This window comes from Daktulosphaira vitifoliae, unplaced genomic scaffold, assembly GCF_025091365.1.
Source record: "Daktulosphaira vitifoliae isolate Bord-2020 unplaced genomic scaffold, ASM2509136v1 Scaffold_1, whole genome shotgun sequence".
Lineage (NCBI taxonomy): Eukaryota > Metazoa > Arthropoda > Insecta > Hemiptera > Phylloxeridae > Daktulosphaira > Daktulosphaira vitifoliae.
Window position 1 is genome coordinate 50,753,823 of NW_026099572.1, and position 72,089 is coordinate 50,825,911.

Consider the following 72,089-nt stretch of genomic DNA (forward strand, 5'->3'; position numbering starts at 1 on the left):
AAAAATTAACAGCTCCAATTTTTTTGTTAAAATCATATTTTTATAAATTTTTGTTTAGAAAATTTGTTTTTTTAACTTATATTAAGAAAATTTTTAAAACTGTAATAGGAACATGACTTTTTTAAATTGTCCTTTTTAAGTATTCTTACAAAAATTACAATATTTTTTACATTTTTAAAAAGTTAAAAAAAATGAGTGCTGTTGTGTTATTAAAATGACATCTGTATATATGATAATACCTTTTGATGTGTCAAAACGTTTCCCTTACCCGAGATCTTAATATTAGAATAATAATAGAGACCATGTATGGTATAAGCCATTTCTCTCCTAATTATAATGATAGAAAAATTATATTGTCTTTTCAGCAACAAAACTTACTAAAAAGACTAAAAAAGCAAAAATGATTTTACTGAAAGACTAATATTATTTTTGTAAGTATAATTCCTAATTAGTATAAATACAAATATTTGATATATGAAATTGCTTTAGGAAATATTTGTAGCTTATTTCAATAACTAAAAAAAATATATGAATTGATTTCCAATATAAATGTATAATACAACATTAAAGGGAAAATGAGACATGTGTCATTTCTGCACTTGACAATATTCAACTTGATGATTTTTTTTCATAAGTAATTACCAGAAGTGTCTTTTTTTAACACCCAATATTTATGTATTAGGAACCAAATTATGTGATAAAATAAATTTATCAAAATTTGGACACTTTTTGAATTTGGTAATTCATCTAAAGAATATTTTTAATTGTGAGAACAGAAAATTTGTATATTACTTAGAAATTAATTACGAATATAAGATAATTTATTTATTTCACAGTTATTTGAATTTCATAAGGTAACACAAATTGTTTTGAAGTGACAAAAATCTTATCTTATCTTAATTATGTAATTATTTTTTTAATATTTTTAATGCTTTCTTAGGCCATTAAGAGACATAGCAGCCTCCCAAAATGAGTATGTTTTTTTAACAATAGATACACCAGGAAGGGTGGTTAGTCAATCATCAAAGAGAGGGATAATGACTCCAACTACCCAATTGATCTCTCGTTTAGCAAATGCAGCTGAGTTTCAAACTTAAACAGTGCGCACCAAGCACTATCGGATTATCAAAACAGTCACACCGTCTCTATTTTGTAATTATTTTTCAATAAAATAAAAAAATTTAGAATTTCTTTAAAATCTTAATAAATTAATACAAAATTTACAAATTAATTTTTAAAAATTTCAAATGTTCAAATTTGGAAATAAATTTAAAATTAACTAATAATTTGCTAGAATTAATAATAAATTAATAAAATTTCTCTTTTTTAATAAAAAAAAAAAAAAAAATGATTAACAACTAAAATAAAATAAATATAAATTCAAAATATAGCACAATTATAATAATTTTACAATTTTTTATTTTACTTAATTAATGCCAGTCAAAGAATTGAGAACACATAGTTCAGATTTAAATATATATATTTTTTTGAAGGATTTTGCCTACTTATCAGTACTTATAAGTATTTTAAAATTTTTATCAACCCATCATAATTTTTGGTAAGAAAATAGATAAAAATGAGCGTTGTAAATTTTAGAAAAAATAAAAATCATTTTAATTATTAGTGATAAATAATTAAAAAAGTGCTTTAAACATAATGTATAAATATAATTGTTATTTAAAAAAATTTCAATAAAATGGTAATTTTATTAAAAGTTATTACTATTGTTGGCTAGGTCTAAAACACTCTATATATTTTTTTTGTAATTGTAGTTTTTATAAAATAAATAAATTCAGAAAAATTCTTGTGTACTTCAGTAATACATTTTATTTCCATAGTGTCCCAAACTTTTGATAGCAGTGTATAAACATAATATATTTGATATATATATATATATATATATTGCTGTCATATTGTTAAATTTAATTAAAATTTTTTTTTCACATTAAAATTCAATTGACAATACATTTAAGTATATTATTATAACATATAATAATCTTTATTTAAAAGTAATTAAATATCTTATTACAAAAAGAATTAAAAAATTGAATTTTTAATTTACCTAATTATAATAAATTAATATTTTTTTTTCAGAAGAAAAATCTTCTAATAAATATTAATAATCTTCAAATAATAATTGTAATAAATATTGACATATTTTTGTATTATATTTAAGGAACAATTAAAAATTAAAATATATATATATGTATATAGTAAAGTACTTACATTATCATTAAGTATTAGATGAAATAATTATCATAACTCAATTAAGTATACGCATTCAACTACCATACATCCCAAATTAAAAAACTAATGTATTATTTTTTAAAAGTACATTATACAAACACATATGTCTATTACATACTAACATAAAAGAAAATAAAATAGAATAAAAAACGTTAACGATCACATAATATGAGAATGTTAAAATTAATAACTAATAAGTTTAATGTTGTCACTTGTCATAGTATAAAAATTACTGTGTTTAATCTTATCTATCTGCAGTTTGCATTCAGTATGATTCCCAGAAAGCGAGTTGAATAATAACCTTGTAGAACGTAACAGCTGAGTATTAATCTATAAGTATTATCACAGACTATATTTTCATATAGCTGTGGTATCATTGCTAGCTATCCTGATAGCATGATTTATTATTGTTATTATTATTAATTGATAATAGATAATAATTATTATTACAATTATTGTAATTTATTTCGATTTATATTATAATCATTACTCGATATTACATTAAATATAATACGCAAACAAGTTGTTATTAAATAAGTCATAAATACAATTTTATCTAAATTTGAGTTTTAATTATAACAAAATTTTTGTTGATGTAGCATTTGTAAATAAATCTGAATTTTTTTTAAATTAAAATTTGTATTTTTGATTATAGCTAAGATATTCTTAAAACAGCTTAAAATGGATCTTTATCAAAATGATAATATAGATGAACTAAAACTGGGTGATTTACACCATGAAACAAATACTAAGTATGCATCTCATAATTTAATAAAAAAATTTTTAAATAAACAATTTTATCAGTATAAAATATATTATTTTGTAATTTTTATAAAATACAATAAAAAATTTTGCATAATGGCAAGCTTTTATGCTCCCGCATAATTAAAAAAAATTTTTTTTATTTATTTGTTTTTTTTACACAGATTAAGAATATGCAAAATTTTAATTTGTTGAAAATTGTGAAAAAGTTATAGTATGATGAAAATGCACTGCCTGATAACAGTATTAAATACAAACTTTAAACTATTTAACTATTTTTGACAAACAAGGTTTTACATATTTATAATCAGTGTATAAAATAAATTTATTAAATAAAATAGACAAATTGTGTGGGACCTAAACTGCATTTGTCCTAAAAAATTTTTTAATGCATTCTTCTATGCACTATGATTTTATAATGCTAGCTACTTCGTTTTTTTCTTAAAATAACAATTTTTTTGTGAGTATTTTTTTGACAATTTTAGTTACATATGTATCAACATTATTCTGTGCCATCCCTTATGTCGTATAGGACTGTCACTTTTATTTCATTAATGACAACATACAAATTTAACTAGCTTATAACAGAAAATGATGTAATTAAGAAAACGACGGGTCAATAACAACTTTTGGAATAGTATTACAAGTTATTAATATTTTTATAACTAAGCAGGAAAAGAAATAAAATAAAAAAATGTCTAGTAATAAAAATAGTAGGCCCTGTGCCTCATCTCTAGTCTATACTTAATTTATTTAAAATTTTTAAAATACTAGTCTAAAAGTTATTATTGACCAGTTATTTGCTTAATTAATCATTTGTCTTTAAAAAAGTAAAGTTGACACCCCTATAAGACGTAACGAATGAACATAAAAAAAAGTTAATAACAAGTAGATTTAAATACATAAGTAACTAAAAAAATAAAAATAAATAAATTTAAAAAAATGATTATTTTTAGAGAAATGGAGTGGCTATTATTAGAAAAAATCATTCTGTATACAGATTATTCATTGTTACTTATATCAAATCAATTCTAAACTATTCATTTCTGATATTATTAAAGCTCTAATACAAACTTGTAAATAGATAATATATTTCTATCAATTGTAAAGTATTCAGAATTGTTAATTTTAATTGGTATTAAATTTAAATGAAAAATTACTATTAACATGCTTTTGTCCATAATTTTTAACTTAACTATAACTTTTATTAAATGTGTTTTTTTAAACTAAATTATTGTGATTTTATAGATCAACAAAACACTTCAATATTAAAAAGGTAAAATTTTGTTTTTTATTTACTTCTAAATTTACTCTTAGAATGTAGAAAAAACTAACAATAGTTTTTCCTTTTAATTTTGTATTGATAAAAAATTTAAATAACATAAAAAACTTTTCCATAAAAATGTTTTAATTGATGAATTTATCCATTTTTCTTATAAAAAACACAGAGATGTAGTTATTTGTAAGACATTTTTCTTAGTTCATAAAATTATGCATTTTAAATTTGAAATATGTATTTTAATATTCAAATTTTTTTACAGAATAATTTAGACATTGATCAAAAATCTTCTAAACGTAAAAGTGAAATTATTAGTTCTACTAATGTAAAAAAGAAAAAAAAATATGAAACAGCCTTAGCTGCAATCTATCCTGAAAATGATCATTCACATTCACAGTTTTCTCAAGGTAATATTTGTATTAAACATTACATTTTATTACTTTACAAATTAATTAATAGGTGAGGGTTATAATATAATATATTCAGGAAAGAGTACTTTGAATTGGTCTTCTTTCTCTTTACTTTATTTAAATTAAAATTTAGATCTATTTTAGATTTAGGTCTATTTAAATTAAATTTAGTATTGAAATCGTAAGATATTAATAATGTAGTTATTTTTTTTATAGTGATTAATTGTCTTATGTAGATAATCTATTTATCTATTTACTATAATTTAATTAATTTAATTAATTTAAACTACAACAATATTCAGCCTCAAATAAAATGGAAAATTTAAATTTAAAAACTGTCATAAAAACATAACTATTTCTGCTAAAAATAGAAGAAAAAGAATAACAACAATAATGTTGTAAAAGTGGTACTTAATTAATGTGTATCAAAAATTATTTAAACCAGCATAATGAACAGCATTGTCCCTGTGGATATGGGATAAGAATACTTCCATGGTCTCTCTGCCAATTGTAAGAGGCAACTAATGAGGTTGTGTCAGGTCGAAAGCCAGCATAAAATTTTGTTAAAAAGAATGAGGAGTCCTAAACAACACTTAGATGGAATGTTCTATCTTGGATGTATATGGGATCAACAGGTGAGAAGAAATAAAGTAGTTAGAAACAGAAAAGGCCTAAAGAATAAAATGTTTAATACCAGCCAGACAACTTTTGCGGTAGCTGTTTCACTAATCATGTTTATTAAACGCTTGTTGTGTCAACAGTGTAACGACATCATCACTTAACTTTAGGCTACACTCATGTATAAGGGAGAAAGATAGATGCAAAGTAAGAATAGGTATGTGAAATTTTGGAATATTAACAGGTAGAAGTAGAGAGTTAGTAGAAGTATTGAAGAGGAGAAAAATTAACATTTGTTATGTGCAGGAAACTAAGTGAAATGGAGAGAAAGCAAAAAAAATAGGCGAGGGTTAAAAAATAATATCTTTAGACAGTTGTCTTGAATTCTGTTTTTGTCAACATAAGAGTCGCCATATCCTTTTTATAGAATGCCTCTTGGAATTGGGTGTACATGTGATATGGTACAGCATACTTATCATTCGTAAAGTCCATTCGTACGTTGCCGTAAGGGTACGATTCTGAGTTCAAGTATACTTTTAGAGATGATAACGAACAATAGTCAAATTGTCTTTGTTTATTTTGTTTTTCTGTCCACTTGAAAAGCTGCAATAACAAATCTTGGGCTCTCAGGGTGCGATGAAGTTTTTACGGTCCAGGCTGATCTTTTACTATTTGGTAGACCAAGATTTTCATATAGATCCCAACTTCGAAATGCTCTTTGAAGCGGTGTTTCTGCTTGAAGCGGTTTGGAACTTTCCATATAACATTGTTCAAAATAAAATTACAACTCGTTAAATTTTCATTTGTTGATTAAATACAGTTTAAATATGTACCACTCCGTTGCAATATTAAGTCTTGACTACAATTAACGATGACTTTTTTTATGATCCTCGACATCCTAATAATAACCTTAGAGGTATTCATACTTCAAATTTCATACTCGAATTTGCAGTTACAACACTCCAGCCAGCATTTTCAAACCGTGTAGAATCATTTGGTGAAAACGTGACGTATCCTTTTATTGTAGACATTATCCCAGGTATACGTGATCTATCTATTTCTACTGAGTTCAATAAATATCTTATTTCAATGAAGCAGTGAGCCAGCCAATTGTTAACCAATTGAACATCTGAGCCGGCAGGAACTCCCGAGAGTTCTCCCTCATTTAAAAGATAGGAATCAGATGGAAGGGTGTAAACATCTTGCTGTTGAATACATATTCGTATTTCATCATTATTTGATAGTGCGCTAACCGAAAATGGTTGATAGGAAAAATAGTCCAATTTCACTATGCGATCTTTATTGTACGGTGTTTCCATTGCTTCTAAAATATCGTTCATTGTTAATTGTATATCCTAAAGCAAAAAGAATGTTAAGGTTTTAACGTCGTTTCTCTTCAACTAGTTGTGGTTTAATGATTGGTTTTTTAGTATTACTCTTAGTTTTATTGAATCGAAGAGCCATCACGTATATGTAGACGTATGGTAACAGACTTACCTCTAAAGTTAATTGTCTTATCGTCATGATCTGTTATTTTCACAGTAATAGAGTATAGTTGATTGGATATTAACCCAACTAGCTGGCACTCCTGGATTAGCGTTGCCAAATGCACCATAAGCAACGTTACAATTTATTTTTATACTAGTTAAATTATTTATGTTAGCGACTTGATCTGATATAAGTATTTTATTTGCGTCGAGTTTCTTTCGATGAAAGTCTAAAATACCGTCTATACTATTTTCAACGCTAATATCTATCTGTCGGCTACACTTTAATTCAGATTTTAAAGTGTTTTTATTAGCTTTCAACATGAATGAGACTTTATACGTCTGAAGACGTTCTTCTAGATATTTACTAATGTCTTCAAGTTCATAAGTGCCTTCAGGCACTTTAATTTCTATATTATTTTCAAGAAGCTCGTTATTTGTATTTATCAAAGTGAATGTATTGTTTGACTAGTCAATATTTGATATTGAATTACATCCGTAAAATCCTAATAACGCAAGCTCTGGTGCTTCAGTAAATTTTATTGGTGGAAAAAAACTTGATGTGACTTCCGACATTGTTCCATGCAGCGTAAGAGTGTGTTATATTTTTGTTTCTAACTATAATTATATTTCACGAGCGATCCGATGAAATATTTTTCAAGTTCCAGCGGAGATATTAAATTTCTGAAAGAGTCAAAAAACAAATTAACAACTGTACTCTCGTATATTTTAGGCTTGACAGACAACTTATCTCTCGAAAAGATATCGCGGAAATGACTAATTCCGAATGACTCAGCATATTTTATAATAAATAAATCGTTATGTACACACATTGCTTGGGTAGTGTTGATGTTAGTTTTTTTGATGTTTCAAATAGAATCCTCTACCCTTCCTCTTTCCAACATATAGGTGCAAGTATAAAGCATTACCGATTTTCACAGGTTTATTTGAATTAGCGTTTTTTCTGACTTCATGTGCCGGTCTTACAATACTCGATACTCCACCAGCCAACGATCCTAAAGCTGAAAGTCCAGCAAAAATAGGAACGAGTGGTAGCACACCATCAAATTTAGGTACTCTGATAATGCGAGGTGTTTTAAATTTTTAATTTAAGTACACCACCAAAGCCATTACAATTTTTCTTTTAGCTTTCATGGTATTTGTTACAGTATACGCAACAGCTTTTTCTCCAAATGAACTATCGTTCGCTTTTACGCGGTCCCATGCGCGTTTTTTTCAGTTCGTAATCAGCCAAATGACATTCCGATAAATAATTTGTTCTTGCATACGCAATATCATGTTCACGACACGCTGCAAGGAGTGCTGGAAATACAGATGTGGGAAACGAAATAGAGTCAATAGAAGAAGAGTTACGAGATCTAGGTGTAATATAATGAGTAAAGTAGCAGAGAAAGTAGCAAATGAACTACATAGGCCAACTAGAAAAATGTTTCCTAGAAGAAGAGTTGTATCGTATCGTAATCTTCATCGACCGTACACCCGATATCCGTATCGAATAGCAATGCCCTAGCTCGAGTCTTGAAGGCGCGGTCTTCGGGTGGTGCTTTCGATCGTGGTATATGGTATGAGGCCTCCAATTTGAGATTATACTTGATGTCCGATCAAGTATAATCTCAAACAGAGATGAGAATGCTTAGATAGATAAGTGGAGTGACTAGAGAAGATAGGATAAAGAATAAACATATAAGAGTGAGTATAGATGTAGTGTGAATTGTGGATAACATTAGAGGAAATATACTTAGATGGTTTGGTCATCTTTTAAGAAAAGAGGAATCGGAAGCTGTAAGACCAGTTAAATTAATATTGAAGGAAGAAGAGGTAGAGGAAGACCAAAAAAGAGATGAAGGGATGTTATTCAATGCAATATGTGGATGGCTGATGTATGCGTAGATGATGTGAGAGATTGTGTCAAGTGGAAGTTTAGAATAAGGGTGGCCAACCCAAGTAGTTGGGATAATGGTAAGGAAAAATAATAAGAAGATTATATTTTATTACTTTCTATTAAAGTTCAATCTGAAAATAAAAAATTCAAAAATCTCTTTGATATCCACTTTTACTTTTTTTCTTCTATAACTTTATTTTCTATTATTAAATGTATATATTTATTTTTGCAAATTATGATATTAAAAAAAATGTAGATAAAACAAATTAACTTGAATTTTATTAAAATTTGTGAAATAAGTTTATTACTTGGCTCAAATGGGTTGTTAATATACTATTTATTTTCTTTAATTATAACTATTCAAAATTAATAAATATATCCTCCAAAGCTATTGTTTTTAACAGGTATAATAAAATTCCTTAAATTATATGTTTAATTATATTTGATATATTTTTGTAGATTATGCTGAAGGATTCATAAAAAAAATACGAGAAAGATTAGATGTTGAATCTTTTAAACATGCTATAAAATTATTAGGTTCTCTAAGTAATACTGATGAAAATATTACTTCATTGTATCAACAAATCACTGAAATATTAACAAATAAAAATGAAGATTTAATCTATGAATTTTTGGGATTTTTACATCCTGGACAAGCTTTGTCAATTGGGAAATTCTCTGAGTACTTAGAACTAACAAGAATGAAAGAGTTTATTAGAAAATTACAGGTAAGAATGTCAACTAGTATGATTTTTGTTGTTATTATAAATATATTATTAATAAGGCTGCTCATAGTTTATATTCAGAAGGAAAAAATAATTATAATTGTAATAAATATATCTATTCCTAGCATAGAAATAGATTCCTAAGATTCTTATCTAGTTTAGTAAGAATTTTAAATAAAAGTATAAATAAATATGTAGAAAGAAAGTATTTTCATCTTGTACTTAATAAATTTATTATTATTATTATTTTATATTTTGTAACAGTATCAATAGTAAAAATTATTAGTTAACTTTACAACAATGTTAATGACTACTATAAAATTATTATTTTTACCTATTGTATACTAGTTTTCAAAACCAATTTTTTCAGTTACTATTTGATATTCAAAACGATTGTTTCACTCTCGCTTCTACGTTAAATGTGTAGTCTTTGTTGTATAATTTTGTTTATAAATTGTTCACAAGAATATTTGGACGATTGGTAAGTGTTTTAAACAAGCTAACTATTAAGTGGATCGCATGTACGACAGATCATATTTCAATAAATAGAAATAACAATGGATAGTGATGGCAATTCATCTTATGCAAACATAACTATTATCTCATTTATTTTGAAACAAATGTAAGCTGATAATGATATGTTAAAAAAACAAGTCGCGGAACTGCAAGAGAGCAATAAAAAATTACAAAAAAAAATTTTCAAATTGAATCAAGGTGCCTTTGATGAAATTATGAGCTCACCCAAGATAATGATTCAATTAACAAAGGAAAATGTGAGTATTATCACCAAAGTTCGTAAACCACCAGCTGTAACAATGTGTGGTGTTACCAATGTAAAAAAGTTTATTTGGAACATGACAATAAAAAGGCTAAGGATCATGAGCAACTTGTAAGAACTTAAGCTAATTATGACATTAAGGTTTTAACAAACGACGAACATTAGTTACGTCGAACAAAAAAAATTTTCAAAGCTGTTATAACAGGACTACATTCATAGACTAACATCTGTGACATCAAAAGAGAGTTAGCAGACTTAGGCCACCTGGCACACAGTTTCACAAATTTTCTTATAAAAAAGAAAAATGATCAAAATAACAAAAACAGCGATTGGATACACATTAGATTACCATTATTTTTTGTAGAGTGAGAACTACTAACAAATAATAAAGACATCTTTCATGTAGATAAATTGTGTCATCACAACATTCAAGTGGAGCACACTAGGAATAAAAAGGAAGATGTACCACAGTGTAAAAATTGTCTAGCTTTTAACCATACACAAAACTACTGCCACAAAACTCTAATATATGTAAAATGTGGTGAAAACACAAATCTGAAGCTTCCTCTAAGTCTAAAAAGACTAAAGCAATATGTGCAAACTGTGGTGAAAATTATACATCCAATTGGAAAGGACGTTAAGCTTATAAAGCAGCTGAAGCAAAAGCTTTTTAAAAAAAGGTGATTGCAGTCCAACACATAAAAACAAAAGCGTATATAAATTAAAATGGAATATCTTATGCTCAAGCAGCCAAAAGAAACATCGATACAGAAGTCTAAACTAAAATTACAACAAAAACAACATTACAAGCTAAGCTATCACTTTGCAATGTACTATTAATATTAAATAGTATTACCCAGACATTAGCAAACTAATGTAAGACATTGATAAATTAAAAAATTCCACAAGAAAAGTTTGCTAAAAATTTTAGCATGCATTTAAATTCTAAACTAAATTGAAGTATTCACATTAAGATGAAAAAAAAATAAAGAAAAATATGTATTAGTTAATTGGTTGGAAATCACAACTATTAATAGAAAATAAAAGACTACTTTAAGTAGCTATTTTAAAGCTAATATGGACCTACAGTATCCAATTATGGGTCTGCGCTATAAGTCTTGGATTGATAAAATTCAAACTATGCAAAATATTACTTTCCGTACTATTACTAATATGTACATGTACGAAAAAATGACCATATTCACTAGGATATGATGATACTAACCATCAGAGAAGAAATTCAACAGTATGCCAGAGTACATGAAAATCGCCTGGAGGCCCACATTAACAAAGCGGTACCTCAACTTCTTGATCGATCTCAAGATGTCAGAAGATTAAAACGGGCTAAACCATATAACTTATTGTAAATATATATTGATTAATGTGAATTTTACTAGTATATAAGTTTGGATATTCTTCATTGGAAGTTTCCCTTCATCATTGTGTATAATATCTTAACTGTACATTTTATGTAATTTTAGATGTTATTATTAATGAATAATTTTAATTAAGACCGCAAGATTGTCTCAAATAAATAACACTTGCAATAAAAAAACCAATTTTATAAACATTTGGAATTTTTTTTATTATTATTAAATTATTAAATCAATATAAAAAATAAAAATTTTTCATTTAAAATAATTAATGAAATATCTGTTTACTGTAAATACAGTTATATTTTTCATCATTAAAAATAAATAATTAATAATATTATTTATTAATTATTTTTAGGTTTGTATGAAAAAACAACCAGCACAAATTCGTAGGATATTGGATAATTTGTATAAATTATCAAAGAATCAAAATACAACCCATTCAGAAGTTCATATGATTATGCTACCTTTATTAAAAAATAATCCTATTTTAGTAGATTGTTTTTTACAAATGATTCCAACAGAACATCCACCTGAAAGGTATTGAAATTATTTTTAAAATATAAAAGAAAGTAATTAAATTTTCTTTAGTCGCAGTTATGACCAATTTTTGGTTAAAATTATTAGTCATTTTAATTATTTTCAGACCTAAAATACTAATTTGTAAATAAATTTTTAGCTTATTTTCAGAGGATAGTTGGGAAGATTTAGATATTAATCAAAGTGTAGATTATGGTATTGATTATGAAGAAATAAATCCATCAAATTCAGAAGACCTTACTTATTTAAATTTATGTCATTGTAGCTGTCATAAAGATGGTGAATCTTCCCATTGTAGATCATGTGGTCTCAAAGTAAATTTCTTTTATTTTAAATAATATTTTTTAATATTTAATCAACAATAAACAGAATTAAATGTCAAATAATATAAATTTACTTTTTTTAAAAATATGTTAATTTTAAAGAAAAATTTAGTTTAATATAATCAAATGTTTTCTACATTCTTCTTTTAGTAGAAACTATTTATTATCCGTATTAAGTGTAATATGTTCACTAGGGTGGCCCTCAAAAATCGAATGTCTTTTTTTTTTTTACGCTACCCCTTAATTTTTTTTTAATGGTCAAAAAAATGAGCTGTGCAAAATTTGGGACCGATCCGTTAAGGTTAACCCGTGCCCCCGGGCCTATTAAGTTAAGTCGAAGAGTCAAATTTAATAGAAATAACTGATCTATGTCTCGTAACTTTTTTTTCTCTTAACTTAGAATTATAAAAGTAAAACTCAAGTAAAGGAAATTTTACAAGAAATTCAAAAATAATAACTTCAATGCTGTTTTCTCAATAAATAACCCACAAAAACACTACATACAGTAAAAAACACGTGAAAGTCTTAAAATACGTTATAACTGATTTTGTTGATTTTTAATTATTTATTTTCATTTTATTTTTTGGAAAACGCATTTTCGTTTAAAAAAAGAATCTAGAAGTTTAATTTTTTATGCCAAGTACTATAATTATATTAGATTTATTATTTTATGGACAGTTAATTAATGATTAATTACAAACTTAACAAGTAAAAAAAAAAAAAAATTGTTTAATTATAAGATTCATAAACAATAAGGATTATTTAGTGAAATATATATTTTTTATTAATTTATGTAATATTATGCAATATATGTAATATTAGGTGTGGTGTAGTGCGGTTGTCACACTAGTTGTTGACAAAACTCTAGGTTAAGTCACGCCTACCACCGTAGGTGAATGGATGGATGACCACGCCGTCTTAATAATTCACACCACCACGTTGCGAATCAGCCCGAAATTAATCAAGAGCTGATTCGCAATGTGGTGTGGCCCCCTCCCATTAACCTGATTCCAGAGTGGGAACCGTTAGGGAGGACTGCCAAAATAATTCACAAAACATAAAACATTACACAAAAAAAGAGAACCTAAAGCACTGGCCTAAACCAGCGCCTCAGGTCCTCCTGTGCCGGGCGGCGTGGCTGCCTCTGTCTCAGGCGTTCCGCTTCCTCCTTCTTTAATAAGACGGATTCGGCGAACGCCTGAACGAGCCTCCACGCCTCCCGACTCCTCAACATCAGACCCACCATGGACCCGACTCGGAACGTGGACCCTAGTCGAGACTCCAAAGAGTCCCGCTCCTGGGCCCACGCCTCACACCGGAAGAGGGTGTGCAGAGTGCTATCAGCCTCTCCCAGGCGATCCGAACAGTGGTCGCACGTCTACTGTTTACGAATACGGTGTAAATACTCGTTAAAGCAGCCGTGGCCGGACATCACTGGGGTGAAACGATAAGTCATCTCACCGTGAGTCCAGTCCAGCCGATCGGGTCCTGGTCCACTCGCCTCTCGTCGTTTCCTCCAAGAGGCGAGTCCGCCACCGGAGCATGGTCATCCGCCTGAGCGCAAGCCGGTCCTCGGGTTTGAGGGACCGGTTGCGTTCTCGGCGGAGCTCATGCCCAGCGGCGCGTTCCTCGGCGAGCAGGTCGGCGGGCGGCAGTGACGACAGGATACCCGCCGCCACTCCGGACACCGTTCGGTACGCCGAAATTGTCCGGATCGCCGCCCGCCTCTGCACCCTGAGCAGGGCTTCACGGTATTTGGACGAATACTTAAGAGTATCGGCCCAAACTGGGGACCCGTACAAGAGGACCGAGTGTACGACGCTGACTAAAAGTCTGCACCGCATTTTCCTTGGCCCTCCCAGATTGGGCATGAGTCCCGCCAGGCAATTCATGAGTTTCTGGGCCCGCTAAGCCGCACGAGTAATGTGCGGCCCGAACTTTAGACGTTTGTCTATGACACGGCCCAGATAAGTCATGGAGTCCTTAAGCGGAATCTCCACCCCCAGTACGGCGAGCCATGGAGGAGTGAACTTGTACCTGACCGCTTCGGTCTTGTCCAGGGCGAGGCTAAGTCCACTCCCCTCCTGCTAGATCCAGGCGGTGACTGCGCTGAGCGCGCAGTTTGCCCGGGATCCAGCCTCCTCGGCCGAGGCGCCTTCCGCTACCACCAGCGTGTCGTCCGCGTAGCAGACGACGCGCACGCCCGGCGGTAGCGGAACGCGGAACACCGCGTCGTACGCGATGTTCCACAGCAGAGGCCCGAGAACCGACCCTTGCGGGACGCCTCCCGTAACAGGTAGGATTCTNTATACAAACAGTTAAAGTTATTAAAATTGGATATATATTGTTTATTGGCAAGAACTATGACCTAACTTTAAAAAAAAACAGGCAAAATAAAATTCAGTATTCAATATTATTAAATAACTTTAATTAATAATTTTTTGTCAAAATTACTCTAAATCAGCTCAAATGATTTGATTTAATCTATAAAATATAATTTTTTATTAACTGCCTTAGAAACAATTTAAAAGTGATAAATTTGGCCTCTTGATCAAATAAATATTTTTGTTTCAAGGTTCATTATTATTGTATAAGAAAATACTTATTTTGTGTATGATATATTATATATTTTTTTAATATATAATCACAGTTGAAAATATCAAAATAAAAAATTTAATTTGCAAAAAAATTAAATTTATTTATTATAAATTAAATTATTGTGATAATTACACAATGTATTAATATTTAAAACTAGTATTATAACACATTATCAAACAGATAAAGTTATTTTAGTAAAACAAAACACATTTTGCAAAAAAGTTAAATTAGACTATTTGCAATAAATGATTCAATTTTCAATAGACCGGGGTATTTTAGAAGATAATTTTCTATTCATTATAACTAATTAAAGGCAAAAGAATATTAGAGAACATCTTGAAAATGAAATAAGTTTACTTAACTTTTTAATAATATAAACATTTCATTAAAATATGTTAAATAAGTATTTATTTTATTTAATTAATAATTATTTGTTTTTTAGTTCTTTAAGGGTCGAATATACTTTGACACACCTGAAGGCTTAAAACTAGCTTTAATAAAGTTTGAAGGAGATCAAAATGTTGTGCTAACTAAAATTGATAAACTAAAAGAAAGTGTAGCAGTAAAACAAAAAAACAGAAAATGTCACACAAAAAATAACTCCCCAGGTTCAGCGGAAGATGTCAAAGGCAGTACTGGCACAGGTTATTTTCATGAGCTCTATTACTTTAATAATAATAGAATACAGAGTGATGTTTATTAAGTAATGTTTTTAAATAAAAAATAAACCTCTCCACAAGTTTTTCATGTAAAATACTCTTGACAAAAAGGCATTTTCTGTTATTTGCATTATTATAGCCACTCCCTATTCAATAATTTGGTTTGTGTAATTGATTTTTGACCTTTTTTTAATAATTAATTTAATTTTTTTGAATTAGTAGTCGTTATAATTATTCTGTTCTCTTAATCCATTAGCCTTCCATTACACACATCTGGGTTATCCATAAAATTGTACTAATTAATTTTGAAAATGAATAATTAAAAAAAAAAATTCTTATCTTTCTGGATATTTTATTGTACTTATTACTTTAAATTTTTTTTATCATTGATTAAGAAAACTTGAGAAACCTATAACTGAAAGATAAAACTCTTTGTTTTGATATATATTTCTAAATTATTCCTTATGTCTAAAATGAAAAAAATTAATGTAAAGTGAATAATTGAATAGTATTAAACAATAACATATTTTTATATCTTTAAAACATATAATTGTTAACATTTTTATACAGAATCTGAAGAAGATCTAATTGATATTAAACCAAAGAAACGTCAAAAGTCAAAAGTTGTTCAGTCTTTAAAGTTAAAGTTTAAAAAAGAAGAAAGTCCAAAACATAAAGAGGAAGAAGAGCTGTGTATTGAAAATGGAAAATCTATTGTTCATGTCAATAATGAGGAGTTGAATAGCAGTGAAATGGTTTTCTTTTGTATACCAGATTCAGAAACTAAAGTAAAATTTACATCAATTAGTGAACAAGGATCAAATTTTGAAAAAAAAAAATATCTGGAATTGTTTGAAAATACTTGCAAAGATACTAATGAATCAGTAAAAGAAAAAAATGATATTGAACTTGAAAATTATTTATCAATAACATCTGATATTAAAATGAAAGAAGAAAATGTTTTTGTTTTAGATCCTAACATAGCAACTTATAATAATGTGAAAAAACAGATTAAAGAAGAAAGTAGTATTATCAATATTGATTATTCCGCTAAGTCAAATGATAATTATGATGTATCAATCAAGTGTGAATATACTCCCGAGATATATAATTCAATAATTTTAAATAGTGATAACCAAGAAAAATCCAATAATGAACATTCTACCAATTCAAATAACTTAAATATCAATAACATCAAATCTGAACACATTACTAAAATTTGTGGTTCTAATAACTTAGAATTAGATAAACCAAAGAAAGATTTAGAAAATCAATTAATAAGCAAATGGACGATTGATGAAGATAAAATAATCTTACAAACTTGTAAACGAGTTGAAGATATAGAAGTATTACTTGAAACTATTAATAGACGAATACCTCAAAGATCTGTAAATGAGGTAAGATTTTATTCTTTTAAAATTGATTTTGTTAATAATTCTTATTTTTTTAACAGATACAAGAAAGATTTACAACTCTCATGACATTGTTGGAACAAATGATAGATGTAAAACAAACTTGAATTATTTATTATATTTTACTATACAAGTTCAACAAGCATAACTAATGTTTTTAATTATTATGTTTAAAATAAAATGTATATTTTTGTTTTAATCTTCATATCCTGGAGGTCTTGGTATTCTTTTATTGGTGTAATCTTCCAAATTCACAGTGTCCATCAATTTTTTATATTCAGTTTCTATTGTAACACTACCTCGAGGTTTCATTTCAATACCTTGTTTTTTTAATTCTTCTGGACTAATTAATTTTACTTTTCTGTAATCATATCGAACTTGAGAGAATTCTTTTAATCCGAATGATCCTCCTACAACTAGAAGTATAAAAGGTGCACCATATTTAAAAAATTTATTCTTCAAAATTACATTAATAGATCTAAACACATTAGTCATTTAGTTAAAATTTTATAACTGTAATGATATTACTCAGTATGAAATAATTTGAATCAAAAATGATAACTTAAACGGAAATATACATGATTCAATAATCACGATTACTTGCTAATTGCCTTTTTTCTTTTTCATAGATAAAAAAGAAATTGTAAGGTTGGTTGTTCCTATTTCTTCCACAAAATGGATAAGATCTTATCTATTCTGCGGTTAAATGATAATAACAATTCTACAATTTTTTCTACAGTGGTCTTATTAATTCTTGTAAATAAAATTTATAAGATTAAATGGATTTATCATTATTTTGTTACTCAATATTATAATTTACTAATTTATTTAAAAGTTTAAACTATATTTGCACTACGAAATTTATCAAATTATTTATTCAAAGAGTGAATATTATTATGTTATGTTTTTATCATATGCATAGTGTTCACATGAATAGTTTATAAATAAAGTAATAGGTATATGAGTTTCATCAATATAAATGAAGAATCAGTAATGTATATGTTGAAACGAAAATAATCGTAAAAATGGGAGGTTTGCCTGAAGAATTTTTCAAATCATTTCGTTCTCACACTATTTATCCAACCGTAAATGACATTGATTTTGTGAATTCACTTCCATATAATCTTGATAAAGGTCCATATAAATCTGAAGAACACTATTTAGATACTCAATTTAAATTATTGCGTGAAGATTTTATTTATCCATTAAGAAAAGCAGTCCAATATTATCGTAAAAATAAAAATGCAGATGGTACTCACTTAGTAGTGAATAATGTTCATTTTGATGGATCTAGAGAATTTGTTGGTAATAAACTAGGTTTAATTTTTAAGTTTGATCCAACTCATTTTAATGTAAATTTATTTATTAATGGCTTCCTATTACTGTTTTCTAAGGATGACTTTAATACTTTTTATACTGGACTTGTTTTAAAAGATGATAAAGATAATCTTAATTCTGGTATTTTACATGTTGAGATGCTTAGCGAATTAGATATTATTCCTAACACAACCTTCTTAATGGCTCAGTATGAACAGTTTTATGTACCTTATAATTGGACTCTTAAAGGAATTCAACAAATGAATACTCAACAGTTTCCAATGAAAGAATACATTGTAGAAGCCAAAAACATACCTAGTACACCCAAATACTTAAGAGATTCAAATTTTCAAATTTATGATCTTGATGATTATAGATTTAATATTTTGAAGGATGAAGAATGGCCATCAGAAGTGTATTTACAGCAGGAAAGTACTCAGTTCAATGCTTTTAAAGCAGCTTTAACTGAAGAATGTGTATTGATTCAAGGTGCATCAGGAACAGGTAAAACTTTTATAGGCCAGAGAATTGTTAAAACTTTAATTGAAAATTTGTATGTTAATAGTCGTTTAAAAAACCCTATAGCAATTATTTGTAATAATAATCTTACCTTAGATCATTTTTTAAAAGGAATACTTAAGTTATCAGATAAACTTATTAGAATTGGTAGTCAATCAAAGCATAATATTTTAAAAAAACATAGCTTAAAAGAAATAGTAAAACTTCATAATTTAAAAATTGACAACGAATTAGAATCCTGTATTAAATCTAAAGAAGAAGACATTTTAAAGTATTATAAAAAATGTGATCAGTTGTATGAAGGTATTTTAGATTGGAATATTTTAAAACAAGTAATACCAGAAGTATCAAGTACAACATTTACAGATTCATGGGATTTTTTGAATTGGCTATTTCATCCTTTTTCTGTCGATAAAATAATGAAAAAAAATTCATTTAATTACCAATATGATCAACATTGCTTAAAACCTAATGATATAAAGCAATGCTTGCTAGAATTAACTGAAGAAGTGACCAATGGTAGTGAGTATCATTCACTAAAAATAACACAGCATATATCAATTTTAAAGAAGTTCCTTGATAATTTTGAAGCTATGTTGACATTTAATTATCTTCATCTTCAAAATGACCAAATATATGTTGATGATTTACATTTAGTGCCAGCTAATCAAAGGTGGACTTTATATTATCATTGGATACAAAGAATTGTAAAAACATATAAAAATATGATAAACAAAATTTGGATTGAATACATTGAATTGTATAAAAGACTTGACAAAAATAGGCTAACTCAGACTATGGATATATTTGAAGGGATATATGTAATAGGCCTGACTACAACTGGAGCTGTAAAAAACAAAGATTTATTAGAATATTTAAAACCACCTATTGGTAAGTTCACTTTAAAGTTCGTTTGTGTACACATAGTCTCATTATAATTTCTGTTAAAAATTTTCTTGTCCCTTGAAAGGCAAATTTTAAATTTGATAGGATGGACATTTTACTGAAAGTTTATCTGATATGCTCACTTAAACTCCTAAAAATGTTTGGATATGTGTATATCATACTTATAACCTTATAACAATTAGATGACGTATATAATATACATTTTTAATTTATATATGAGATCAAAAAGAGTATGTGTATAACAGGAACAATGTAGATTTCTAATCTCACCAATGAATTCAATAGTTAATTTGAAACTTCTTTTTCTATCATAAGATATTGATAAGTAAGTTAAATGTTTTATAGTTGTTGATATACATCCTCCTACTAAAAGACTAAAACGTCTGTGCTTCTTATTAATAAATTCTGTTATATCATAATTTTCTCAAAAATCTGAAGAGAAATATTATGGTATCATGAATTAGAGTACCTTAAATAAATTATTCATATTTTAAAACTTATTTTATGTTATTTATTTACATTCAAATTTATTATAGTTAGATTTTAATTTTAGATTTATTAAATTTTACACTGAAACAGAATTTACAGTGAGACTGTGTACATTACTATTTAAAATAAAGTAAACATTTGTAGAATTAAAGTCTTAAATAATCTTGCAGTTGAGGCATATACATTATAAATAATAGTAATAAAAACTATTGGAATCTTTTAGTAACTTATGTAGTACTTATTTATTAATCAATTTAATAAATAATTTAATTACACTACATTACAAAAAATTGAATTTTCCCCACTAAACAATAAAATAATAAATTTTGAATGAAATTTCATTGCTGATTCAAAATCTAAAATTATTAAATTGATTGTAGTTTTTAAGACAATCACTATTTAGTAAAAATTAGGTAATAATTTTCAAAAACCTCATTTAAGACTTAAATGGGCTATATGTAAGAAGTACTTGTAATATATATATCTCAAGTTTAAGCCACTACATATGATGTCAAAGTTGATTTTGACAGTCATTTTACAATAATTATAACTTATCTAGTCCCTATAACTTAAATTTATAATTACATATTTTCACTAGTTAGCAATTATCTCAAAAACTAGAATCAATCTGAAAATTCTAGATTTAGGAGACTAGATTCCGAATCATTGATGAAATTATGTTCAAAATCTACTATCATATTAGTACAAAATAGTGTTGTGCAGTATTATCTATGATAATTATTTTATCATGATGATCATTTCTGATGAATAATTATGTAATTGTTTTACGCTTAAAGAATTAATTATAGACTAATAAAATGTTTAGTTATTATGGAAGAAGGAGCTGAAACCTTAGAACCTTTTATTGTTGCTGCTTTAACGGAACATGTACAACATTTGATTATAATTGGTAAAATACTTTTTGATTTTTATTATATTTATATAAAAATATTTTCACACTTCATATATTCCTATGCACACAATGAACTTATAGATCTCAGCGCATGGGAAATTCTATAACAACTAAACTTATATATTCCTAATTTTTTTTTTATGTAGGTGATTTAAAACCTGAAAGGCCAAAACTATCATCTTACAGTTTAGCCAAAGGTTATAATTTTAATCAAACATTGATAGATAGATTAATTAATAATGGTATGCCTTTATATCAACTAACTAAACAATTCAGAATGCGACCAGAAATTCTATCAATTGTTTTACCATGTTTTAATCAAAAATTAAAAAACAGTGAACTAACTAAAAATTTACCAAGTGTTAATGGAATTTCTAAAAATGTTTTTTTTCTTGATCACAATTGCATTAAGGTAATATTTATATATATATATATATTTAATTATTCAATATTTTCTTTATAAAATTTTATTTAATTGTAATTATATACATACTTTAATATAAACATATATAAACAGTATGTGTTTAGCGTTGATAATGGTAACATTGTTTCCGAAATACGTATCCGCGACTTTTCATTAATTTTTTTGTGGCTTTTGAGTTTAATATTTTTAATATTTTTTAGTTTTTTTTAAATTAATAATATTTTTAATATAGTTTTAATTTTACTTAATTTTAGATGTAGTTTAACTTTTTAGAAAATGATGTCATTTTGTTGAATTTTTTTAATATTTAAAAATAATCTGTTGATATTTATAAGATATTAAAAAAAATTAATTATTATCTGAATTAATAATTAATTTTAAATCTTATAAAGGCTTACAAATTAGATGGTAGTGTTAGTTTTCAGGTAATGTAAAAATTCAATAAAATAACATTTATACATTTTCCTATAACAGAAGATTTATAATTAACATTTGACACCTGAACAAATGCTACTTGTTATAGATGATATTTTCTATCTGCTAATTGTATATTGAAACGATTTTTATTAGGTAAAGATTAATATATTAGATTAGTTTTTTAAAAGTTACTTTATTGAGATAGGAATTACTGGACTTTTGAATCAAGGATATTTTTTATATTGTTTACGAGTAGAGTTTAATGTATAAGTTAGTAATAAAATATCAAATTTATTAACTTACTCAAAAGTTATATGTATCATATTATAGTAGAAATATAGGGTCCATTTCAAAAGTATCCGAACTTTCCCCACATCTTTGAGTGGAGCGGTCTCTGGCGAGCGAAAAGGGATCAGGGTGATAGTAGGCACTTCCATTTTCTAACCCAGACTCCACTCAGTCTGTTGCGAGCAGAAGTTCGGTGTGCCAAGTCGGCTCCATGTGGATCTGATGTTGAGGAGCCAGAAGGCGTAGAGACTCCTCCAGGCTTTTGCTGAATTTGTCTTGAAAAAGAAGGAGGAAGCAGAACGCATATGATAGAGGCAGTAATGCCGCTCGGTACAAGAGGATCCGAGGCGCTGATTTAGGCCGGCACCTTAGAAATTTGTTTTAAGTTATTTATTTGTTTATGAGTTATTTTGCCAACCCTCTGCCAAAGTCCTGCCCCCATCCCCATGTGGTGCAACCCAGCTAACGGATTCCACTCTGGAATTTGGTTAACGGGGGAGGCCACACAGCTGTTAATCAGTTCTTGATTAATTTCGGTCTAATTCATAATATGGTGGTGTGAGTTTTTTTTTGTGATTTTGGCCGCCCTGAAGTATTGCCTAAGGCAGTTCTAGGGCGGGAAGCAAAATGTCGACCGTAGCAAAAAAAAGGTTTGTAGATGGAAGTGCCCTCTATTACCCTGAACCCATTCTGCCCGCTGGAATGCGCTCCACTCGATTTTGTAGGGGGAGTTCGGATACTTTAAGAATGGATCTAGTATATCATTTATATTGCACTTCCTGAAAAAAAATCATACTATGTTAACAAAAAATGTATCTTTTATCTTACAAATTTTTATATTTTTAAAATATTATTAATTACTGCACTATAAATATTATTCATATACCTACATCATTATGAGCCACTTTAATCGCCCAATATCTACTAACAACAAAACGCCAAAATCACCTAATAATAAACATCTAACAAATAAAACCATACCACCGTTAATTCTCTCCAAATCATTAATAGACCAAACGGGCGCCAACAGCCCTTCGGATTTCTCTGACAACGATTCTGACTGGCAACCAGTCACATCAAACTCGAAACAGTCAAAACGTCCAAGATCGCCAAATAGCACTTCTCCCACCACAAAAAAACCAGACACTAATATTTTCATCACAGCAAATCGTTTTTCACCGATTGCTCCTCTTAATGAACCTCAACCAATGGAAACTACAGTTACAAATCCAATTATCCCTGAAAATAAAACTTCAAAACCCCCTCCTATATTTATTCAAGAACAAATAAACTATAATAATTTTTGTCAAAAAATTAAACAATTAACTGATGAATCTGGATTCGATTGCAAAAGCTCCACCAAAGGTATTAAACTCCAAACATACAGCTCTGACTCCTATCGATCAGTAGTCACTTACCTCAAGAATAATAACGTTTCATTTCACTCATTCCAACTAAAAGAGGAAAAAGCATATCGTGTTGTAATCAGAAATTTGCATCATTCAATCGATACTTCTTTTATTCAACAAGAACTATTAAATAATGGATTTATCACTCGAAACATAATGCCTGTAACTAACAAGACTACCAATTCCCCCCTCCCGATCTTCTTTATTGATTTAGAACCGAATCCAACAAACTCCGATATATTCAAACTTACTACATTATGTTATACTAAAATCAAAGTTGAAACACCCCGCCCTAAAAAAGAAATTCCGCAATGTCACCGTTGCCAGAATTATGGCCACACTCGCAGTTATTGTCATCATCCACCTCGTTGTGTCCGATGCGGCGAGCAACACGAGACAACAGCATGCTCCAAAGAACGCAGCTCTCCGGCTAAATGTGCATTATGCAGTGGTAATCACCCGGCCAACTTTAGAGGCTGCCAATCCCACCTGGATCTTAAAAAAAAATTATTAGAGAACTCTTCAAAAAAAATCTCAAATAAAAGTTCCCTTCCACGTCAACCTACATTTGAAACTACGCACCAAGCTTATTCACAACATTTCCCTCCATTAAATCAAGATTCTTCTTCTCATACTCAAGACACCAACACCAATCAAAACCAATACCAAAATATGTCTGTTCAACTCTCATCATTTATCAATGAATTTAAAGCATTAATAAATCCTCTTATTTCACTTCTTACAACAGTCATTGATAAACTTATAAATAATGCCAACAAATAACTTTCAACAACTCTCAATATTTCTATGGAACGCTAACGGCATCCTACTACATTTAAATGAATTACAATTAGTTTTAAATGAAAAAAAAGTTCAAATAGCACTTATTTCCGAAACTCACCTTACTAAAACCTCTTCACTTAAGATATTTGGTTACGATATAATTAGAGCAGACCACCCTGATGGTACTGCACATGGAGGTGCTGCTCTCCTCATTTCTAATAAAATTGACCATCTCCCCCTTCAACCATATCTGTCTACAAATATTCAAGCAGCAAGCATATCAATAAAAATAAACTCTCAAACTATCTCCATCTCTTCATGCTATTTTCCCCCAGGAAGACCTTTTCCTTCGGCTGAACTGAGTATTCTCTCTCAAACTTTAAGCTTCACGCATATTATCGGCGCTGACTTCAATGCTAAACACCAAACCTGGAGCCGCTACACCAACACCAGGGGCCGAGCTCTTCAACACTTCATCTTGCACAATCATCTCAAGGTAATAGCACCTCTCTCTCCGACGTACTGGCCATCACACAACAACCGCCACCCAGACAACCTCGACTTTTTTATCACCAATCTTCCTAATCATTTTTCCACCGAAATTATAAATTTAATAGATCCAGCCTCTGATCATACACCTGTCTTGCTGCTCATCGGAGCTCAACCCTCGTTGAAGANAATATGATTTTAGTAATAATACAAATTTACATGAGGCTAATTTTTTGATTAGCCTTGCAAGATATCTTCGTCTTCAAAACTATAAATCGGAAGACATTTTAATTTTGACATCTCATAAAAATCAAGTTTTACTAATGAATAAGGTAAGATATTTTATAAAATGTATAAAAGAAAATTATTCCTTTAGGTATAGTGAACTTTTTTATTTATTTTTCAGCTAAAAGAAGAATCTTCACTCGTATCTGATATTAATGTGTCTTTAGTTGACAACTGTGCAATTAATGAATGTGAAATTGTATTATTATCAACAATATATAACAAACAAGATTCTTGTTATTGGAAACATGAAAATAGAATATACTCTTCTCTTACTAGAGCTAAAATTGGATTGTACATTATAGGAAATATTAACAATCTTATTACCCAAAATGATCTTTGGAGTTCAATTTATAGTTCTTTGAAAAATCAAAACAGTTATGGTAAATTTAATTTGTTTCTTTATTTGAATAAACTTTATTATTATAACTTTATAATAAAACTTATTTATTTAAACTTTTTTGAACTATGTCTTCACTTAAATTCTGAGCTTAGAGGATATAGAATCTATACCCTCCAAGCTATACTTTAGATAATGAGGTATTTTTGGAGTTGAATCTATTCCCAAAATTCCAATTGGTAAACAAATAATGGGGAGATTAATAAAATCACACGTTCTTTTTAATAAAAATGTATACTTATACATTAAGCAAATATGTTATTTTTTTGAATATTGACTGGAAAATCATGGAAAAGTCAGAAAATTTAAATTTGTAACAATTATGTTTTTTTTTGTAGGAAGTGATTTAACTTTAGAATGTTCAATACATTATGGTACATTCTCAAAAGTTACTACTCATGAAGATTTTGTAACAAATAAATGTAAAAAGCCTTGTCTTCATCAACTAAAATGCAAACATTACTGTTTAAGTAGCTGTCATGTTCGCGATCGTGATCATAGTTATATTTTCAAGTGCAAAAATATTAATTGCAGGTTTGTATCTTAACTTATAAAATAAAAATAATTCACAACTTATTATAACATATAATATACTATAATCCTATAATCCTATATATAAGTAAAAGTGTTACAATTTTTTTATGCAGTTAACTATTTACTTATTATAAAATAACATGATGTTTAAAAAGCTATGTGTTAAATGAATTCTTGGGATTTATCATATGTATATATATAAGATCACATTCTTAGTTACATCCTTCTATTTCCTGAACTTAACATGCTACAGAAATTAATGGCTCTATTTCATATGTTAGGGAGTTAAAGATTATTCTGGGCTAAGCAAATGGACAGGATAGGTATTACACCAAAGACCAGACACCACCAATGAGAAAATCACAAGAAAAATCTCGTTGGCACCTTTTGGGATCAAACCCTGAACCCTGTGCGCCAAAACATACGTTTCTACCCAATAGGCCAGACTGACCCCTTTATCATATATATATATATATATATGTGTGTGTGTGGGAAATACAACAGGCAACCACAGAAATAAAGCAAAGACGCAATACTATTATTTAATGCATATATATTTATTCACACACAAAAGCCCTGTTAAATACTCACAAACAAAAATAACATTTATAAAACAAAATACACATGAATTAAAATGTACACAAAAAAACACGTCTTAGCCGACTCACAACTGACTCATGACTTAATTTAATTTTCCCTTTTTATAATACTTAATGATACCACTATCTGCTTCCGGACCCTGGAAGTGGAGCCATCTAGACACCAATGGTACCCACATATATATATTACTGTAAAAAATCTTTTTAAAATTGTTTTTTAGGTTTAAAATATTTTACTAGCCCACTATAATTTAAATACAATTTTATTTCACATCATCACCATAGCCTCTACCACAACTATTTGGGGTGGGTCGGCTCTGTCTTAACAATTTGATCGAATTTTACATGGGCTATTGACCTTGATGCAACCTTATTATGGCTGAGGTAACCAATATGGGGCAAGGTGTGTGTAACTGTTTAAGTTATTGTATGGTTATTTATACATATATTTAATTTATAATATATAATATTTATTCTATTATTATATGTTAAATATTTCCATAAATAATTAAAATTGTCATTTAGAAATCATATAAAAATTTGAAAAGGGGAATAACATGTATCATTGGGATGATTCTAATCTATTACAGCTGGTCCCTGAATGTTTCTCCTTTTAAGTTTTTTTTAAGAATTAAAATATTAAAAATTTTTTTTTTCTTTTCAGAACTTCCAAATCACTTATACGATATCCCTTGAGAGATATTCTGTTATTATTATGGGAATATAGTAAGAATATTATTTATGAAATCATCAGTCAACCAATTTGAAATCATTAGTTTTGTTTGACGGCTTAGAATTTGAACATTTATAACAAGGATTTATTTATTTTAATCTAGTCAAAGTCGATTATTATTTATTTTATTTATCTTGTATTAACTAGTCATATAATATTTTCAGTATTAAAATTAAATACAAATCCATATCCAAAAGTAATTATTCAATAATTTAGTTTTGATGCATAGCTTAGAAGCTATTGGTTTTAATAATAGTAATACGGAAACCACTCCATATACAATTTATATATAAATATGATTACAGTTGAGAACACGTAACAATTAAATCACAAATTAATATATATATATATATATATATATTATAGATTATAAATTTATAAATTTTATGATTATTTAATATATAAAGATTTAAATTTATTAATATTACTACAAACGAAAAATTCCGCACCAGCCATATTACCCGCTAACATTTAAACAATAATGGGAGAAGATTATAATATTTTTTACGTAAATTAAATCTTTATTTCAAGTGCTAATTTTAGGTATTTTAAATTGTAAACGCTCAAGAAGGAATGAGCAATCAATGTTACCATTAATAAGTTTATATAAAAACACTAAATTTTGACTGTTTCTTCTCAAACCTAAAGTATTAATATTAAAAACCCCTAAAACTCCATCGTAACTAGAATAGGTATCCTTTCAGCCTTACATTTAAATAATAAATATCTTAGAAAATTATTTTGTGTTGAATCTAAGTCATGAATTTGAGTAAAATAATTATTAAACCAAACAAGTGAAGCGTATTCAAGGCGAGATCTTACTAATGAAAAATAAACTGCCTTAAGGACATCTGCGCAAAAGAATTCGTGGCAACTTCTTTTTATGAAATATAAATTAGATGTAGCCTTTATTTTTATCTCATTAATGTGTGCATTAAAAGTTAATTTCGTATCAAATGTAACTCCCAGATCTTTTACATTATCTACTCTTTGAAGAAGATGATTGTTTAAAAAGTATTCATGCAGTATGGGTTTTTTTAGTGTAAAGGATAAGATAGAGCATTTATTTGTATTGAGAGTCATACCATTATCATTACACCACAAAGCGAAATTATGAATATCAGTTTGAAAGCAAATAGCATCGGAAATAGTATTAATGGGCATAAATAGTTTCGCATCATCTGCTAAGAGTAGTATTTTTGAGTATTTCAATACATTTACAATGTCATTTATAAATATAAGAAACAAGAGAGGTGATAAATGATAACTAAAGATAGTAATAAAAAAAATGTTTTAAATTATTATTATTCTGTAAGTAATTGAGTGGGTTATGATAAAAAAATCACCTGTATAATTCAATAACGTAATATAAAATTGAGTAGAAGTTGGAAAAATGTATGTTAATATCATGATTTAATAACAATTTCCAGTTAAGAGAGTGTAAATAATTCAAAATAGGATAATTGTTACCTTTTTCCATAAATAAATGGGTTCTTTAAAATTCAAGTAATGCAATTGATTACAGGTGTAGTAAATATTTATCGGTGGATGAAGTTTATCGATTATTGCTATTGGGTTTACGTTTTTTTCGATTGCAATGTTTTGATAATTTGAAATTACTTTATCTTAAGTAATACCATTAAATATTGTTAAATTGTAGTAGGTTTAAGATAAAAATTAGTTCATTAAAAAAATTTTCAGAATCACAAAACGTGGCAGAAGGTAGATAATAATCTCCTAATAATATTATATTGCAATTAGTGTTTTCTAAAAGTAAATTTTAGTAGAAAAGTGGTTTAAAAAAATTGCTTATTAGAACGTACAGGCATATATACCGCACCAATAATAATACATTCTTTACCTAAATTTATTAAAACAAAAACTTATTCTAAATTATTAATAGAAGTACAAAGTATCCTAGAAAATAGTGTTTATTAACAGCTATTAGAACTCCTCCACCTCGTATAAAGGCACTGGTGTTAGTGTTTCTGTCAGCTCTGTAGACATTATTTTGTTAGAAACCTATTTCTGAGGAATTAGTGGCACTTGAAAGCTAAGTTTCAGTTAGAATGTAGACATCGAAATTTGAGGACGGTATTTGTGAATTTAATAATGATAATTTGTTGTTTACACTGCGTATATTTTGGTAATAGATGTTGAGAGACAATGGAGTTGATTTTATGCGTTTTTGTCGAAGAAACTATTTTTGGTTCATTTTTTTTATACTTGATTATATTACTTTCTCCATTCTCTCTACGTTGACTGAGCTCTTTTCTTAAGTTTAACATTTGTTCTCTTTGAAAAGCAGTTCGATCGGACGAAAATTTTAATTCTTTAAATTTTGGGTGTAATTTTAACTTCGATTGAGAACGAAGTAAAGTAAAAATTCCGGGGTTTGGGAGAGTTTATTTTAGTGGACGGCATTTATCTGATGGTCTTTCCAAACGTGAATAGTTTACTGGAAGTACGTTTAAGCCCATTGTGTTCATAATTTCATTAATTATGTTACTGCCTTCAGTTTTAAATTCTGATTTTTCAGGAAGATTAAATAAGATTACGTTATGAGATCTAGAATTTCTATCTATAAACTCGAATATAATTTTATTTACGAGATAAGATTCGTTATTTTCAAGCGTTTCAACTTTATTTTTTAAGGTAGCTAGTTCACTTTTTAAACATTCATTTTCTTTTGTCAGAGTAGAAACACGTTCTAAAAGCTCATCAACTTTTTTCTCAAACCGAGAAAATTTTTCATTGTTTGAAGCTATTAATTTGTTTTGGGATGATTTTATATAATTATTAGAGGCGATAAGAGTGTCCAGTTTATCTTCCATACCTAAAACGGATTGGAATGTAGAATATAAAATTAAAGATAATGTACGGTATGATATTATAATGTAGACAATTGTTCATAAGCTATTGACAGTGTAACATTACAATAGCGAATAATGATTGTAACGTACCTTTTTAACACGCTTATATTAGTTTCACCTGTATGTATGTATGTTTGTATGTTTGTAACTCTCCAAACGCCACGCGTTATCGCATATTCTGTCGTCTAGACCAGAGTTTCTCAAAGTGTGGTCCGCGGACCCCCAGGGGTCCGCGAGCACATATCAGGGTTAGGTCTTTAGATGGGGGTCCGTGATTTATTTGACTTTGAGAACCTCTGGTCTAGACTAGACTGTCATAACGCATTCTCCCCACCCCACGCCTCGCTCATCACACGACGGCAATACTATTCCTGTATAAATTTATTTTTGGTTATCGTACCCGTACACACGTGCGTGTCATCAATATTATATATATATAAACAAATTTTTATTTTGACTGACCATTATCATCCGCGTGTCATACGGCTTACGTATATATTCCTACCGCCGTTTATACCTCAGGTTTAAGATTAGTCTGACCCGTCCGCCCACAAAACACGGCTATACCTAATGCATGATACGTTTACGTACTTAAGTCGCTTTACATGTATATATATATATTCTAATTACTATTAAAAATATATATTAACACACTTTATTCTTATTTAAAAATATAGAACTCATTCATTCCGATTACAAAGGATGAATTCAGTATCGTCATTTTTCGTCACTACCTCCATGTTCCGGGAGTGGGTAATTTACGCGCCTGCTGCTTTCCTTGGATGTGGTAACCGTTTCTCAGACACCCTCCTTGGAATCGAACCCTGATTTCCCGTTACCCGTTACAACCATGATATTGATAGTAACTACTATCATAACATGAAATTAAAAAGTAAAAAATAAATATAGTATAAAAAAACTAAAAAAAACACGCTTTTAAAGCACATCGAACTAAAAAATTAAAAATAATTATTTTAAACTTATTTTAAAAATTATTTTTAACTTTTTAGTTCGATGTGCTTTAAAAGCGTGTTTTTTTTAGTTTTTTTAAACTATATTTATTTAATAATAATTACAATGAAATTGTTACAAAATTAGACATCACATATTTTTAACAATGTACTCCATTATTTTTCACAAGTGTTATTCTTTGATATTTTATTTATCAGTAGTTAAATATTATATAATATTAAATAATTGTTATTCCCCTAAAATATATACTTATCACTTGTAAACTAACATTTAATACATTTTTCTTTATTATTAATGAAGTAACAAAGATGTCTAGTCCATTTAATTTATTTTATGTTATAACTTGTGTATCATCACTACTATTAGTTAGTAAAAATATTTTATTAATTAATTTTAAAATTATATCTAGTCTAGATTTTAATGTGGAAATCTTTATCGCTTCTCAACACACAAAATAAATTGTCTTTTATCGTGTACACAGATTTTTTCTAATATTTAAAATAGAAGTGAAAAATTATTGGCTTAAGTATAGACGAATAATAATAGTGTAGTGTTAATAATAATAATAATAATAATAGCTAGTTTAATTACGAATCCTATCATCAGTGACACGTACCCCTATATTTTTTAACTAAACTAATTAAATGTTATAATAATAGGCACTAATAAGGAAAGGCAAAAAAGATTTTACGTCCGAAAATTGGAATCGCTTTTCTTTCCCCTCCAAAAAAAAAAAATTTAAGGGCTCACACAAGTTATATAACTGGGGTTGTTCTATTTCAAAGCCCCTTTCCTTACCTTTATGAACCTATTTTATCAAAAGTCGGCTATATTTCGAGGACCTTTATTGTAATAATTATTCGTTAATATACAGTAATCAATTATAACGCTATTTTATTATATTAATTAGTGATAAGGGTTATATTTTTCCATTAGATAATATATTGCTACGATACTCATCTAATCCGAAATTTCATAATTTTTTAATCGATTTCGAGAACAATCGATATTCGGAGCTAATTTCATTCGGAGCAATCAATTAATAGTCCTATTCGAAGTATTCATCGTCGTAGTAAAATCCAAATTTTTGTAACCTGGTATTCGTAGTAATTGTTATCGCAGTAAATGTATTCGGAGGATTTTTTTACAGTGTCGGAGTATATGAATGTCGAAGCATTATCAGTTTGTGGCAATCTCCGTAACCCCAATTAAATACTCTCAATTTACTATCCATGTTTATAAGATCTATGATTCTGTGATACAGTTATCATTTCAATGATAACACATTATAAAAATTTAATGATAACAATGTTAATCATCAACATTCAACAACTTTTAAGTGCGAATTATTATGATTAAATAAAAACATTTTTGGCAAAAATAATTACTTAAAAATTTTTCTACTTTTAACTTATGGTAAGTTTGAATTCTCTAGATATAGATGTTTAGTTATTTATATAATTTACTACATACCTATAATAATTTATACTTTAAATATTATACTGAAATTTAACTTTATTTTTGATAAATTTGCATAAATTAGTAGAATTTTATTAAAAAATTTGTTTTCAGATTCAGATAGTGTAAAGAAATAATCATTAATATGATACGATGCTCAATTTTTGGAAAAACATCCAATCTAAGAAGAATTCATCTATTTTACCTAACAACAATAGTAATATTCCACTTTGTATTTCAGAAAATGGGACATTACCTTTAAAAAATTATGTGTTTGAGGAATATGGTAATTTTATATGAATAATAATATTTTATTATAAGTTTTTATTATTAACTTTATATTTTATATATATTAACTTTTATATTTTTAACTATAGAACTTTTTCCACTTGAAAAGTGTAGATTATCATTAAGATTTTCTGAAGCATTAGAATCGGACAATACATCCATTTTGTCTTTATTTAAGCAATTCCTAGATCATAAGAATTTATTATCACTTTACCAATTATACATGGAGTTATACCGTCATTCTAAAATAAATGATGAGCTTTTACATCAAAATACTATAAAAATCATCACACACCATCAAATTGATATACCTGATTCGATAACAAATAAATTAAATTTGAAAGGCCAAAATTTGGATTGTGATGACTCCAAAATAGTAATAGACAAAATTAATGTAATATTAGAAGAGTAAGTAAAAAACTTGTTTAAGTATACTTTTTATCAAGCTATAATAGTTAAAATTTTTTAAGGTATTGGAATAGTTTTGTTCAGACTGATATGTTTTGCAAGTACCAAGTAGATATTTTAACTAGTGGAAAAGTCACATTGGGAGACATTTTACTATCAGATGGACTTCTATCTTATTTTATGGAGGTAGTGCATACTTTAAAAATTCTTTTAGGGATTACCTTTAGTTATCAATCAACTTTTCATTCCTTTTGTTCATTATGAGAGAAAATATGAATTATTTCAAGAAGTAGATATAGTAATATACCAATTTTACAATAACTTGAAACTTCTAAAAAAATTGTTTTAAAAACATGTCTTTGTAAACTTCTAACCAGCTATTACATTGGATTTTCACTTCTATAAAGTCAAAACTTTTTTCGTAGAAAAAGATTCATTTTTTTTTAATTTTTGGATACAAGTTTATCTAGCTTCAAATACATACTATTTATATAATGTATCTATAATTTATCTACTTAATATTTATAAATAGTTTGCCTTTGAGTAATACTCAGAATTAAAATAAAGTTTCCACAAAATACAATAACAACAATTATTAACCAATACAAAAATTTTATTAAAAATATTGTATAATTATTCTAAAAATAAAATAAATACAATTTACTTAGATAAATTTTCATTATTAGTTTCATGTGATCATTTATAAATTGTAAGTGGTGTTTGATTAACTATGCCTTGTTTAATATTTTCTATAGTACAAAATAAACTCTAATTTTTTATTTAAAAATGTTTATATTATCTTAATTTCTATTTAAAAAAAAAGGTGAATACATCTCTCTTTGTTATTTCTCTATTTGACATTTTTAATGGTAACATGGAATTTTAAATAATTTACAAAATATAAAATTGTATAATTAAGGAGAAACTGATGTATTATTATGTTTATGGTTAAAAATTTCTCGGTACTCTTTCTATTTAGATTTTAAAAAGTCATAATCTATCTAAATAAAGTAAAAAGTTGTTAGTTTTAAAATTCAATAAATTTCAAGGGATAAAAATGTATGATTTATTTAAAACATGTTAAGAAGTGATTGTAGTTTTTAGATGGAGAAGGGTGCAGATCTTTAGTAGAATTTTGGTTAGCTACTTGTAATTTTGAGCGATGTGTTATCCAGTTTAAAAATGAATCATTTGATTACGAGCTAGCTCAAAATGATGCAATTTATATTTATGAAAAGTAATTTACTTTTAGCTTTTAATAATTGCTTCAAAATTTATTTTCTTATATTATTTTTAGATATCTATCCCTTCAGGCTACATGTGCACTTGGATTTTCAGATGAAGTGAGAATTTCTGTTGAAGAATCTATGTGTCCAGTAGACATATCTAGCCAATCAGCTTCTATGTTAGGTCAATGTTTTAACTCTGCGGTTTTGATTGTCTTATCGTTTTTGCGCCACAAATGCTTAAATCCATTCTTATCATCTCAACATTACGTACGCTATTTATCAGAGTTGATAAAATCAGGCAACTTTTATCAATCAAGTTCGCAAGATAATGATTCTTCAAGTTCGTCAATATCTGAATACAGTGTTAATTCAAAACGTTCAATGTCTTCTTTTTTACCATATTCAGCTAGTACAGATTCTTTGTGGCGTAAAAGACAACAAAGGTTTGAGCATTTTTTCTAATTATATTTTTAATTTTAAAAATAATTTATTATTTAGTGGACTCAGTTTTGGAAGGGTTGACCCATATGGCCGGTTTGAAAGGAATATAGAACCTGATCCGGATAAAAATAAAGGTATGATCGTTCACTATTGTTTCTTACTTAATATTTATATTTTAATAAATAATAAAAATTCTAGTAATAATAAAGTAAAAAGCTATAAAAGGGGGTTTAGAGAATGGGAGTGAAATATGTAAAAAAACACACTGAGAATATCTTCTTCTTTTTCCTCACCTTAATCCCAACCACTTGGGGTCATCCATTCTTATCCCAAACTTCCACTTGACACGATCTCCCACATATCTACGCTTACATCAGTCGTTCTCATATTGCATTCATTAACATATCTCCATCTCTTTTATGGTCTTCCACTCTCTATTTTCCACTTATCCATCTAAGCATTCTCATCTCTGTTACAGTCATTCTCTGCTTTATTCTCTTGTCAACCACCCATACTCTGAACTATACATCATATCTGGTCTCACTACAGTCTTATAGAACTTATCTTTCAGTCTCATTGGAATTCTCTTATCGCATTACATACTAGACGCTTCTCTCCACTTCATCCATCTACACTAAATCCTGTGTCATAAATCCTCGTCAATATCACCGTTCTTTTGCACAAGTAATTCTTAATATGTCAAAGTTTTCATCTTTTCTATCACGACTTCGCTTATTGTCACTGATCTTTGATGTAATTTTTCAAAATACTATTTCCACCTTCTTTTCACATCATTATCATTTGTTAGCACTCTCTTATCATCACTTTTTATACACCTTACATTGTGATAATCTTTAGACCGTTTTTCTCTTACTTTTGCAACCCTATAGACTTCTTTTTTACCTTTCTTTGTTCCTAGCCCATCATACAACTCATACCTCTTAAACTTTGCTTCACTTACCACACGCTTGGAATTTTTGCATAAGCTTTTATAATCCAACCAATCTTTACTTAATCTTCAATTAACATAAAAATTAAGAAGTAACAAGAGTACATAATCAATTTTAAACAAAAATCATTTTTTAATTTTAATTGAAAAATAAGGGACATCAGTGTGCAATAGCACATTGAGCTTTAACAACATTGGTAGTGGGTGGCAGCAAGACATAGAAGTTAGAGGAAAACTATGAACTTCATATTCTAGGGTGAAAAATACACATTCGTTTAAAGTATATGAAATAAAATAATACTGTGATCTACCTTATGAGCAATCCTCCATACATTAAATGAGTTAGTAAAATAAATAAAAAATAGTTAATAATGTAGTAAAACTAACCCAGAAAAAAATTTTAAAATTATAGATTACAACATTTAATAGTAAGTTTCTATTAGGAAAGTTGTTAACTTAATTAAAAGAAATGCACTATGCTGTTATGTTTTTAATTATTAATACAAATTTTATATATATTTATAGTAGTGTATTAAGTTTTATTTAGATGTGGTCTAGGGATCATTTTATTATGATACTGTAGCATTACAGGTATCGGGTAATGTATATATTTTATTGATAAATAATTTAATAAAATATACTACTACTAAATACTATACAATTACACATATCTAGTAAATTAAATTCATCGTTTTATAGAATCTGGAATAAAAAGAATGATGAAAAAATTTGTAAATAAAGATGGTGCTAAAATTCAAGAAGATATGGCATGGCAAATTGCTGAAATGATTGTAAAGGATGTAACAAGTATAACTATGGCTAATAATTATGGTGATTCTGACATTGAATAAATTATTTCAGTCAAACAATTTTTTTTTAATTCCTTGCATTATAAAATTATATGACAGATGTTATTTTAATTTGTACTAAAAATATGCACAAATTTCTAAGTAATTTATTTTTGATACTCTATAATAATTGAATTTTAATATTTTTTATAATATACAATTATTTACCAAAGTCTGTTGAATAATTAAATATTAAAATGACCTCATGTTAAACTCTGTCATGGATATTATTTATATTGTTATTCAAAAATATATTTTTAAATTTTGTATATATAGAAGAAATAATAGTATTTTTTTTATCAATCTATTTTGTTATTTATATTTTATAAATTATATTTAATTATTAAATAAAATTTTTGTAAAAAATATCTAAGATTATTATGAATATTACAATATAATTTATTTTAAAAATATCAAAGAATTAGTATTTTGGTAATCAAACTATTTATTATAATAAAATGTATTAAAGAATTATATATTTTAGGGTTAGACTAAATCAAAATGAGAACTATCTATTTTCATTAATGGACAAATATTAATTTTTATTTAAATAAAACCAAATTTATATCTGTCTTATTTTCATTTTTCAATATTATAAACTCAATGTAAGAACAATTTAACTATAACAAAACTATTTTATATCTTAATCATAAACAAGTTTACTAATAACTTAAGATATTAATAATGTCAACTTTCTCATTCTTTGTCATGTTTTATTCTGATACACATATAAAAGATAGAAAAAAATCAAATCCACTAATTGGCAGTGTACAATTATTTTCTCTATCAGTTACAAAAATTTTCAACGATACTAGAGATTTAAAAACATTTTTAGATTTTAATTAGTTGAACAATAATTTATTATAATTGTTTATGTATTTATTTTATTGAAGTAGCGTTTAGTCTTATAAAATATTATCAAATATTGTGTATAATTTATATGAAAGTTGAAGTTTTGTGTAAAGTTTGTTATTTCATTCACTTTTTGTCAATGTTTAGTTAGTTTCATCTATAATATGGAGCTGGAATTTTGATTGTCAATACGATGTACAATCTTAATTATTACAATAATAATACAACATTTTAGGATGTACAATTCAATTAAACATTATTAAATAGTTCATGATTGGAAATTATAAAAGTTCAAATAAGGTATTGCATATTAAATTGAACAACAATTTTTTTTTCATTTAAATTAACATTTTATTAAATATTTTAATAACAAATTTATAATTGACGAATGAATAATAAAAATCCAAAGTATTTAATGATAAAAAAATACAATTCAAAAAATTATGTATACAATAGTATGATACAGTATCAGTTCTTGCTCTTCAAATTAATGTGAGATTTAACAACTGTAAATAATGCAGGTGATAAATATTTCTTACTTAGTCTTATATAATTTTCTACTGTATCATATTTAGATAGTTGATCTACTAAATCAACAATAGTCATACTCATTTTTTTGATTTTTTGTCTTTCAGAATGCAGTTTTGTCTTTAATTTTAGTTTACTTGGAGTATTAGCTAATAAGTATAATGGAGTTTGAGTGATAGAATCACTTGACGACACAGGAGATTCATAGCCACTTTGATCAATCAATGCACTCTTTGATAAAGAATTAAAAGGTTCAGTAGTTGAAGGACTAGATGTTACACATTTTATTATTTCCTGCTGTCTTTGAAAAATTATGTTATCTAAAGTTTAAAAAAATTATTATGTACATTACTGAAACTGTCAATGTTGATTTACTTTTTACAATATTTGAATTACTTTAGATATAATAGATAATTAAATTAAAATTTTATAATTTTAATTTTTAAACTATTATAATAATTATAATAACAATTATTGTTATAAGTCATTAGTTAAAAAGGACCCATGTATTATTTTCAGTAAATTATTTTTATTACTTAATAATAATCTAATATAAACACATAACATAAAATTTTTTTCTATATTTCCTGAAATTATAATTTTAGACTTTAAATTTATAACGAACTAAGAAAAAAATATTATAAAAGTAAACTACTAATTAATTTTTAATGATTAAACTACACTGAATAAAAATGTCTTACAAATAATCAAAAAAAAATACCAACCACTAAATAATGTAGGTACTGCATCATGTACCAGCCGATTTTTAGTAGTTCTGTTCAAAAACATTTTATCTTCGAAATGATCCGCGCAAACTATAAGATTTTTTTTTTTTGATAAAGCCTCTGCCAAATGATTAGTTTGACAATTTGCCAACCATAGTTTCAGACGATTGCTTTCTTTAGGATAAGAAAAAAAGCTTTTATCCTTGTAGGAACATCTACTTGAACAATACTTCACTGAACATCGCATACCGGTTGGATAGTGAGACATTTTAAAAGAAAGCGCCAAAATATAACATGAAATAAGATACTTGAGATCAAACGTATGAACAAAAGTGTCAACAAAAACAAATTAGGTAGTAATGATAGAACATAACAGTTACTGCTTGTGTAGTAATAACAATCTGTTACTTGGAAGAAATATTAACAGATACAATTATTTTGTGCTTTACACAAGTCGTCAATATTCACCAGTCTTTTAACATATAAAACAATTATATCACTGTTTTCTTGAAATAACAACACAGACTATATGAAAACAGATAGTTCACTTGGTCCGAAAACAAAACGGTGTTTTGATTGGCAGAAGAGAAACCAGTGCAACTATATGTATGAGCGCAAAAATTCTTTTAATTTATTTCATTATTAAATCTGCTCTAGCATAAATATTATTATGAAATTCCGTAAAAAATTATGATTATTGACATAATTTATTTTAATACTTCATTAAATTAAGGTATTAAACCCATAATCCCTCATTTAGCCTTATTTATTACCTTTTCATGACTAATAATCCCTAAATTTATCATAAAAATTAAGTAATTCTCAGTTTTTATAATGTAAATTATTAATTACTTGAATTTGACTTAAGCTGTTACAATTGTTCTTGTTTCTGTACATGAATACAAATTTAGGTAGCTAAAGATGCGGGTTTCCTATTTTAGTAGGCTTTGAGGTCAAATTTCTATAGGAGAAGAAACGATTTAAGTAGTAATTGGAATCAATTTTATATGTTATAATTAATTACGTACTATCCGGCCGGCAAAATGTAGGGAGTCTAGATACCTCAAATACATTTACTTATGTATATTTGTTTACCTATCCCAACCATAAAACTGTTTTAGCCCTGCATAGAATGCCAACCTTCTTCTATTCAACACATTTGTTTACTTATCCCAAACATGAACCTGTTCTAGTCCTGCACTAGTTTAAAATGCAGGGTGCTATTGTTCTAGGACAATAGCACCTTGTGTAAGTGTACTAGATGACTAAGGAACTTAGTAACTTAATAATTTTTTATTTTATGTGTTTATTATATTATACAGAGTGTTCAGTAAGTCAGGAAACGGGTTTCTATTGTTCTCATTGTTACAAACAATGAGAACAATAGAAACCCGTTTCCTGACTTACTGAATACTCTGTATAATATAATTGTTAAACAATAAACTTGATCACTGAAAATAATCCATGGGTTTCTTTCAACAAATGACTTATCATAACAATAATAATAATTTTAAAAAACGGTAGCACAGTGGGGTCGCGGCATATAATATTGTAATTTTTACAGAAATATTATAAAAATAAAAAGGAGTTGTATATTCATATATTTTTAATGCATATAAAAATTTAAAGGGATTGATGCAATACTATTTAATAAAAAAATTTTGTTACTTATGAATAAATACAATAGACTACAAGGTACTTTCATCAGAAATAAAAATATACTTTTCTAAATCAATTTTTCGCTATGTTTTCAAATGTGCAATTAAACTTTTTCTATTACTTCTAAGTTTTAATATTATTACTTATTATTAAAAAATAAGTATTTACATATAAAAAAAAAATAATTAAGAACAAAAAAAATTGTTTTAAATTAATACTGATTTTGATTATTAATATGTTAAAATAAGGAACCTATTTTTTTAATAAGGGCTTGATACAATATTTTTCAATAAAAACTATTTGTTACTATAAATAAATACACTGGGCTACAAGGAACTTTCATCAGAAACAAAAATATACTATTCTAAATCAACTTTCCGCATTGTTTTCAAATGTGCAATTAGACTTTTTCTATCACTTCTAAGTTTTAATGTTTTTATAAAATAATATTTACATATAAAAAAAATAATTAAGAACAAAAAAAAATTGTTTTAAATTAATACTGATTTTGATTATTAATATGTTATAAATAAGGAAAATGACATATTTGACCTATTTTTTTAATCGTTTAAAGTTGATTTATGTAAATATTTATAAAAAAAAAAAAAAAATTTATTTTACCATAACTTTTAGCTCAATTACAAGTTGAAATTGACATCATTAAATAGAAAATTTTATGAGAATTAAAATTATGCTATTTTTTAGACTAATATGCAGTCAGGAAATTTTACAATTACTATTTATTGTAAATTTATCAGAAAAGCTCAATATTTTTTTGCAATTTTATCGTAATAGATAACTAAAATAGAAGTAATTGTAATAATTTCCTAGTAACTTTTGGTGTTTCACAGTGCAGAAGGGAACGGGAAACCACTGCACCTAAATGTCCCCAGGATATAACAATGGGATTAACCAACTTAACGGTTATTAAAAAAAAAAATTATGCAACAGTAAAAATTATTAAAATTGGATATATATTGTTTATTGGCAAGAACTATGACCTAACTTTCAAAAAAACAGGCAAAATAAAATTCAGTATTTAATATTATTAAATAACTTTAATTAATAATTTTTTGTCAAAATTACTCTAAATCAACTCAAATGTTTTGATTTAATCTAAAAATATAATTTTTTATAAACTGCCTTAGAAACAATTTAAAAGTGATAAATGTGGCCTATTGATTAAATAAATATTTTTGTTTCAAGGTTTATTATTATTATATAAGAAAATACTTGTTTTGTGTATGATATATTATATATTTTTTAATATATAATCACAGTTGAAAATATTAAAATAAAAAATTTAATTTGCAAAAAAACTAAATTTATTTATTATAATTTAAATTATTGTGATAATTACACAATATATTAATATTCAAAACTAGTATTATAACACATTACCAAACAGATAAAGTTATTTTAGTAAATGTAATAAACCAAAAATAAAAAGAAAGAAAAGGGTTAAGCATAGATTAAATAGCGGTGAATAAATAATTAAATAAAATAAAAATAAATAGATGGTTCTTAGTTATATTAATTATATGTTTTTTAAAATTAAATTATAATTAAAATAAAAATTTAATTTCTCGTCTATAATATTTATTATGATTTACACATTTATTGTTTCTCTTATTAATAATTAATTTTTCTATTACATTTTTATTAATGGTTTATTATGCAATAGATTGTTGGAGATTCGAAAGCATAGATTAAATTGTACTTACCTTACGTCCTGTGTAATGCAATATTATTTCAAATAATCCAATATTGATTTTGGTATTAAACGCACTACATATACGATTTACACTATTCGTCATATAGTCCATATAATTACTTACAAAAACTATTTAAAATTTAAAATAATAAGATTTAATTACACAAATTCTACGACTGATCTTACTTGTAAAAGATTCTAAACACTCTATATTTTATTATAAATATAATNTACTTGTAAAAGATTCTAAACACTATATTTTATTATAAATATAATTTTAATTTTTTTTTACGTCTGTTGAATAAGTATTTTTAGAGAGTATATTTTATTGAGAGATCGACACCAATATTTCTTAAATTTTCCTCTGGCCTAACCAAAACAAAATTCAGAAATATTTATATCTGTGTAAAAAATTTATCAAGTCGGAATTGTGGTGGCCCAATGTGTCCCGGCACTAGAAAGCGCCTTGAAAGGATGCGGCACAATAATCACCAAGACAAAAATTAAACACTAAAAATATATTTGTAAGTTTCTTTGCCGCTGTCCGCCGGCGCGATGCTCGTTAAAGCAAAGGCATTAAGCTCAATGACTAGCTACCCAATAAGAAAAGATCACAATGTATTTTTATTATTAAATAAAATTTAAAGTTGGGTTGAATTTATTATTAAAATAAAATAATTTCTAAATACAAATTTAGTATCCGAAAAAAAACTTAAAAATAGAAAATTAGCAATTCTTCAGCATTTATAAATTAACATTTTTTCATCTACACATGCATATTTTTAATTCATAATTAACTTTTAATTTTTTTTATTATTAAACTTAAAATTAAATTATTTATCTAGGTGAACGGAATGGTTTTTTTTTACATTAAGGACTATTTTTTTGGAAAATTCAGAGATACTGTGTCATACTAATATTGTGAACATAATTTTTTATATTTTGAATTGTTGTATTATTTTTATTAACATATATTTTTTATTTATCATGAATTTATTACTAATATATTTTTTATTCAATAAAATATTAATTTAAATAAATAACATTTATTGTTCAAATTAATATATAATACTTTATTTTAACTTTTACAATTTCCTATAGAGAACGAATAAATAATGTGTATTTGACTTGATTGACAAATAAATAACAGCAAGTACATCCTAAAAAGTTAAAATTTAATTTAGATTGTATATCAAATGATACCAAGTGTACTTACCAAAAATTACAGCTTCATATATTATAGATCAAACTAACTAAACGTTGACAAAAAAATGTATAAAATAATAAACTTTACACAAAATTTAATAATTTTTTTCGTTGGGGGATACGGATATCATATCCTTCCCCAGTGTTGTTGTTATATATTTTATGAACATTTTCTGTGGCGCGTTCCTGTGTTATCCACAAAAGTTTAATAATTTTAAACGATTTTTTTATATTAAAAATTCAAGTATTTTATTTTAATTTTTTTTATTTAGAACACTACTTATCGAATAAGTTTCCACGGGAGTACATTTGTTCTCTATAAACTAAGGAACAATTGATCTTTGATATTGAAATAATTTTTATATTAAGATAGATGATTATAAATACTTTATTATATAGAACATTTATTATAAATAAATAAAAAATAATTCAAAAACAAATTTATATAAATAATGTGAAATAAAACAAAAAAACACTAATTATTTATGAATCACATTATATAAAAATAAATAATAAAACAAAACAACTGAAACTCAAAAGAAGTTTAGTATTGTTAATAGTATTAGCATTTGACTCTGACGGCATTTCAAAAAACATCGAACTAGACAAGCCAGGAATTTGTCCTTTTTTCAGTTTTGGATATGTAGCTGACGGAACTGGTTGCCATGAAGCATCAATTTCAAAATTAATTATCTTAGTTAATGTATCGACACGCACTTTGTCTAAGATCTCTGAATGAATATTCAATACGACATAAGCAGCTTGTGGTGTTAAATATTTAAGGTGTGTTTCATCCATAAGCTAACAGAGTAATAAATATCTATATAGAATATTTAGTTGCAAAGATGTATATAACATTTATCTTTATTGTCATGCGAAAAGTAATTTATTTATTTATTTATTTGAATAATAAACGCCTATTAGACATAAAGTACAGACAAAATGAACACAAAAGAATATAGATATAGGTTTTACAAAAGTATAGATAATAACAATATATGAGAATAACATACAACCGAAAAAAAAAAGCATATACAGATAGTACACAGTTCTAATTAGAATTTATTAATACGAAATCGATGCACTAAATACAATGTTCCCTTAAACAATTTTTCATTTTAAGGGGCGTATGGAAAAACAAATCAAAGTTTTCGATTTTATTGCCTAATGACAACATCCGGTTTAGCGGTGCGAAGATACAGTAATTTCGTTTGAATGTAGGAACATGGAATGTATAAGTAGACCTTAATGAAAATTTCGGGACGTTGAAAGAAATTAGGGATTAAACCTCAGAACAATCAATATTAGAATTTAACAATTTATACAGCCAGTTCAAATCATTAAATTGCCTTTTAAATTCTAGCGTTTCAATATTAAAATCTATTGCTACCGATTTTAATGTTTGATCGACTCTATTGTCTTATATGCTAACATCCGTAAAAAGCGATTTTGTATGTTTTCTAATTTTTAATTTGGTAATTCTGGTGTGGGCTCCAAATTATTCATCCATATTCTAAATTTGAACGAACAAGGGAAAAATATAAAACGCGTATACAGATGGGGTCATTAAACTCCCAACAGTTTCGGTTCAAAAACCCAAATAATCGTAAAGCTTTGTTCGTAATTATATTTATATGTTCAGTATATGAAAGATCACAAGAGAAAATAATACCTAAATCTTTTACTTTATTTAAAATATTTAGTTTTTTACCATTTATTTTGTATTGTGTATTTAAGTTTTGCTTATTCCTTGTAAATGTTATTTGAAAGCACTCGTCTATGTTCAGATTAAGATCATTATTTATGCACCATAAATTAAGTTGATTAAGATCGTGTTGCAAATTATTAGAGTCTTCCAGTGGTCGAAGTGGGGGGGTATGCCATCCCTCTTCTTGTTTTAATTTACATTTTTCATACCTCTACTTATTATCTCTCAAATAATACATCCCCCTTTATATTGTTCAATGTGTATTCAGATTATCGATTTATATTGATGTTGACACGGCCCGCGTCGCTTCGTTATAAACGATGCCCTGCGACTCGTGCCACCTTTATCAGCCGTCGCCCTACTTTATGAGTATTTGACTGACCAACACCGCGGTGCAAAGTCCTGCGAGTGCCGCACGGCCAACGACGACCCGCCGCAAATGGCGCGAGAGTCTTCCTCCCGTTGTGAAAGCGACAACGTCGACCAACCGATCCGCACCGTCGCCTACAACGCAGCTAACCTTTTGTCGCCCAAGGATTACACGCCGGTCATCGCGTCGTCGATGCCCGCGAAAGTGCCGCGATATTATGCGAAGATTTTTATTATTGTGTTTAACTTTTCGGTTTGTTTTATTTTTTGTTAAAATAACCCGTTGTCGCTCATTTAATAAGCGGCCCACGGGTCTCTACCCTCATGACCCGTGTCGACCACATTTTTGCGACGTAAGTCGTGTCAATGTTTTTAATGAAATTAAAAATGGAATTTTTAACAATTATGAATTTTTCCAATGTTTCTTTTAAATGAGTTTTGTTAAGAAACGAGTTTAGTATTTTTTTCGTTTAAATTAGACTATATGACGCCTAAATTAAATAAATCTAAACTGTTAATACATGTGTACAGTCTTGGATTTTAAAAGGAAGAAGAAGTGCTGACCATACTCAATGCGTTTCTAAATAGCCAATTTTGTTTAACACTGAATATGAAAGTCTTTGGGAGAAAATGTAAAAATTGTATAACTATAACTTATTTATACATATATTTATTTATTATATAATTCCAGTTTACTTTAAATTTAAAAAAAATGTGTATTACTGTTTTAGTTCTTATATACGAGAAACACAAAAATGGAGGGCATCCCTCCACATATTTTGAGCCACTTCGACCACTGGAGTCTTCTAAAGTTAATATAGGCATGTACATTTTTAAGTCATCAGAAAATAATGAAAATTTACAAAAATGAAATATATAATTAATATCATTCAAAAACAATATAAATAAAATAGGCGATAAATGACCACCCTGTGGTACGCCAGAAATTACATTTATAATCGACGATAGTGATTCTCTTATTTTAACTTTTTGGGTTCGATTTGATAAAGAAGACTGAAACCAAGAAAGAATTGGATCATGAACTCCAATAATTTTAAGTTTATCAATTAAAATATTTATATTAACAGTGTCAAATGCCTTCTTAATATCGGTGTAAACTACATCCACTTGGATGTCATTACTTATTGAATGAACTAAATCAGAGCAATAAACCATTAGATTTGTTAGCGTGGATTTCGATTCACGAAAACCGTGTTGGTTGTTTACTAAAACATTTTTAAAAATATTAGACATCTTAAATTCAAGAAGTTTTTTAAAGAATTTTGGCAAAACACTTAAGCAAAATATGGGACGATAATTATTAATATGAGCGCGATTTCCAAATTTAAATACTGGGTAAATGAAACTAAGTTTTCCAGAAGTCAGGAAATACACCTGATGATAAAGATAAGTTTAATAGATAATGAATTGGACGAGTTAAAGTATAACAACATTTGCGATAAATTATTTTTGGAATCTGATTAATTTAAATTCATTTTTTTATTTTATTACTTAAAAAAATCCATAAACAATAAACAAATTTTTAAAAAGGTAATTAAACATTATTCAATCATTGAATCACATAAAAGTTACAAATAATATTAAATTACCAAAAAAAATATATTAAAATATGTACTTACTTCAATATGAGATTTACTAAGACATTCAACAGCATTTGGAGTTATTCCTTCTAAAGCATTAGAATTATAATCTAACAGAGATTTCCATTGGGTTGTATTTATTCCTAAATATGTGATTTAATATGTTAATATTTTTGAGAAAATATATTATTAAAAAAATAATTGCTTATTTACTAATCTCATAAGCAGATTCAGATCTAAAAAACGATAGCATTTTCTAGATCTGACAGTGGGGACATAACATAATTAATTCTAGTATAGATAATATCTGATAGTAATCACAATCATAAAAAACGCTTTGATACAAATTTGTAAATAGTTTTTAATTTTAAGAAATTGGTGGATTTCTATTCTGCAATTAACTTTTTTTATCGCCCCTATTTAGAAATTATAATTATTAGTAAAAAACTAATATTTACATATAAAAAATAATGTAAAACAAAAACAATTTTTTTTCAAATTATTATTGATTTTGATTTTTAATGTTTTAAAAATAATCAGTGTAAAATGTCATAATTAACCTGTTTTTTATTTTTAGTTTTGATGCGAAACTGAGAAGGTATTAATTTTACTAAAATGTGTTTTTATTTTGTGTCTGTATTACTTTTTCTCAGCTCTCGTCGAACCGATTTCTTTCAATGATATGTCAAAAGATCACAAATTGTATCTAGCCGAAGACATGACCCTCAAAGATTGAAAAAATATCCCTCGTTCTCATAAATAAGGAAAATCTCTAAAAAAATTACAAATTTAAAAATCGGTAATTTTCGACATTTGTTTTTATTAAAACTGCCATAACTTTTTTGAAAAATGTATGGGTCAATACAATTTTTTTTATAGACACATGATGTAATTATCTATCATTTTGTAAATTGTTTGTATAAATCTGACTCTTTATGTGCCTATAGAAGGGATTCAAAATGACAACTTTTTCACTTAACTTTTGAAAGTGTTACGAAAACACTGATACTTTTATATATATATATATCTTAAATTAAAGTATATGTAATATACTACTTTATTATGAAAAAAAAATGTCGAACTTTATTTTGTCTACATGGTGAAAATGACTGCCGTATTCAAAATTATGCTATTTTTAGGTTGAAATTCTCGATTTTATATTTTTAACTTTATATTTCTACTACTGTGATCAAAAAGTAAGGTGAAATTGTTTATAAAATGAAAATTCTTTATTTATACTTTCAAATCAATTTCTTCTCCTCCAAAGTAATCCCCGCCCGATAAAATGCACTTTTGCCAACGCTTTTTGCTCGAAACAATTGAAATAGTCCTTTTCCGGTATAACCTTCAAGACCTTCTTTAATTCGGTTTTTATCTCCTCAATCATATAAAAACGATGTCCCCGCAGCGACTTTTTTAATTTGCTGAATAGCCAAAGGTCGCATGGAGCTAAATCAGGTGAACACATTGGTTGCTGAACGATACGAGTCGAGTTTTTGGCAAAAAAGTCGCGAGAACCAATGTAGTATGAGATGGCACATTATCGTGATGAAGGAACCAAGATTTGTTCACCTATAATTCCGAGCATTTCAAACGAATAGCTTCAAGCAAATAACGCATAACACTCAAATAATACGATTTGTTGACAGTTTGGCCCGGCGGTAGGAATTCATTGTGCACGATAATCAAAGAAAACTGTCAACATGACCTTGATTTTCGATTGACTTTGCCGTGGTCTTTTCGGTCCTGCTTCTCCTTTTGCACGATATTCGCTAGATTGGTCGATGGTTTTGTTGAAAATGTTACGGGAATACTGTAGATGATACAATTTAAATATTTTGAACTATTTTCCTTATAGTTTTTAACTAATTAGTATTAATATCAAAAATTAGTGGTGATAGAAAAAATTTAATTGCTGATTTTAAATTATTACAAAAAATTGAATAATAAAAGTATATTTTTGACTCTGATGAAAATTTCTTGCAGACCATTTATTCATAATTAACAACAAATATAATTTTTCTAAAAAGTTTTGTGTTAAGCCCTCCTCAAGTTTTATACACGTTTGACATAAAAGTAATATCTACTTTATAATTTTTTATAAATTCTACAAAAAAAATTATAATACTAAATTATTAAATATTAATCTCATACTATACTTAAATGCTATAATCATTTATTCATACATTATAATTCTAAATAAAAAAAACCCAGCACAGTGGGGACGTGCCATAGTTGGGTCCAGAATAGACTTAATCTGACAGTGATTAAAATCACTATCATAAGAAACGCTTCGATACAAATCTGTAGATAGTGTTTCATTTATAGAAATTGGTGGATTATTCCAAAAGCAACATCAACTCTTATTTCTTTGATTATATCCCGATAAGTAGTTCTTTGATTTTAAAATATAATATATGAATAAATACTAATTATAATTATTAAATTTAGTATGAAATTTATTTATTTATTATTTATTCAATAATTTAATATTGTAATTTATACGGAGAAATTATAAAAATAATAAAGAAGTTATATTTTGCTTTATTTTTACGTGTATAAAAATTTAAAGGGCTTGATACAATAATTTTCAATAAAAACTGTTTGTTACTATAAAANAATATTTTTCAATAAAAACTCTTTGTTACTATAAATAAATACACTGGACTACAAGGAACTTTCATCAGAAACAAAAATATACTATTCTAACTCAACTTTCCGCGTTGTTTTCAAATGTGCAATTACACTTTTTCTATCACTTCTAAGTTTTAATGTTTTTAATAAATAATATTTACATATAAAAAAAATAATTAAGAACAAAAAAAAATTGTTTTAAATTAATACTGATTTTGATTATTAATATGTTATAAATAAGGAAAATGACATATTTGACCTATTTTTTTAATCGTTTAAAGTTGATTTATGTAAATATTTATAAAAAAAAAAAAAATTTATTTTACCATAACTTTTAGCTCAATTACAAGTTGAAATTGACATCATTAAATAGAAAATTTTATGAGAATTAAAATTATGCTATTTTTTAGACTAATATGCAGTCAGGAAATTACTATTTATTGTAAATTTATCAGAAAAGCTCAATATTTTTTTGCAATTTTATCGTAATAGATAACTAAAATAGAAGTAATAGTAATAATTTCCTAGTAACTTTTGGTGTTTGAAAAGATTCTGCAATTGAAATATTCAGAACTTAATTAATTTTAATGATTTACTTTAACTAAATGTACCAATCAAAACAAAGTTGTTAAAAAGATTTACTCAATTGAGCGTATAATAAAATTTGATTATAATTGTAAAAATCCACTGTCAATTCAGGAGAAACTAACAATCATTTTTTTTTAGAAAAGATTTATATAGCAACATGTTACCAACAAATTTGGAATATTATAGTCTAGTAGTAGCACACAGAAATAGAGTAAAAAATTAATAAATTACAAAGTAAAATGATTTAATTTTGTATTTGAAACCTATCATATCAAACTTAATTCGTCAATAAATACTTTGAAAACATTAGAAATGAATGATTTTAATTGTCTTTATGGAGAACATGTAATAACGAACTGTTAAATTGATAAATTAGAATTTTTTTTCAATTTTTGAGAGTAATATCTTCAACTAGATACGAATTGTAGTCATTTGACGTATCGTTGAAGAAAGTAGGTCAAGTTAGAGCAGAGAAAATAAATGATAGTCACAAAAAAATATCTTCTCAGCTTTGCATCGAAGCTAAAACTTAAAATATAGTAAAATAATTTTAATACGAATAAGAAATTTCTTCTCGCATTGGGCGACTAAAGTGATGGGATCATTGATCTTTATTGAAGTTATTGAATCTAAATGAGATAAAAATCAAAGCAGTTGAAAATTTATTCTAACTTAAAAAGAATTGAGAAAAAATGCAAAAATTTGTCTTGCCATACGCAGGTTGGAACCCTGTACCCCAAGCGCGTAAAACACAAGTTTAACCGACTCGGCAACCGTATATCGCTAACGTCGCGAAAATTAATTACTGTCAGATATCATTTATACTTACCCCAACTATGCCCCGTCCACACTGTGCTGCCGTTTTTTGAGGTCAACATGCAAGATATTAGGTTTAAAAAACTACAATAATAGGTAATTAAATAATTTTTATGTAAGTGTATGTGCACCCAGCCTCGCTAAATACCCAACATATATATTTAAAATGCTGTAACGGATTAACATTCATGTTGTGTATATTATTGTATTTATTTTGTAAGTAATCAAGTGGTTTATGACAAACTGATCAATATGTATATGTTTTAGGCGTTTATGTTTTTTTGTATCCTTTAGGCATATAAATAACAGATCGATAAATTCAAAAATTATTATATGAGTTAATAGTACAATGAATATCCATTTCTTGTAAAAAACCTCTAATATATTCAGTAGTTGCTAATGTCAAAGATATATGTTATAGTAGATAAAGATATAGTTTGCTGTTTTTTATTTGACCTGCAAATTCAATTTCTAAAAAGTTTTAAAAATAATACCATTTGTTGATTTTCAATTTTTTTGTTCACCAGGAAAATCTAAATCACAAAAACTAATTAATTTTCCTTAATTATTTCTTTAATAAAAAAGACTTATTTTTTTTTGGCTCTTCTTAATATTTTAATATACATTTAAAAATTATTCTAGGGGTTAACTTTTGGATTTGATTATTTTAGGCTTAGATATACAACTGCAAAAATAATATTTGGCCTTAAATGAGTAGCAACATTCATTAAATATCCTAGAAGTTGTAATGAATTAGACTGAGAATCAATGTATACAGATTTTGTTTCTTTATATGTTTTATTTTCAAGTTTAGTTTGTTCAATTTGTATAATGTCATTTATTTAATTTTCTTCAATAATGACTTCATCTTCAATGTTTTCTATTTGTATTATATGTTTTTTTTTTCTTAAAGTATTGTCTCATTTACATTAAATAGTACATCACTATTGTAAATAATTACCTTTCTTTTAAATCTTATATTTTATAATAACTGTTTTCATAACCAGTAAATATATATTTAATAGATCTAGAAAAGATCTTAATCAGCAATCCCAGATTTCTTTTGATTTATCTTTAAAGTCATTAAAATTAAATAAAGGAGAAAAACTCATATTTATATAATATATTACATAACTGAACAGGAACTAAAAAAAAGTATCAAATTATATATTACAACAGTTCCCATTTATGAAAATTAATTGAGATCTTTTAATCTTTAAGGGATGATAGAAAAAAATTATTCAACTACATGTTGTTGTAGTTTTTAAAATCTAATATTTTTTCTCTTTGTAAAAATTAAAAATTCTTAATAATTTCTAAGCAAAAGAGTGCCTTACCTAATTTAGATTACTTAGTATACATAGACAGATTTTTACTTAAAAAATTAATTTAGTATCTTATTCATTTTATTTTATTATGCTCGTACAAGTATGTTTTGACTTTAAGATAATATATATTTTCAACTTTTTGTCAAAATATTAGCATCATATTTTGGCTATTTTAAAAGAATATTTTTCTGTACTCTTTTCATAAGTTAATAACCATTGGAGAAGTATAATTGATATGATACACATTTTAGTGTTTACACATTTTACAATTACCACATAGTATAAATATATGATAATTGGAAAATAATTATATTTTGCAATCTCGTCATCATGACTATAGGAATCATCATTACATAATGATCAACTTTATTGCATCATATGATCTTAAAATATTATGCATAAAAAATTAAATCATACTATTTACCTGCTATAATGACTCCCATACGTTCAATTTCAGATGCACTCCAAAATTTTGACTCACCAATTCTAGATATTGCTATTAATGCTAAATTTTTCACACACATATCATCACACATTAATATAGATTTAAAAGCTGTACTTGTTTCCCAGAAGAGATCTGATGTGTGCATCATAATCTGAACAGTTTGCTGAGGCAATTGGCATATTAATGATCCAAATGAGCCCCATAAGTGATTCATTTTATTTATATTTTCTTCCAATTTTGATAAAAACTGTCTAGTAATCTCTTTACGCTAATACACAAAATATATTAACCGTATAAAATAAATAAAGTAATACAAATTAACTTTCAAAGTTATTAACTTTTTTAATTTTCAAATGAACTTTAAATTATATCAATTAAATATATATATTTAAGTTTTTAATACCCTCCTCTATAATCTTAAGTATATCTCTTAGTAAAATATATATTTGAAGGAAAAATTAAAACTACCTTTTTATTTTTAAAAATATTTACAATGCAAATAAATAGTAGGTAAACAAATATTAGAGTATTATGTAATTGAAATTCTCAAACTATTCATTTTTATCATTTTATAGAAAATGTTGTCTAATTTTAATTGTCAAATTGAAAAATTCGGAAACTAAGAAAAAATTTATCAATAGGCTTATATTTGAACCTTCATCTCTACCTGGCCTAAATAGAATTTTAATATTTATTACATACTAAGTAATAATTTTATATATATCAACATACAACTGTCATATTTTTTATATGATTGCCAAGTAAATTAATTATTTCCAATGTCCAAGGATTCTTTATATCCAAATTTAATGACTGCAGTTCATCAATAGATAATCCAGATATAACAGAACCATAAGTATGAATAGCAGTCTAAACAAATTAATTAATTGTTATCAAATTATTTATTAAGTATTTAATTAATCATGTTATTTCTTTTGTAAAACTTTAACATTTTACCTTATCTTTAATTCTATACCAAATATTATTTGTTAAATTTTGTTTCAATTCTAATGACCCCAAAAAATCTACACATTCTGTCAGTTCTTCATCACTCATTTTTTCTATAATAGAGTCAAAACTTTTAGAGATAATTGAAGCAGGGCCCAAAATTCGTAGGGTATCACAAGTAATCTAAAAAATAATCCATTAGATATTTGTCCACGAGAAACAAATAGTTTTCATATATAGCCTAATAAAAAAACTAAATATGAATACCCTTAAATATCTTAAAATATACACTTAAAATACATTTTTTAGCATTTCTATGTAATGAATTACATAATTGGAGAACTTGTAGCCCTAAAAAATTAAACATGCACTTCAAAATCCTAAAATTTGTTTCTATATTAAGCACTTGAAAATTTAGTATGAAATTGATATTGAATAATTTAGTATTGTAAATTTTATAGAGAAATTCTCTATTTTTTAATTTTATATATTTTTGGATTATTAATTATTTAACTTTTTTTTTAATATTTCCCTTATGCCTTGTAAGGGTGTCGTCTTTATTATTTTAAATGACAAGTAAGATATTTAGCTAGCGAATAAAATAAAAATGATATAATTAAAAAATTACTGGTCAAAAAAAATGTTTTAAATATAACTTCAGAATTTATTAACATTTTGAAATATAGAGCAGAAGAAAAGCGCTTCAGAGTAATGTGAAATGATAAAAATAACAAAACCCACACCTCATCTTCATTTTCAATTTTAAAATTGTTATAACTTTTGAAATAATGGGTCTATAGTTGTAATCGACCAGTTCCTTTTTATTATAAGCTAGTTAAATATGTATGTTACATTTAATAGAATAAAGATAACACCCATTTAAGGCAATATAAACACAAATAACTAAAAAAAATTTGAAATAAAAAATTATAAAAACAAAAAATATTGATTTTTTTTATACCAAAATAATATTTTTATTAAAATTTGGGAGCAGTCCAGTGTAAGCGATGGAAAAGTAATGACAGACATAATAAGAAAATAATAATTATAATAAATAAACACATCATAGTAAAATTCTTATCTCCTCTGCTTCTCACCAAAGTTAAAAAGCATTTATGAAAAAAATATGTAAAAAGATTTAATAAAATATGAAAGTATACAACATAAAATTATGAAATTAAATTTATTATTATAGAAAATCAAATTTATGTTTATGTGGCCTATTTTTTTATGTAAATGCAAAGAAAATGTTTAATATATTCATCCTTAATTATAAAAAACTTATTACTTATTATAAATTAGTAACTACTTCAACCAAAAGTGCATGCTAAGAGAATATTCTTACGCAAATGAATTTTATTTTACAAATTTTTATGGTCTATATTAAATAATTATTTTTATTTTTCCAGATAAAAAACAGCTTAATAGAAGACAAATTTCTTTATGCACATTTGCATCAAAATGTTTTGTGATAGTGAAGTTTATTACTGATAGAACTCATTATATTTATTAGCCCTCATTATGCCAAATCCCAAATGTTTTACAATCATTTTATTTAAGACGAGTATTATTAAGTCATAATTATAACAGATTAATCAATTTTCAATGTTCAACATTCAAGATAGCTATGAAAGTTACTTTAACTACTTTATAAATATTTCCAAAAAAGAGTAAATAATATCTTACATTTCTTGTATGACTGAAAAAGTATGTATATGATCTTTTAATCCGAGAATTTTTTGTACCATTAAATGTTGATTTTATGGTACTAGGAATACTTTTTTCAATATTTGTGTTTACATTTAAATCAATTGTAGTAGAGTATAAATTTTCATCAGTTGTATTTTTGAAGTTCAAAGGCTTCTTAGTGGTTGTAGGAATGCCAATTGTTGTGGAAGCAAGTGTGTCTTCATATAATGTTGGTTGTTTTGAATTTTCTATCAAAGGTATGACACTCACTGAATCAGTATTAGTAGTTTCATTATCTTGGAGATTTTTACTTCCATATGCATTATATAAATCATAATTTTTAGGAGTTGTATTAGTTTTTTGTGTAGAACTTGTAGCAATGTTAGTACTATCAGTTGTGTTTAAATCCCTACTCTTGGAATCCTCTGTCATAGAAATAGAATAATTAGAAACAGGAATATTCTCTGTTTTATTAGAACTATTGTTTGAGTTGGGCTCTACTTTGCCAGAGAAAATAGTGCTAAATCTATCAAATAATGTCTTTGATAAATCAAATATACCCGTATCTTCATTATTAGATTGAAAAGGAATTAATATTTTCACTTCTGATGCATAGTTTTTCAATTTTAATTCTGGAGATGTTATAACAGTCTCAGTTTGTTGGTCATTTATAATTGGACTAATCATATTTAATTGATTTTGTATAGAATCTAAGTAAAAATCTATAAGAATAGATAGAGAATTTGTGAATTCAAACTCTTGGTTATTTTGAATCAGGGAACAAGCCTAAAACATCATTTTGTATATTAAATAATATCATAAAAATTAGTGATAATTCTAAATAATTTTACTTTATAGAAAGGTATATCAATTGGTAACCACTCGATAACATCAGCATATCGTGTACTTATGATATCTGCTGAATTTAGTCGTGATAAAATTGGAATAGAATCTAGCTGATCTTGATTTAATACAATTAAAGCATCAGATAGTATTTGAAGAGTATCACTTAACCATGTTTTAGGATTTCTATATTAATTTAAATTATTATTGAAAATAAATAAATATAATTAATATCACTATTGTTAGACAAATAAACAAAAATTTTACCCAAATGATCGAATTATAAGATTAGCCCAATAATCTTTAGCTGCTGTGCTAAAACAAATTCTACTATCAAACAAACCAGCTTCAATTAAAAATTTAAAAGCTTTTCCCTCAACTCTTTCTAAGTTAGTTGTTGTAAGAAAATGTGTAAGATTACCTAATATATATAATTGTTCAAAACTTATATTTGATGAATTTTTTAACTATAAATAATATAAATATTCAATCAAAATTAATATAAAAATAATATAATTAATTAATTTCTATAAACTTACTGTTTTTTCAAGATATTTTTGAACTAAATTTGTAATTTTGCTAGTAGGTGCAGCAATTAAAAGCTCTGCATAACTAAGTTTACCAATTGAATACATAATAGTATGCTTTAAATCTGAGTTCACAATTATTTCAATAGGCAAAGTAGTTAAAATAAATCCTAAGATAAATACACTATAATTAATAAGTCTTTGAACATTTTTAACAGCTCAAAATTTTGTTTTACCTTGAACAGCTTCAATTTCCCATTCTTCTAAAAATAATGGGGATGGTTTATCAGTGGACAAAACAGATTTTAAACGAAGATACTTCATAAATACTTTAGCAACACAAGGCTGTAAGCTTTTTGGAAAAGTCTATGGAAATATAAATATATACTAATGAAAAATAACTAAATTTCAAAAATATTTGTACATTCAATCCAAAAATTTTATTTAGTCTTAATATTTTGATAGAACATCAACACATATTTTTTTATCAACATTATTTGTGTATTAATTGTTTATTTTAATTATTATTATAATAAGGCTTCAATTACAAAGAATGAGCCAAATAAGAATAATTCTTTAATAATGTCATTAAGTGTTTACAATTTATTAAGTAGGTTTATTTAAATAAAAAAAGGTTGGAATTCTTGAATTTTTTTAATTAAGAAATCTTTTTAAATGTTATTTGTTTAAATTATAATGTGTTATTTTACTTATAATTTCTAGAATTTTATTTCAATTAGTTTCAAGATTTATAACCAAATAAATAAAAAAAACATCTTTTATTTATATAATGTCTAATTAAAAATTTTTTTTTATATGAACATGTCAAAAAATGAACCCATGTTTTATTTGTAATATACTAAAATAAAAATAAAATTTGAAGAATGATTTTAATAGTACAAAGAACTATTGATTAATAAAAGTTTCTTTATGCACATTTGCATCAAAATGTTTTGTGATAGTGAAGTTTATTACTGATAGAACTCATATTTATAATGGTTATATTTATTAGCCCTCATTATGCCAAATCCCAAATGTTTTACAATCATTTTATTTAAGACGAGTATTATTAAGTCATAATTATAACAGATTAATCAATTTTCAATGTTCAACATTCAAGATAGCTATGAAAGTTACTTTAACTACTTTATAAATATTTCCAAAAAAGAGTAAATAATATCTTACATTTCTAGTATGACTGAAAAAGTATGTATATATTTTAGATAGTACAAAGAACTATTGATTAATAAAAGTTTTAAATATCAATAAACTTTTCTTACTTTTCCATTACAGTTAAGATAAGTATTAAATTTGTATAATAATGAAAGAAATTCTATTCCATTAAGTTTTTCAATATAATTACATGTAAATCCTTCATATAAGCCGTGTTTATTAGACCATTTCTGTAATAACTCATTGTTTTCTAATATTGATCTTAACTAAAAGTATAAATATTAAAGTAATTTGTTAAATCAATTTCTAAAAGTTTTTTTTTTTTTGTAAATTATAATTTGACATATATCAAAATCCAGACTGCTTTTAGGGACATGGAAAAATTTTCCTTGGGCCTTTAGCCCCTTAATATGAAACTGCATATATCTTTGTACATTTTATAAATAGTTTACAAAATCTCAAATTTTTATTTTATAAGACACTTACTAGATTTTTAGGTAATTTATCAATTCTTTCGCTGTAGTTAGAATATAAGTTATTCAAAGAATCAAATATAGGACCAAATATAGACTTTGGTGATAATTGATCAAAAAGTATGTTATGTTTATTTTTAAGCATTTCTTCTACATAATAGATCTTTTCAGCTGAAAAAAAACAAATTATTTTTAAATAGTCTTAAAGTTAAGAAATTTAATACAATTTGACAACTTAAATTTTTATTATAATATTCATAATTTAACAGAATTATTTTAATTAAAAAACATTTTTATAATACATACATTAATATAATAAGTGATAAAATTTTCATAATTTACAATGTAACTATAATTCTATCAAGACAAAATTATGATAAAGAATAAAGTGTTCAGATACATTTATCACACTATTGAAATACTAGCAACGAATATGATTGTTTCTTTTGTAAGAATATCTTAATTAATATGTTTTTATAGTTTGATGTTAAAACATATTATGCAAAGTCTATACATTTCAATTGGGGAGTGAAAATTTTTTAATTTTTTTGTAACGCTCCATTTCAACAAACTAAGTATTTATAGCAGCCATTATACAGATTTCATCAAATATCTCTCTGTATACTTTGATACATGTTTTATTATTGTGATTTAAATTTATTTCGTTTCTATATAAATATAATTATTATAAAACAGTGTAAACTACTGGTTTTGTTTTTCTAATAAAATTTTTTGGTTGTTTTCAGTTGTTTGGTCAAATTGTAAAAAAAGTATGACTAGAGTTTCCAGACAATAAATTCTTAAATATTGATATTGTAATGATTTGATGTAATATTTTATCATGATATCAAAAAATAAATAATATTATGATTGTTATAAGTCAAGCAAATACAGTGGCGCATATAAAATTTTGTATGAATGTCCAAATAGCTTTTAGAACATAGAATAGTGAAGAGTTTTACCTTCTATTACCCCCACTACTATGATATAATATCTATGGCGGATTTGGATACAGGGACCTTAAAAGTTGTCTTACTAAGCAAATATATATATAAGGTTTTCCACAAGGTTCTAAAAATACTTTTAATATGACAATTTATCAAAACCTTGTAAGACACTTTATATACATATCTGATCAATAAGGCAACCATGAAAGGTCTAACCCCCACCTACAAATGATATTAGCATTTGAAGATTTAGAAAAGATGATAAGTAGAATTTAGTTTAGTTACACTCTATTTTACCATAATGCACAGTTAAGAATGCTTCTATGTTATGCACTCTATTCGTCTATAACTAAAAATTATAACTACTCAAAAAGTTACAATATAATACTCGTTATCAAATTGTCAACATTTTCTTTAAACTATTCTCTATTAATAAGTAAAAAAAATCATAGTTTCTCAAATAACCTGAGTTTCTCAATTTACCCCTAAAATCTACTCTTAAGAGTAATTTTTTCCTACTATTAGCTTAATATATAGTGGTTTGTAAAAACTAATTGAATTTTAAACTATAAGTTAACACAGCCATCAGAGATTGATGGCTAGTCAAATCCACGACCAAGACGTCGTAGAGATATACCTTATCACTAGGCCAACATGTACTTATGATTCAGATCCTGATACACTTTCATATATATTGAAAATGTGAAGTGTGGCTAAGGGAAACACGGTATCGTATCAAAATTTTTATAAAAAAAATTATTACATAAATATTTGAAAAGCTAATTTTTTTACATTAATAAAAACATTGTGATATGATAAATTTTATGTTATTATAGTATAAACGTTATAGTATAAATTTTTGGTTTGGTTATTAAATAACAAAACCGAAAATTTAAGGTTCTACTATATCTAAAATATGCATTAGAATAAGATTTCAGTTTAGAAATTAAAATTTTTTAAGTATTTGAACATTTTTTTTTACAAAATATGTTAGTCCTATGTGATTCAAATGTCATTGATTTCCTCTAAAATTAATAGTTTTAAATATTAAACTAGTAATAGAATTTTTTCTTACCAGGTTTTATAATATCTACTAATCTAAGAGCCATAGGTAAATTAGTATTATCCATTTTTGTAACTAAATGGCATAAAATCTCATGAGTTACATATCCTAAATTAACAAATATTAAGCTAGATACTGGAAAAGCTTTTAGCATATTGTGATTCAGATTCAGTAAAAGTTTTTGATTATTTTTATTGAAAGATAACATAGAACTGCAACCACTTATATAAAATGCCTATTTATTAAAAAAAAAATGTGAAACATTTATTTAAATTAAATTGTAATCATACATACTTGTCTACTAGAAATCATAGAAGAATCAAGAGCAATAATTGATTGAGCACTTGGGGGTGAAAAACAGAATTTTTTAAATGTAGATGGTGGTTGAGTATATAGTAATGGAAGGTGACGCAAATCATCAGGTGACCAACCAGTAGTAGCATTTACTGCAGTAAGCCAATGGTGGTTTGCAATTTTATTAAATATCTGAAAAAAAAAACTACTTTCAACAAAAAAAGCTGTTTTATTATATTTTTATTCATTTATTTATTTAATAAAAAAGTAAGCTATTTTCTATTATTGTAGTTGATGAAGCCTTACTCAGCCTAAAAATACATAAATATTTATTATTAATAGTAAAAATTGAATATTTAACTGCATTTTTAAAAACAATAAATCAAAGAAAGTGAATCATACAAACCTGTTTTGCTACAGGGTAACTAAAATAATTGCTACTTGGTGATGGTATCGTTTCCTTTACATCAGCCCACTCTTTGTCATCGAATTCATCAAATTGCATAGGAGATAATTTAAATACTATCAATGGATAATGTAGTAAAATATCTCTCAAAGAATTATTCTTCATTATTATGTCAAATAAAAATCGAGTCTAAAAAATTTAATAAATTTTTAGACTTACAAAATATTTTTTATCTTATTGAATATTTACATCTATATATTTATTAAGTTATTGTAATAAATAGATTTTTAAGTTCATAAGTTATGTCTTAAACATAACTCTATAGAAAACATTTATCAAAATTTTAAGTGTAGATTTATCAAAATAAAGAAAAATAGAAAAGATAATTGACTTTTTTAATACAATTAATCTGAAATTGAAATTGTCATTTATCATAAGCTATTCGTAATTAAAACAATTTTTTTGGTAAGGGTAGTCACCTCTTTTTAATATATTTATTGGATTAATATTAGCTGCAAAAATTTCTCAAGAAAATATTTATAACAGCTAAATATTATTATTTTTTTTTTGTAAAAGGGGGATTAAATGATGGCTTTAACTTAACTTTTTAAATTACAATGTCCTTTTTTATTATGAATACTTACTTGTAAATGGTCAAATTCAATATCTTTCAAGGATTCTCTAGTTTCAGATGTATCAATTAATTTTAATCGTCTTATCTCATCATTACGTAAACCCAATACAATTAATTTGTACCTAAATATCACAAATTTTATTTTATTTTAAATTAAATGATATGTATTTATCATACTGATTTATTAGATGGTTTGTCCATTCTTCAAGAGGTATTGGAAGAGAGTTATTAATTGCTAAGAATGACCATAATCTTCTTATATATTTAGGTAAATTTTTCCATCTGTTATAAATTATATTACAACGTTCTCTGTGTTCACGGTTTTCATTTAAATCCAAATTATGTAGTCTTTAAAAATAATACATATTTTAAAGTCTAATTAAACATTCACAGCTTAACAAATTTAGTTACTTAATTATTTCAATTTCAATTTTAGGTATTTTAAAACTAAAAAAAATATGTATAAAATATAATCTATATATATAAGTGGTATATACAAAAATTAAATAATAGAATTTTTGTAGACAAAAATATTTTCATTCAAAAAAAATTTTCTATTATTTAATTCTTATACATAACTTATTTAGAATTTTGAGTTCAAAACATAAAATCTTAATTTTTGAGTTTTACAGTTCTGATTTGGAATATCAATATTGTAAAAAAAAAAGATATTTCATTGTAAACACTGCAGCACATGGATAATACTTACAATCTTTCAGACATATTTCTACTTCGTGTAAGAATAAAAGGAGGCCATAATCTTGGCAAAACACATATATTGGTTAATTTATGAAGTTTTCCATCCCTTCCTTCAATATTCCATTTGTATACTATTTCACCAATAGTATTTAAAACTTTTTCACTAACTATCGATTTTTGAGTCAACTATTAAGAGTATTAATTATTTACAATAAAACAAAATGTAATTAATAATGATTTTTTTGTACTTACAGTATTGAGAAAATCTATTCGTTGTTCATGCGTTAAAAGAGATTGAAGTATTTTTTTAGCAATTAAACTATTATCTTTGTGGGCATGTAAAATTAAAGCCAAATGAGATCCTTTTAAGTTTGTTAATTTGTTTATCTAAAATAAAGATAACATAGTAATTCTCTTTTTATACATGTGACAATATTCACTTACTGGTATAAAAAATAGTAAATTCTCTGGTAATGTAACAATTTCTTCAATATTTAAATCGATTAAAGAACCAAACACTAGTTTTTTTTTAAGTTCACGGGGAATATTATCAAACAAATAACTTAACTCAGACTGGTACTCTAACATTAAAAAAATTAAAAGTTAATAATATTCATATTAAATATTAAAATATATTTACCTTTAGTATTTTCGCAAGAATAAGATTCGTTAACTTTAAGAAGACATTGGATAGAATTACTGTGAACGTGTTTGTCAGCTAACAGCCCTGTTAATTAATATAATAGACAATAAGTTAATAGTTAATAAAAGTATTTAAAAATGCAAACCTGCAAATATTGAGTAAAGTAAAATTAAGGAATAAATATTTTTTGAAAAATTCATGTTTGCCAGTAGATTGAACATTATAGATATAAATATTCAATACTATTTGATTTTGTTGGACATACTAACATGATGGTTGAAATTCCCGACATAGGTATTTATTTCTAATCTAATCAAACTTTTATTTATAAACGTAACCATATCAATTCACCAGAAATATTCAACCGTCAACTCCGAGCATAATTTTCAGTTGTATATATTGTAATATAAATTAAAATTTAATGTAAATAAATCATCAGTTTTTGTATCAACTCAAAATAAGTTTATTAGTATCAAGCTCTTGAATTAGTCAACTTTTATTGATTGATTATCATATTTAACGGGTTATATTACTTTAATCCTAAATGTAATTTTTTTAATCACATATAATTCTTATTAACATAGGTAGTTAGTCAACTTATTCCTTAAAAGTAATCTATTCAAGAAAACGACTAGTTCGATAGCCACTTTTATACGAGTATTAAGAAAGCTATGAACAATTTAAAATATAGACAGGAAATTAGTGGAGAATCATCAGAATCGTAGCTAGATCTTGGCAAAACAAGCCCAGGTCAGGGGCACAACAAACAAATTTAACAAACTAAATTTGAAATAATATTTATATATTTTAAGCCAAAAATGTAATAAATGCAAAGAGCACAGATGTACCTTACTACGGCTATAAAAAGTATAACTATTTTTATCGTTAAGCATTGCTAAATAACCCTTCCTCTCGTTTGGCAGAGGAAGACCAAAAAAGAGATGAAGAGATGCTATTGAATGCGATATTAGAACAACTGATATGAGCGTAGATTTTGTGGGAGATTGTCTCAAGTGGAAGTTTAGGATAAGGGTGGATGACCCTAAGTAGTGTGAATTAAGGTGAGGAAAAAGAAGTTTATTTTATAGAGGAGGTTTAACGCTTAATTAAATTACCGTATAAATACGTATAGGCAGTGAATAACATGCCGCTCAGAACTTGTGTTAATTAATCAATTAACAGACCATCACACAGCGCGTTTCATGCATACTACGTGTGTCAAAAACGATAATAAAAATCAGTAGACAAAGAAATAACAGCCTTGGCGGAAAAAATACGGGAAATAATATTCATCGTATTTTTCCCCCAGTAATATTTATTAAATATTACTAAACGGGTAGCTAAGCGGCGGAAGGAATTTGACTGACAGATAGGACGCGTACATCGGTAATTATATGACCGGTATAAGTTATCATTGTTAATTGTGAAATAACAGGTGGTGGTGAGGAAGTGACTTGAATACACGGGTAGCTCCAAATAGAAATGTCGATAAAGTCGGACATCACAAAATAAAGATGCCAATAACTGTATTTTATAAGCTAATTTTAAAAATAACTTTTTCTTTTTTTCAACGATTACAAACAATAAGAACAATTGAAATCTTTGCTTACTGATCCCAAATAATCTGTCGTTTTTACTAAAATGTATCCGATACTGTTTAATTGTTTACTAAGAATCGTACGCTTGTACAGTAGAATAAAGTGTACCGTCAAGCCTGTTTTTTAGACTACTTTAGTCAATATTGATACACTTACAATCGCCCGTCAGTCATTAAATATCTAGTTGTACAATGAATAGTGTAGCGTTACGCTACAGCTTTGTCAGTTGCAAAAAAGTCCGCTGGACAGCGCTGTTTGACAACTTTTATTCAAAAGAATATAAATGAATGTATTTTTTTATTTTTTATAATTTTGATCGTAATGTTGGTAAATTATTTTATGTTACATATCAATCTTAACGGGAACTCGAAAATGAAATAGGAAATTAGAATACGCATTTATTCATTGGAGGGTATTAAAAAATAAATTATCTGTGGGCGATCGTTCTACATTACTCAGGTGGTGACGGGTAGTATAAAGTACACCGTCACTATTAAATTATTCCAGTTGTACTAATAATTGTTCTCATTGATAATTTTATAGCATAAGTAGTAACCGCTTTTACTAATAAACGCAATTTCGTTGCCGACTAGCTGCATTCATTCATATTTCCAATTGTGTAGGTTTATTTATATTTCCTTACATCTTATTACGTATTATAAATTTTTCTACAGTGTTCGTAATTAAGCAGCGCTTAACCAACCGTGATCAAAATTATATATTTTAAAGTTATTTTTTATAAAAGTTAGTACAATCTTCAACGGTGATCATAACCTCCGTGTTATCAACCGTGATCAAGATAACTGTCTTTTTGTAAAAATCCCCTTAACCTTTTGCAACGGTGTTCGNTGTCTAATAATTCTAGTTGTACTAATAATTGTTCTCATTGGTAATTTTATAGCATAAGTAGTAACCGCGTTTTACTAATAAACGCAATTTTGTTGCCGACTAGCTGCATTCATTCATCTTTCCAATTGAGTAGGTTTATTTATATTTCCTTACATCTTATTACATATTATAAATTTTTCTACAGTGTTCGTAATTAAGCAGCGCTTAACCAACCGTGATCAAAATTATATATTTTAAAGATATTTTTTATAAAAGTTAGTACAATCTTCAACGGTTATCATAACCTCCGTGTTATCAACCGTGATCAAGATAACTGTCTTTTTGTAAAAATCCCCTTAACCTTTTGCAACGGTGTTCGTAACTACTTGTTACCAACCGTGATACAGAGGGTTATACTTCTACTTTCACCCTAAATTAAATAGTTTCTAAAATAAGACTGATATGATAGTTAGCTGTTTAATATATATATATTCATCTTTTTTAAAATAAAACATAACAAATCGATTATTTGAACAATTTGCGTTGTATTTTCATATTTAAAGTTAGTAAAAAACAAATTAAAAAGAGATCAAACCTAGAAACGTTTCAATAGTCCTAAACAATATACACTATATTAAAAAAGTAAGGAAACGGGTCAATTGTTTAATATATGCACTAAAAAGTAAATATGAAAAAATTTGTACAAAGAAAAAATACCGACCAATAAATCTACTATGAAAAAATTCACCGAATAAAATAAAATGAATCAGAGTAGAGTTAGAATAAAATCATTTTATAAGAATAATAATATAATTTTTTGATATTGTTGGAGTCGATACCAGACAAAAAAATAAACGTGTTTCATAATCAACTACAAGACATCAAACGCTTGATGTTGAACAGCACGCACACAGTATGGACATATACTGGACGGTGAAAGGGTAACACAGTTTAGTGGCGACAGGAACGCTTGTAAACGTGGAGGGAGGGCAGACGTTGTTGACTGTTGGCATAAAAATTTTCGAATTTATTTATAAATAAATTAGTGATGATAAAATGTTATTTATTTTAGTAGCATCTTATTATGCTATAATTGTTTTGGAGTAGAAGTAAAAAACAAAAGCTATTGATATTTTTTAAAGAAATGATGAAACTGCTAACTTTTTATTATTCGATTCGATGCGTAGCTAAAAGGCTATTTGTTATACTAGCAGCTACATATTGCTATTAGGAAATAACAGTGCTGAAATCACTACTACTACTATTCCTTACCACAACTTACTGTTCTATTCTGTACCACGTCTGCTGTATTGTCGATTATAACATTAAATGTATACATTGTATACCCATTTATACTAAGCTGCTTCATTGATACAAGTTTGTGAACCTGGCCTAGCACCGACTCCAATAATAATAATTGTAAATTATTATCCTAATAAATTAACTTTATTCTAATTCTAATATGACTTATTTTATTATTTTTAGTAAATTTTTTTGATCTTTTTTTCTTTGTAAAAATGTCGTAATAAATAAATACATATTTTATATTTTTTCAAGTATTTAATATACATGATGGATTTGACGAAGGATTTTAATAAAACTTGCATCGTGACACCCATTTTCATGACCCTCATACGTCAATCGTAAATAAAATAAATTCAACATCTTTTAAGGTTTTATTGATCCTCGTAAATCATAGATGTAAATACTACCTCCCTTTAAAAAATAAATTAAATATTATGTTAATTGTTAATCATCCATCCACTATAAAATATTTTATATGGAATCAAAATAAATTTAAAATGCTTGGAAAGGAGTTTATGTTTTTATCCGACTTTTAATTTATAGAAACTGCTTAAAATCGATCATGAACTCCAATAAATTTTTTTTAAACTTTTAAATTAAAATTAAAAAAATATTAACTCATTCATGCCCAAGGTTTTGAAACTTGATAAATTTAAAAACTTTTAAACAATCAAATTTTGATTGCGAAAAGAATATTCTTGTGCAGATACGTTCAAAATGTTGTGAATGGCCTTTGGTGATCAAACTATGGCACAAAAAAACATTTATAAGTGATACAACGAGTTTAAAGCGGGCCGAGAACACGTTAAAGACGAATTGCGCTCTGGACGACCATCAACGTCCATTATACTTAATCCAACTGTGTCGCGACCCCCTGTGCTGGGTTTTTTGTATAATATCTCTGTAAAAATTACAATATTATATTATTGAATATCAATTTCATACTAAATTGAATTACTATAATTATTATTTGTTCATATATTATAATTATAAATCTTAAAACTTGTAATCGGGATAAAATTAAAGTAATAAGAGTTATTGTTGCTATTGAAATCATTTATCAATTTCTTAATATTAAACACTATTTATAGATTTGCATTAAAACATTTCTTATGATAGTGATTTTAATTATTGTCAGATATCATTTATACTTGTCCAAACTATACTACGTTCATACTGTGCCGCGACCCCACTGTGCTACCGTTATTTTTATTTGAGACAGTATATTTTATTAAGAGATCGACGCCAATATTTTTTAAAGCTACCTCTGCCAAAACTAGCTGCCCTCCTTTGAAATTTCAAAATTAGTCCGAACACAAAAGTGGAAAAAAGAAAGGAGGGCAGCCAGTACACTCACCAGCGAGAGGGAACAAAAAGTAATTAGATCACCAATTTTATATTATCCGGGCATCTCAAATGGATTAACTAAAATATTTAAGAATTTTGGTATTACTTTGGTAACATCTAAGAGTAATAATTTAAGAGATTTATTAGGTAACCCTAAAGATAAGGTAGATGAAGGGGGGAAATCAGGCATTTATAAAATACAATGTGAAAGTTGTAATAAATGTTACGTAGGACAAACAAAAAGAAATATAGGGGTCAGGTTTAAAGAGCACTTAAGAAATATTAAAAATCAAGAAGTTGAGAAATCTCCAGTAGCTGAACATTTATTGACACATAATCACTCCATTAAAACCNAATTGATTTGAAAATTCTATTTTAACTCAAAAAAAAAATACAAAATTTTAGAAGTCACAGACGGATTAGAATCTCGTACCTTAGGCGTGAGAGATCAAGATGTTACCCATTCGGCAACTGTTCGTTGCTTTTTGTTGCATGATAAAATTGGCTATTTAAGCTAACTCAAATTTAAAAATTACTTTTTCGACTTTAAAAAAGTAAAAAAATTTTAATAAGTATAATTTCATGTCTTATGAACTTTATTATATGTCAATTAAATTATATAATATTCATGAAAGTCAATATATTCTCCTAATAAGATATTTTCAAATAAAATAAAATACAAAACCTAGAATTTTAATAGAAAAATAGCTTATTTTTGAATACGGTAGCCATTTGCGCATAGAAGATGGGTCGTCGGGACAAATTTGTGCTGATAATTACATTTTTCGAAAAGTTATAGCATTTTTAAGTTGAAAATTAAAAATCGAAAATTTTAACACAAAAATAGCGTTTTTTTAACTACGGCAGCCGTTTACATGCAGAAGATAAAGTGNAAAACACGCTTTTAAAGTACATCGAACTAAAAAGTTAAAAATAATTTTTAAAATAATTATGAACAAAAAATACTAGTATTATTGTGATAAAAGCGTCGGGCGCTCAATATACGAAAAATATGGCACAAAGCACCCACGCTTTTATCACAATAATACTAGTATTTTTTGTTCATAATTATTTTAAAAATTATTTTTAACTTTTTAGTTCGATGTACTTTAAAAGCGTGTTTTTTTAGTTTTTTAAACTATATTTATTTTTTACTTTTTAGTTTCATGTTATGATAGTAGTTACTATCAATATCATGGTTGTTACGGGTAACGGGAAATCAGGGTTCGATTCCGGGAAGGGAGTCTGAGAAACGGCTACCACATCCAAGGAAAGCAGCAGACGCGTAAATTACCCACTCCCGGAACATAAAGGTAGTAACGAAAAATGACGATACGGAAATCATACCTCGTAATCGGAATGAATACTTTATATCTCTTAATTAGAATAAGCGTTTTGATATATAAATTTTAATAGTAATTAGAATATATATATATATTAGGGTGGTCTAAAAAAATTACTTAAAAAAATTTTGTCCTCCTATCATCTAAATTTGTTTTCTAGAGTTTAAAAATAGTTTCCACATTTATACTTATGAAAAAAAATTATTTTTGAGCCATCCCAAGCAATTTAAAGTTTTTATTGTACAGAATAACCTACGGTATTTTTCCTATACTATACTTATAAGTATTAGTATTATCGCAATTGTAATATTTTCTTATACGACTGTATTATTACTATATCAATAAATAAAACATTTTATCTACACCTCTGACAGGGTTATTCCTATGTATTGTACAGTGTATAACTTATTATACTATGACTATGTATTAAAGGTTGATGTACGTCTATTATCATTGTAGAATTATATTTTAGTTGACAGTGCGCTGTTTTGATGTTCGTGTCACTCTAATTGTTAATTGTCAGTGTGCTTTAAATGTGAATCAGTGCTAATTTAATTATACATATATTTATTCAGTAAATTAAAAATGACAACGCGAAGTAATACTTATATTTATTTAATTGGTCAGCCTATTTCAACTGTACCAAGTAATCGTTTGCCGTCTAATGGTGAAGTATTACGGTTTTTCTTTCATATTTATCGTATTGAAAAAAATTTGTTTAAATATGCATGCAATAAAGTGATCGAAGAAGTTACATTTGTTTGGAATAAAGCAAGAATACCGACAACTCGAAAAGATAATGCTATAAATAAGTTTAAAAAACTTTATAATCAATGGCTAAATCTTTTCAAACATAAAAATAGAAAAACAGAGCTTCACCGACAACACGAATGTGGGTTTCATATAAAATTGACCAATCTCTTCGATATCGCTGATGCTGATGCTTTAAAAAAAATTAAAATTGATGAAGATAGACAGTTTTTACTGGCACAACGGATGCCAGGGAGAAGAGGTTTTATGTCTACAGTGGACGTTTTTACCACGCAAAAAGAGAATCGTAAAGATAAACGAAAAGAAAAACAACAACTCTATAAAGAAAAAGTTACTAATCAAAATTTGAGTAATTTTTATGATTTTACATCATTAAGTACAGAAGAAAACCATTCTAGTGATAATACTAATTCCGACGATGATTTTATTGTCAATGAAAAAAAATCAAAAAAAGTTCAAAAAGTAAAAAGAAATTGAAACCTTTGATCACATCAGAATTATCAGCTGTGCTAGATAGAACTAAGGTCAGTGATCGGCAAGCCACCTTTATCATTGGAGCTACACTAAAAAGTCTTGGAGAGAATATTGATACGTTTGCATGTAGTCAAAGTACGATAAAACTACATCGTAAGAAATTAAGGCAAGAAATGGCTAGTTTTATTAAAGAATCATTTACAATAAACAGCAAATTAACAGTTCACTGGGATGGAAAACTGATGTTGGACCTCACTCATTTACAATATGTGGACTGTCTCCCAGTATTGGTGTCAGGTGGAGATGAAATTAAATTACTGAGTATTAAAAAATTATCTTGTTCAACAGGAGAAATGCAGGCACAAACCGTTTTCGATTGTTTGAGTGAAAAAGAATGGAATTTATACAAAAATATCGTTGCAATGTGTTTTGATACAACATTTTCGAATACTGGTAAAAACAATGGGTCATGTGTACTATTAGAACATAAACTTGGAAAAAACTTATTTTGGCTTGCATGCAGATATCATATTTTTGAATTAGTCATTGGAGCAGCATTTCAAGCAGTGTTACCTTCAGCGACAACAGGCCCTGATAACCGAATGTTTGTACGATTTCGATCTTCTTGGTCTAAAATTGATCATTCTGCATACGTTATAGCAAACTCGGCTATTATTCAAAGGATTACAGAGAATATACGACATGAACTAGTTAATTTTTGCCAAGAAATGCTTAAAATAAAACAAGTAAGAGATGATTATCGTGAGATGCTGGAATTATCAGTTATATTTCTTGGTGAAGAACCCACCAGAGGAATAAAATTTAT

The 72,089-nt window shown here is 26.7% G+C and overlaps 6 protein-coding genes across 10 annotated transcripts; 3 read left to right on the forward strand and 3 right to left on the reverse strand.

Moving 5' to 3' along the window:
• The first annotated feature begins 2,725 nt into the window (after positions 1 to 2,725).
• Positions 2,726 to 17,319, forward strand: LOC126898780 (uncharacterized). Of its 2 annotated transcripts, XM_050673115.1 has the most exons (9): positions 2,726 to 2,999; positions 4,258 to 4,285; positions 4,551 to 4,695; positions 9,166 to 9,434; positions 11,941 to 12,122; positions 12,262 to 12,436; positions 15,486 to 15,687; positions 16,273 to 17,099; positions 17,156 to 17,319. In XM_050673115.1, exons 1-9 carry the CDS (start codon positions 2,929 to 2,931, stop codon positions 17,219 to 17,221), a joined length of 1,965 nt encoding a protein of 654 aa, XP_050529072.1. In that variant the 5' UTR covers positions 2,726 to 2,928; the 3' UTR covers positions 17,222 to 17,319. The 2 variants fall into 2 exon arrangements, with proteins under 2 accessions (XP_050529072.1, XP_050529081.1); XM_050673124.1 differs by lacking the exons at positions 2,726 to 2,999; positions 4,258 to 4,285; positions 4,551 to 4,695 and adding an exon at positions 5,187 to 5,333.
• On the reverse strand, positions 17,213 to 17,736 carry LOC126898933 (cytochrome c oxidase assembly protein COX16 homolog, mitochondrial). The gene has a single exon (XM_050673348.1). It carries the CDS (start codon positions 17,607 to 17,609, stop codon positions 17,310 to 17,312), a length of 300 nt encoding a protein of 99 aa, XP_050529305.1. The 5' UTR covers positions 17,610 to 17,736; the 3' UTR covers positions 17,213 to 17,309.
• A 52-nt stretch (positions 17,737 to 17,788) lies between these two features.
• LOC126898711 (NFX1-type zinc finger-containing protein 1-like) lies at positions 17,789 to 27,808 on the forward strand. Of its 4 annotated transcripts, none has more exons than XM_050673022.1 (8): positions 17,789 to 19,472; positions 19,542 to 19,841; positions 21,172 to 21,255; positions 21,405 to 21,671; positions 25,258 to 25,400; positions 25,475 to 25,736; positions 26,092 to 26,287; positions 27,551 to 27,808. In XM_050673022.1, the coding sequence occupies exons 1-8, from the start codon at positions 18,140 to 18,142 to the stop codon at positions 27,651 to 27,653; spliced, it is 2,688 nt and encodes an 895-aa protein (XP_050528979.1). In that variant the 5' UTR covers positions 17,789 to 18,139; the 3' UTR covers positions 27,654 to 27,808. The 4 variants fall into 4 exon arrangements, with proteins under 4 accessions (XP_050528979.1, XP_050528996.1, XP_050528986.1 ...); XM_050673039.1 differs by having other exon boundaries at positions 19,608 to 19,841; XM_050673029.1 differs by having other exon boundaries at positions 17,789 to 18,935; positions 19,062 to 19,841.
• Positions 27,809 to 32,444: 4,636 nt separating this feature from the next.
• LOC126898832 (A-kinase anchor protein 10, mitochondrial) lies at positions 32,445 to 37,117 on the forward strand. The gene is made up of 8 exons (XM_050673236.1): positions 32,445 to 32,880; positions 33,037 to 33,208; positions 33,300 to 33,618; positions 33,681 to 33,804; positions 34,716 to 34,855; positions 34,916 to 35,290; positions 35,346 to 35,422; positions 36,937 to 37,117. Exons 2-8 carry the CDS (start codon positions 33,076 to 33,078, stop codon positions 37,086 to 37,088), a joined length of 1,320 nt encoding a protein of 439 aa, XP_050529193.1. The 5' UTR covers positions 32,445 to 32,880; positions 33,037 to 33,075; the 3' UTR covers positions 37,089 to 37,117.
• Positions 37,118 to 38,299: 1,182 nt separating this feature from the next.
• Positions 38,300 to 39,738, reverse strand: LOC126898913 (THAP domain-containing protein 3-like). Its single transcript, XM_050673299.1, has 2 exons — positions 39,191 to 39,738; positions 38,300 to 38,785 (listed from the first exon to the last, which is right to left on the reverse strand). The coding sequence occupies exons 1-2, from the start codon at positions 39,456 to 39,458 to the stop codon at positions 38,406 to 38,408; spliced, it is 648 nt and encodes a 215-aa protein (XP_050529256.1). The 5' UTR covers positions 39,459 to 39,738; the 3' UTR covers positions 38,300 to 38,405.
• Positions 39,739 to 44,139: 4,401 nt separating this feature from the next.
• LOC126898698 (uncharacterized) lies at positions 44,140 to 63,903 on the reverse strand. The gene is made up of 22 exons (XM_050672989.1): positions 63,743 to 63,903; positions 63,595 to 63,681; positions 63,399 to 63,535; positions 63,207 to 63,341; positions 62,965 to 63,140; positions 62,433 to 62,603; positions 62,266 to 62,377; positions 61,622 to 61,810; positions 61,216 to 61,407; positions 60,934 to 61,156; positions 58,925 to 59,082; positions 58,546 to 58,704; positions 57,502 to 57,631; positions 57,278 to 57,435; positions 57,006 to 57,205; positions 56,747 to 56,924; positions 55,893 to 56,681; positions 54,216 to 54,389; positions 53,991 to 54,128; positions 53,238 to 53,526; positions 47,487 to 47,590; positions 44,140 to 44,570 (listed from the first exon to the last, which is right to left on the reverse strand). Exons 1-22 carry the CDS (start codon positions 63,816 to 63,818, stop codon positions 44,265 to 44,267), a joined length of 4,281 nt encoding a protein of 1,426 aa, XP_050528946.1. The 5' UTR covers positions 63,819 to 63,903; the 3' UTR covers positions 44,140 to 44,264.
• Positions 63,904 to 72,089: the final 8,186 nt, after the last annotated feature.

Bases quoted from the DNA above. Each gene is read 5' to 3' on its own strand.
- LOC126898780 (XM_050673115.1), top strand. From the start codon at position 2,929: ATGGATCTTTATCAAAATGATAATATAGATGAACTAAAACTGGGTGAT. The intron at 4,286-4,550 runs GTAAAATTTTGT...ATTTTTTTACAG, and splicing joins AACACTTCAATATTAAAAAG to AATAATTTAGACATTGATCA. The intron at 12,123-12,261 runs GTATTGAAATTA...ATAAATTTTTAG, and splicing joins ACAGAACATCCACCTGAAAG to CTTATTTTCAGAGGATAGTT.
- LOC126898933 (XM_050673348.1), bottom strand. From the start codon at position 17,609: ATGACTAATGTGTTTAGATCTATTAATGTAATTTTGAAGAATAAATTT.
- LOC126898711 (XM_050673014.1), top strand. From the start codon at position 18,140: ATGGGAGGTTTGCCTGAAGAATTTTTCAAATCATTTCGTTCTCACACT. The intron at 25,401-25,474 runs GTAAGATATTTT...TTTATTTTTCAG, and splicing joins AAGTTTTACTAATGAATAAG to CTAAAAGAAGAATCTTCACT. The intron at 25,737-26,091 runs GTAAATTTAATT...TTTTTTTTGTAG, and splicing joins GAAAAATCAAAACAGTTATG to GAAGTGATTTAACTTTAGAA.
- LOC126898832 (XM_050673236.1), top strand. From the start codon at position 33,076: ATGCTCAATTTTTGGAAAAACATCCAATCTAAGAAGAATTCATCTATT. The intron at 33,619-33,680 runs GTAAGTAAAAAA...AAATTTTTTAAG, and splicing joins ATTAATGTAATATTAGAAGA to GTATTGGAATAGTTTTGTTC. The intron at 35,291-35,345 runs GTTTGAGCATTT...TTTATTATTTAG, and splicing joins TGGCGTAAAAGACAACAAAG to TGGACTCAGTTTTGGAAGGG.
- LOC126898913 (XM_050673299.1), bottom strand. From the start codon at position 39,458: ATGTCTCACTATCCAACCGGTATGCGATGTTCAGTGAAGTATTGTTCA. The intron at 38,786-39,190 runs GTTGGTATTTTT...TTTAAACTTTAG, and splicing joins AGTACCTACATTATTTAGTG to ATAACATAATTTTTCAAAGA.
- LOC126898698 (XM_050672989.1), bottom strand. From the start codon at position 63,818: ATGTTCAATCTACTGGCAAACATGAATTTTTCAAAAAATATTTATTCC. The intron at 63,141-63,206 runs GTAAGTACAAAA...TACTCTTAATAG, and splicing joins GAATAGATTTTCTCAATACT to TTGACTCAAAAATCGATAGT. The intron at 61,157-61,215 runs GTATGTATGATT...TTTAATAAATAG, and splicing joins CTATGATTTCTAGTAGACAA to GCATTTTATATAAGTGGTTG.